The 72,089-nt window shown below is 32.9% G+C and overlaps 1 protein-coding gene across 1 annotated transcript; it reads left to right on the forward strand.

The window, feature by feature from the left end:
* The first annotated feature begins 1,769 nt into the window (after positions 1 to 1,769).
* Positions 1,770 to 34,444, forward strand: LOC145325693 (uncharacterized). Its single transcript, XM_080168649.1, has 3 exons — positions 1,770 to 2,216; positions 7,997 to 8,159; positions 31,875 to 34,444. Exons 1-3 carry the CDS (start codon positions 1,988 to 1,990, stop codon positions 32,758 to 32,760), a joined length of 1,278 nt encoding a protein of 425 aa, XP_080024775.1. The 5' UTR covers positions 1,770 to 1,987; the 3' UTR covers positions 32,761 to 34,444.
* The last annotated feature ends 37,645 nt before the right edge of the window (positions 34,445 to 72,089 follow it).

Raw genomic sequence — 72,089 nt, forward strand, 5'->3', positions numbered from 1 at the left:
TAATGTTAGCTGGGTATTTCTTATCTTTATATTATTCTACTTTTTATTTCTTCAATAGTTTCTTTAGAATATGTTTATATTTCTATATGGTATATTGTGAGGGCTCCTTAAATGAAAGAAAATAGGTTGGTATAATAGCTTTATTGGAGTATTGATTGGTCTGCTAATGAGTAAATGAAAAGATAAAGATATGCTCTCCATATAAATAATAAATAAGGGTATCTCATTATTTCTCTCCATCTTCTATACAGTTTCTAAACAAAGAATAATGGTTATTTATTGCTTACAGACATTATTCAAGAACATCAGCTGTTCAACTTAGGTATGTCTTAAAGAAAAATTAGTTTGTCTTTGGACTGCATTAAATATTCAAATTCCCCTAATCACACACACAGCTCAAATGTTATTTAAATGATATTTTTTACTTCACTGACCATGAGTTTTAACTTTCAAAATATTATTTGAGTAGTTTGGTTTATTGTCCTGTTGTAATTCAAAATATTTTTTTTTCTTTGCTTTTTATAAAGGATATAGTACAAAATGTTAAATGAAAATACTTTTATTACCATTTACATATCATATATCTTGTGAGAACTAGCATTACACACTTAAATACAGACAGAGTTAGGAAAGCTCGGTTCGTGAAGAAAATGCCTCTCTCAAGTGTTATAAAACTTTCCATTTAAATGGTTAATTTTAGGACAACAAAAAATGTCAAAAGGGTGAACCAAGAATAATTGATCTGGATAACCGCAAATCTCTATACAAATTTTGTGTGTGTGTGTGTGTGCTCAAGAAATCTATGTAAGTGAGTTTGTCTGTGTCTGTGTGTGTGTATTATGATGATGAACCGAGTGTCCCGAAGCAACAAACCGCTGATTGAGTCCGGGTGGTCTCATCCCCTCCCCCCCCTCTCTCTCATTTCTCTTCCTCTTACCTTCATAAAATCATCTCTCTCACCTTTTGGCGTCCCCAAAATTACCCATAATCCCCCCCTTTCCTAACCCCCTTCTCTATAAAAATTGGTGATAGTGGAAGATGGCGATCATAACTATTCTCAGATATCTTCAAACTAGTTTACCCCCTCTCTTCCCCCTCTCTTTTTTTCCTTCCCCTTTCAAACCTATAATTCTGGTGTTCATACAAATGCGCCAATTTTTGTTTTATAAAATTTTTTTGAAAATAACATCTGTTTGGTTTTCCTTTGCAATTAAGCTTTTTTTTAGGTACAGGGAAGGTTTTTAACTATTTTGGGAGAGCGTATCTCCACCCTCCCAATTTAAAATCCCCCACAAAATTTTTTTTCTGAATATTTCTTATTAAAACTCAAATTAAAAAGTAGAAGGGCGGTTGACTTATCCCCCTCCCACCTTAAGAACACTTAGAGGCTTCTTGGGGGCGTTCGTTGCCCCTAGTCTTTCTTAAAATAAGAGCTATGTCTTGCATTTTTTTTCAATTAGGTGTTTGATCACGAATTTCATATGGTAAAAATATTTTTCTTATTTAATTGTTATCCTAAAAAGATAAAAGTTATGCTTGAAAATTGTTTTAATAGCTATTATTATATGTTGCATTTTTATATAAACGTGAGAGTTGTGATCACAATTGGCGTAACATTTGTACTCTTTGGCGTCAATGCGTATTTTCAGATATCCATTACTCGCTATCAAATTGGTATTATTACTACTACTCCCCCCGTCCCCATTATTACCTTCCCCCGTTCCGGGATGATCTCTTGATCATTTTCTAAACAACTCTATCAAACTATCAGTTGGGTCCGTCACCTTAGGCTCTCACAAGTCTCATCCAAGGAGTCCCGCTGTGCGTTTGTAACACGGTGAATTTACGTGCACGCACATAAATAGTAATAATACGCGCTCGCAAATATATACAATGCATAATTTCTCCCGTATGAAAGGTGCGTGTGAGTGCATGTTAATGTAATAATAAGAATAACTATCCCGCGCGCACTCTGAATATTATTACTATGGAGAATCAGCAAGCAGTCGGTGAAAGAGTTCTGGCTGATAATAGTGAAAATTTTGCACTACTTAATGATAATATTAACACTGCTGATACGTATAATATTGATAACATAGTGACTACTACTGCAAAAGTGTCCCTTGCACATAAAGAAAGAGTTGTTGAAGGTTTCAGTGATTCTCTGTTTGCCAAACTTCTCGGAGTTGGTCATAGATTTTCTTCTGACATTCAAGGTAACTACTCTATAAATATAAATATAACATGTCCGTAGATGACCAACATCTACTTAAAACCGCTGAGGTAAAATGACCAATTTATGAATTATTAAAATACCTGCCAAAAGTGGCAAACATGCTGCTATCTCATAAAAATTATTATTGCTTTTTACAGGATGACAAAATGGTTTTATTTTTTATTTCTGTTTTTTCAAAAAGAAAACATAATATATGAATTTAATAAAAAATGAGCTTAAGTTTCAATTTAAAATTGCATAATTTTTGCATATTCTGTTTTATTCTGTATACACAAGTTTATCTTAAATGTTTATGATACAATTTTTGTGCAAAACATTTAGCAACATCCCTTTAATTGCAGATGGAACTTTTACAACCCCAATGGTATATGGTATTTTGAGGGATAAGTCCTCTGGGTTTTAACTTCTAACAATCTGGTTTGGAAACTGGGAGGTTGCATTTTTGGTTGGATCATCGGTCATTTATGTGATTCTGCAACACATTTTCCATTCTTTCTCTTTCTTTCATTTCTGTATCCCCTCCCCCTGCCGCTCTCTCGTTGGCAAATGCTTTGCTGAATTCATTTTCCAGGCGATAAAACTGCTTGGTTATAAGATTTTATGATGGATACAATATCTCTACTTTTTCCCTAGGGAAGGGAGGGAGAGGACAATGTGGTATAAATCTATCTTTATCTCAATTGATTAAAATTACCAGGGAATGCATATAACTTCTCTGGTAGTCTTTGGCAATATTAAATTATCGACCATTGTCCTATCCCTCTCTTCATGACTGTTACCCAAGGGAGGGCGAGAAATGTTAAAATTTTTATGCTGATACAAGATGTTCAACCCAGTACATCCACACTACAGATATTGTCTGTCCGTACGTCCGTCTGTCTGACAAACCCTATGTAAAATGGCTATAAATTTAGCTATAGATGCTAAAGAAATATTTTATTATTCCTTTATCTAATTTTTTCTCCCATAGAAATATAATTTACACGTTTCTGCTGCGCTTCTAATGAACATGATTATCCTTGTTAATCATTTGTTTGATTGGGTCTCATTTGTTGTTGTTTTAAAATTTATTTCAATGAAACAAATTAAACACATTTAATATTTGGTATAATTATCATGTTATGATAATACAATATTGTAAATTATACTATCTAACTAATGCGAAATAACTGGACATTATTTTTACTGAGCATCAAATAATCAATAAATTTATCAATTAAGTTACTATTAATTCCAGTGTTATTAAGAATTTTAGAAGCAAATTGAGCAATAAACATTGTCTGAGCAAAACAATTAAAATCATTGAATTTCAATATTTGTTCATCCTTGCTTATTTTTAATGATCTGTCTTTTGCTATAAGTGTTAAAATACTAATTTGAATATATTCATCATTTTGATATACAGGAAAATGTATATTGAACAGATAAAAGTTTTCTTTCAAAAAAATAAAATCTGGTTTACCATCATTGTAGTAGTCATCAAGAAATAATGCGAGACAATGCGTAAAATAACTAGGAAAGTAGCATTCCATAATTGAATGATCAGTGTCTGCTTTTACGTTACATTTCAAGCAAAGATTATTATCCAATAATTTCATTTCATACAATTTGTTTCTACTTATAAGAGTACGATTAAATTGTTCAAACAGGAAACTTTTATAGTATAAAACAATAGGTAGCGACAGAATTTTATTAAAGCTATTTTTGAAAACCTCAAAATCTGGATTGTATTTTTTATCCATTTTTCTAGTTTTAAATGAAGGGGGGACAAATTGATCTTGCAATAATTCTTTGTTTGTTTTTTTAAAATGTAAGGTATATATTCTGGGAGAGTTTTCAAAAAGCTTTATGATAGGCTTCAAAACAAACTTTTGTTTTGATTCAGTTAAACAAATTAAGTTATTAAATTCAAAACCACTACATACATTTTCCACCACTTTTTGTAGTTTTAATAAAACTGGTTTCTCAGTAAGATTTTCTTTAATGGCAGAATTTAACAATGGCCGATATAAAACTTTGTGCTGTATTTTGATGAAATCAAGAATTGATGCAATGGTGTTTAGTCCATGCTCGTTTAGTTCCATTATATCAACATTGTTAAATTTGACATTTTTTGCCCAAACAGATGAAGTAATATTTGAATGAAGAAAGGTTTCTCTATGCTTTTCTAAAAGTACTAAAAATCCTTTGGCTTTTCTAAACATTAGTCCACTTTCTAATGGATAAAAGGTTCTAAACTTTTTAATATATTTATGAAAGATTTCAGATCCAAGGTTATCAAAAATACTACTTATTGGTACATGTTTGTGAGACAAAAGTCTTGCAATATTTGAGTTTGGAAAAAGATGGGCGTGCTTTAGTAGATTTAAAAAAGCATTAAACCAAATAATAAATGATTGTTGAGATGGTAGCAACATATTTAGCCCACCATGAGAAAAATCCATCTCTATTCTATTTTTTGCAACCTTGTATCTATAAGAATTGTTGCCTTCATTGCTTTTAGAAGACCAAAGAAATTTTGCTGTTATTTTCCAAAGTTTTTTTATTTGCTTTTGATTAGGAGCATAAATTCTAAAAATATGAAAAGCCATGGTGTTCATTAAGGAGAAAGTAATATTTCTACGTTTGAAAACATTATCACTGCAAAAAAATGCAAATTTTTGAGATTTTGTGTTAAGTTTTTCAAATAACTGTTCATATGTATAATCTGCTGCTTGAGTCAAATTAAAAGATAAATATATCCCTAAATGTTTTACTATATCACATTTAGTCCCTAGAATTGATATGTTAAGAGGACACTATGCGTAAGAATTTTAGTTTTTTGAAAGTTGATTTTGATGTTTACTGTTGACTCTAATTTTTGAAGTGAGTTGGAAACCAATTGTATGTCTTCATTTGATTTTAATTGAAAGGCATTAAAGCCATCGTCAGCAAAAAATATTGGATCAAATGGTTTTCCATCCAACTTCAAAGTTAGGTTTTTAATTTTAGGACTTGTTAAACAACAATAAAATATGTGGTTGTAAATATCAAATAAACTTCCACTTGAAGGTGCCCCTTGAGAGAAACCAATTTTATTTTTATATTTCTTAGATGAGTTTCCTTTTACAACAATTTTAAAGCTTCCGCCATTTGTAAGAGATATCCAAGTTTTTGCAAAATTGCCTTCTGGAAAAATATGTTTAATGATAGTATTTGATACACAATGTAATGCCTTATCATATGCACGTTGTAGATCAAAAAATATTAGTTGGCTATTGTAGTTGTGTGCTTTTATGTGATTTATTATGCTTACAGTAGAAATAGTGGCATTGGCCATATGACGCTTAGGTATAAATCCATATTGGTCAGAATGACAAATTTTAGAAAGTAAAGGGGTAACTTTTTTATTAATTGCTTTATCAAGAATTTTCAAAACATTTTCCATTTGTGCAATAGGGCGGCGGTTTCCAGGTATTGTTGGATCAAGTCCTGGTTTGGGAATATATGTAATATTTCTTTCCTTAACAAATGATAAACTAGAATTATCCAAATCAATATCATACATGTTGTTAAAAGCTTTAGTGGTGAATTTAGGTAAATTATCAAGCAAGAAAGCAAACAATTGTGTTGGTTGTGAAGTTGGACCAGGCATGCTATTTGACTTCATGCTCTTGATAACTTTTCTAAATTCACCTGCTGTTGAATATGGATTCGTTAAATGCTTAATTTTAGGATACATATTATCAAGCTTTAAATCAAAAAAATTAAGTAGTTCATCTAAATTCGAATTTGGCATAACATTTGGGCACACTAGTTGTGCATGCAAATCACCAAAAATGTTGGCTATTTTCTTTGGACAGTCAATCAACTTGTTATCCACAAGCAAGTTGGGGCATTGCTTTTTTGAGTTTCTAAAATTTTTGTAAGTAAAGTTATTTGGTAGCCCATCTACTAATAGGGCCCTCATTTGAAAAGTTTCAGAGTTTGATATTTACAATTGCCATCTGGAATCATTTAAATTTTACACCAAAATGTTGAGCTGTATAATTTTATAGTCAGCTTTAAATTTCTGCCCTTTTGTGAATGATTTTCAAAAAAAAGTTAAAAGTTCTCTGATATTTTTTTCTTCTGACTTTTGGAAAAGGCTTTTTGTACTTTCTTATCGCAGATATTGCCTTTTTTCAGGTTCTACTTGATTTAAAGACCCCAAAAGTTGCCGTCTCCAAATGTTTAAGTAAAGAATTAAATTTTAGTCTTTCTTTTTGATCTTAGCGTCAGTCAATTCATAAGAGGACAATTAGCTTTTTTCTTACTTAGAAAACTAATTTGGTTTGATGTTGAATTTTATGAAAATTCAGTGAACTGCAGTTTTCTATTTTGTGTTGCTAGAATCCAAACTTTATGTCCTTAGATTACCAACATAAAGTTTTGAAAGAACGTTTGGATTGGAAATATTCTCTGTTAAACGTGGAGGCATTATGTTGACATATAATATATTCGGATAATGTCGATTAAGTGTTAATTTTTGACATATAATTGACAAGTCAAAAAATCTTATTAGCCTGATATTTTGCACAATATACGACTATTATTAAGTATTACCATTAGAAATTAAATGACATAAAAAGTTTTATGTTGATATAGTTACAGCATAAATGTTTACCAGGGTTCTTAAGCTCGCCCTCAAAACTGAAAGTCATCATATTTTAGAATTCAATTTCGCAGAAGAAAATTTAAAGTTAAATCTTTTGATACTGGACTTTATATATTCTTTGTAAAATAGTTTCATATTTTTTTTAAGTAGCGCTTATGCTCAATACAATTACAGAACGTCTGACCTTTAGTGATTAAAAAACATGAATTGATTAAATTGATTTATTTGATGATTAAACGACCAAAAATTATCATTGATTATGTTAGTGTTGCGCTACTTGGTGACATTACTGTACTTGGTAAATTGTCACAATTAAGAGTAAATTCTTTATTAAGAAGATGATTTTTACTTTTTTGGATAAGAAAACATTTTTTCTTTATAATATCCTTGTGGAATAAAAGTGAATTGAATGCATTTAATCTGGTAATCCAGGGCTCGGCAGTCGAAAAATTTTAAGGGGGCTACTAGCTTAAAGTAAATTAAATTGGGGGTAGCTGTAAAGGTGTTTAGCGGTTTGGTGCAAATAGTTACTAATTTTGCGGCTAAAATATTTTTTAAAAACCAGTACAACAGCTCTGCTAAGAACTAAGAAATTGAAGCGAATGGCGGTGGCAATTTGAATTTTTGCAAGAAGCCGCTAACCTCTTTTAGAGCATCAAAATGTAAAAAGATTTATGCATTTTTTTTGCTACAGATTGTATAAATGATTTGCTGGCGATCAATCATTACTTTTGTTTTATAGCAGCTGAATAGGATAAATGGGTGAAGCTTTGCGGCTGATCACGGTTGCAACTGCCGAGCCCTACTGGTAATCATATCATATGCAATCTCTAAATTTCCTTGTTCTCTGCAATAAAAAGGATTTTCATAATGGGAATGGTTTTGATTCATGATATGGAGGACCACACTTTTTCCACTCTTTTTTCCTTCACATTGTTTTTTTGTACAGTATTTTTTTTGTTAAAGTATTTTTTCCCATAGGGGAGTTTCCTCGTGGGGCTCTTCAAACCCTTTCTGAACCTAACGTAAATAAAAAATACAGTTGTTTTGATCTATATGCAATTTTGTTGAATTAGCCAAATTACTATAAAGCGAGTAGATAAATAATATGATGAAAATTTTAGGCGTGGAAGGCGAGCAGCGCTTGTCAGCCCAGCACCCGCACCAGCAGAGGGAGCCCATGATGTTGCTGGAGGCCGAGTCCATGATGAAGCTGGAGGTTCTCCTCACCTCCATCCTGGTCATCCTCTCCATACTCTCTATTCTCATCATTCTGCTCACCCTCATGTAAGTTTTTATTCTTGTTAGCATTTTTAAAATTATTCAGGTTTTAAAAAAAGTTTGTCTGCTAGGAAATATTTTTTTGATTGAGCCATATTCAGGCTTTAGGCTATTTTTTAAGGTATAGGTCAACCCCGCAGAAAAAAATTAAACATTCTACAAAAAAATATGAATAAAATGATTATATGTAAATTCTACATATAATGTAAAAAATCTCAAATTTTGACTTGTTAGTATTAAAATTTCTAAATCTCTCCTTTGGTAGCAGGAAAGAGGCCTTATAAGTCTTAAGAAAATTTAAAAATATTTTTCCAACATTTTTCACCAAAAAAATAATTGAGAAATTTTTTTTGAAGCATATTATTGAACATTGGTATGCAACATCAGTTACCATCAAAAGAAAAGTAAAACAATTTTCATCGTATGAATTATCCCTAGTCCGTGGTGTGTAGATTTGTAGCAGAAATTGTTAAGCATTAATTTAAAACCTACACAAATAGGTTCTTCTAATTCTGTGCAGTTTTTAATTAAATCCACGTGTCTGATATAATTACAATTGATGCTACTCTTTAAGTATGGCCTGTCAGTACGTACGACACTGTACAAATATAATTTGCAAATGGATATATTATCATTACTTGGATCTTACACCAGATTTTCATTTTCTCTATTAAGTGTAACTTTCAGCAGGCTAAAATAATGATTTACTTTTTTACCACATCCCCTCCCCCCCCCCCCCTACTGGATGAACGAACTGACCAATAAACGACTTTTCAGTTAGCAAGCTAAATTGACGACAAATTTTCCCCCGTCATAATATCTACGTATATTCTACATATTTTAATTAAAAACAGCTGATTTGTTCATTGAGTAATATTAGATATAATAATACTCATAATAGCTACGCTTCTTGTAGCATACTTTTCTTGTTTCTCTTTTTCTTTTTTTTCACTCCCAGAATACAAAAGATAATCCTATCTCTCCCCTTTCTTGTTTTCACCCCCTTGTTCTTGAAAGTTTATTAATAGGATTATGACCCTATAAATCCAGCGGATAAAACTCGCAAATATTTATACATACACAAATATAGCGGGTTAGTGGCACCCCACAGGGTTAAGATGGGGGCAGGGTTCAAAGGAGGTGGGGGGGGGGGGGATTAAGACAGTCGGAAGTTCTTCCTCTTTGGCAAGTTCAATGAAAATGAATGAAATAAAATGAGGGTGGGGGGGGGGGCGGGGGGGGGGGGGGGGCGTGTCGGGGAGTGGATTAAGGACATATAAAAATAGCAAACCTTCACGGAAATAACTATAAACCATTCTCCCCCCCCCCCTCAAAGTAAATTTCACAAAATATGTAGCATGCAAGGGGGAGGGGGGAGGTTTGGGTCGTATATGACAAATTTAGCGGCCAGGATGTCATTTCTCATAAATAGGAAACAAATAATACAATGGTTTAGCAACTGGATATGTTTTTACAAGCGCATCTACTCTTTAAAAAATCATTGTTCGTCCGACTAATTGTTTAGCTTTCCAAATTCATAAAGGTATAATTAAGCATAAAACAACATTTTAAAAAGATTGTTCTTTTACTTTTTTTGTAATATTTTATGTTTTTTTTATCTAGAATTTTTGCACTTTGCAACAAAAAGTTAGATATTGCACTTGCTGCGCTACTACTAGACAGTATTTTCCTTGTTGTTTATTAATGCTATAGTAGTAAATGGTGCAGGGATATGAACCTGAAACCACAGGAAGGATAATAGTAAAAACTGATGAATAAATACCCAACAAGAACAATTATGCCCATCATAGGTGCAGCAACATTTTGATTAATTTACAGTAAAGTGTTTTGGAGAAGTTAATTTTTTTAAAGCAAAGTTATTAAACAACATTTTTATGATTTAAAGATTTTTATTATTTTTACTTGGATTGTCAATACATCACTAAAATATATAGCTTCTTTAGACAGACGGACAGACCACGTTATAGAGTAGCTGCGCTCTAAATGATGCATGTACTTCTGTGACTGTGTCCTCAAACCCTAAAGCCACAACACATGTCGGGTCAAAATAAAACTGTTTATTTATTTATTTGAAATTAATAACATAGATTTACTAACAAACATTTCCTTTGTTAATTTTATATTTTAGCACAAATGACAAAATTTTACCTTTTTCTCATGAAAAAAATCCGTGAAAAATAAGTAAAGAAATTAGGCATAATAAGCATGACTAACAAGCATCATACAAAACCATTTTACACAAATAAATAGGTATAACATACTCTTTTTGTAGATTGATATGCATATCTTTGATTTGGTTAACCTATTCGTTTTTTAGAATTCAAAGCTTTTTATGATATGCATTTATCAATTTTAACTTCAAATCAATCTGTAATGCCAAAATTCTGCAGTTCTTAGGTTGCTTTATCATTATAGGAATCTAAATTCAAAGATTTAAATCGATAGCTCGTTCGGGCATACGTACATATATTTAGATAAACATAAACTCATAAAAAGCTTTGTTGTTAAAAATGAAAATAAAATTCTACATATAAAATTATATAAAATGATATTCTAAGTAAAAAATTATCTAAAGGAAGTTGCTAATGAGATAAAGGAAAGCGAGAGATATATAATTTTATATTTTCCAAGATTTTACCATTTCTTTTCATTTCCTAGTAAAGAACAGTATTTTTTTATACAATTTCTCAATTGGTCGTTTTTGAACCCCCTTTTTACCCTTTAGGTTGTCATAAACTGGTCTTAGAATAAAGGGTATACCATCTGAAGTTTTGGATCTACTGCAGTTCACGGTAAAATATTGCTGGTTACGAATATTGCCAAAAATCTATGAATTATAAAGGCTGCTAGCTGCCAAACGGCTGAACGTACAGATCATGCCCGCACACTGTTTTAAGCGGCAGAAAAAGGCCTACAAATAATCTGGAATAGCCATAAATCAATAATGCATAATTATCTCGCAGTGCAGAGAAATACGCAAAAAAGGCCTATTTTACGCGTTTTTTCTTCAGTGAAGCTTTCCCTGTGCATCATTGGATCTTGGCTATTCCAGATTTTTTGTAGGCCTTCTTATACCGCTTAAAATGGCGTGCAGGTATGATCTATACGGTTAGCCGTTTGGCAGCTAACAGCCTTTAAAATTAATAAATTTTTGGCAATATTCGTTACCAGCAATATTTTACCATGAACTGCAGTAGATCCGACGTTATTAAGTAAAGGTGACTGTCCTTTTTTCAAGTTTATTCTTTTGAGATGCTTAATAGCATAAAAAAGGAAAAGAAAGGGGCGTAAAGCATAATAATGGGCGTTATTAGGTAATAATGTATTGTGATATGCAACATAAACCATACAAAATATTCAACACTTTCTATAATCAAGGAGGCTTTAAATAAATCCGCATAAAAATTAAACCCATTACAGCCGAAATATTAATAATAGAAAATTTATGTTGTAACAATTTTGATTCTCTAAGATTATTGTATTGATTAAATTTCTTAAGGCTATTTAAGTGAACATTTAATTGAAAAATATATGTTTTATAATAATTTTGTCCATAGAGGGTTAATCTAAGGTTAATGTGAGCTAAGCATGATCACACACACACACACACGCACGCACATACATAATCAATGAAGAAACTCCACCCCACGCCTGAATTTACGATGGTTTTACCAACATGGAAACGCCCTTTAGTCACCAATTCGACCCATAGACAAAGTATATGCATATTTATATAGATTAATAGATTTAGATTTGGATCTTACAACAGATTATCATGTTCTCTGATAAAGTGAAACTTGTAGCGGTCGAAATTAACGATACTCTCCCTTCAACCCCTTACCCCATTACTTGGCTAAAAAAAACTGACCAATAAATGGCAGGGGAAATAGCAACCTGAATTAACGACATTTTTATTCCTTGTCATAATATCCACGTATATTCTACAAACATATATTCATAGAATTTATTAAGAATTCTATATCGTTGGCTATATTTTTATTTGTAAATATAATATCACATAAAAAGGATTTCATTAAATTTCCTATGTTAAAACTATTTATCTATGTTAAATAATAATCCAGGAATCTGCCCATATAACTATTTCATCAATTAATGGGAAACTGGGGCACAAAAAGTTAAGTTTTTGTGGCAATATTTTAATGCTTGGCGCTTTCAAATAATAAAGATGTTTTTATAAGCTTCTACTTTTTAATTAATGATATGATGTCAATACAACATATGTGCTGAATTTATTTTTCTTCCAACTCATAATCAGAATTTTTTCCAGTAAGGAATTAAACCAATGGATCTTTACATACGTATCTACGGACAACTGTCAATGAATTTGTATAATACATATATTTTTTGGCCCTAAAAAGTTACTTTTTTCTTGATTTCTTTTAAAGGAAGCAAAATAAGAGAAACTTATTTCAAAGAAAAAGGATGAAATTAAAGAATTATATTTTGTTGCATTGTCAATATACATCCTGTATTTTCTTTCTTTTTTGACTATTTTCCCACAATTTCTTCATAAATAGTTCATCCTTTAAATTCAAATCAAACCAATTTTACAATTTTACTTGGGGTATTATGATATGAACAAAAAAAGTCTTCAATTTCTATTTTGTTTTACATAGGAAAAATCTTCTTTGCCAAAATGGAGCCCTCTTCAAAAACTCAGAAGTCTTTTTGATATTTGCCAGAATTATACATAAGTAATATATGTATGATTTCATATTTAAGCATAGCAGACACTTTACATCTCAGTACGTCCATCAGTCGACGGTCAGTCAAAGATGAACTATATAAACAGTGTTGCAGTTAGTTTTGTTTTGATGAAATGCTATGTAACTTGTTATTGCTGCTCTACATCTGAACATAATTGTCCTTGCTCGAAGCACTTTTTTTCTTCAGAAAATATACTAGAGAAGTGTAAAAACTTGTTTTAAAAAGTAAGAAATTGTGTAAACGCAATTTTACCCATGGAAACCATACCATATGTAAAAACAGGGATAAAGGGATAGGATAATGGATAAATAATAAATCTTCCGCTCAATATGATTATGAAATATTCTGCTTTTGGAAATACATTATATTAGTGGTTACGCCCCCTTAAGGTGGTTTTAAATTGTAGTTATAAAAGGAAGGTTTCGGCACAATTGTAGGAAAGGAAGTCAAGTACGTATATTCTGGCTCCTCCTAGCGGAACTTTGTTGGTATTTTTTGGTGATTTTTCTTAGGGTGGTTGTGGTACAACCCCCATCATAGCTACATACCTTCCCAGGACCTATGATAAGCTACATTGTAAAGGAGAACCATATCGGTTCAGTGGTTTGCGAGATCTTTCGGTTCAGACAGACAGACAGACACATAGAGATCATGTTACTTATATTCATTGGAAAGAAAAAAAAGTTGCATTGTCCTATCCCTACTCCCTGGTTTTGTGTGAAAGTATTTGTGTGTAAAAATTTATGTGTGTATAAGATCACAACATTCCTTATTGCTATCAAGACATTTTTCAATATCAACAAAAACGTCCTATTGGACCCTAAAATGGGCTCCTATTGGTCTATTTGGAAATTTTTCTATGAAACCTAACATAAGTAACCATAAAATAAACTTACTGATACTTAAAGTCAAATTAAAGTAGTAATAGATTAGATTGCTGAAAACGCATAAATGTTAAAATTAAATATTGATCAATGTTTTACCAAAACATCTTGATTTCCTTGAGGAACTGCGTAGGATATGTGTGAGTGTGTGTATATTTGCAAACTTGAAAACCGTAGAATATGGTTCTCAGAATATTGACGTGCATTTTTTTTATAATTCTTTTCTCAATGGTCGATTTTCATTTTTAAATTTTAAACATGTTTCTAGAAAGTTCAACCAATATAGCCATTTAAATATGAGGTATGGTTGTAGTTAAAATTTCTAATTTTACTGAAAGATCTCGCTAACTGCTGGAAAGAATAAGTTTTTCTTAATTGGAAGCTTCCTAAATGTCATCTGATGGTTTTGGAATACATGATTGAAGGGTTTTAGTTTCACCTAAAAAATTAAAACTTTAAAACACAAAAAATTTACTCGTTGTAAGTTGAGGGTTATTGACCTAGAGGCTAGAGGCCAGGTCTATTGTAGATTAAGTTATTAATTTGCATTCTGTAATAATAAGAATTAATGAAAGATATACATTATAATATTGTAAGTAATCAACACTTATTCATTTCTGCTATTAGGTATTATTTATTTGTGTATATTATTTACGAAGGATACCCACGAATTTTACCATGGTGTAGTAAAGAAACCACACCAAATAATCAAATTAAAGTTTTATGCTTTAATTAAACCAAAAAAAATTTCCAAATTTTATTGTAGTTGCTTAGTTTTAAAGCTGAAAATTTTATATTATAGATTCAGTTTTCTGTACTCTAACAAGACTAATTCCGTGGATACATCTTTACCTCTTAGCATACCAAAATTAAGTAGAGTCCTGAATGAAGAAATCTAACCCACAACAATGCTCCTATTCAATGCTGCTCAATAACACTCGACATTTCTGTCCTTATGGAGATTTGGTTGGGGGTAAACTCCCTTATTTATTTCAACCCACTTCTGTGCCCTACCCCTCCCACTATTTAGTTTCAAGTATTCTTGACTTTTCTGTTAAAATTCCCTCCCTTTGTACAACATTTAGGTTTAATTGTTCTTCACCATATTCTTTGAAAGCGAGGCTTTTCTTCATCTAGGGTTTGCCAGTGTGACCGTCCGTCTCAATGAATGACTCATTTATACATATTAGAATTGTCATATTGATTACAAACCAAGACATCATTGCTTACAACTTTTATCAAGTCAAAACTGGACATTAATTTTTGACTGACGGAATGGTGAAAGGCATTTTAAGTACCGCGTTATTTGATATTTACTTATTATATTTATTTACTCTTGTCATACTTAAGATGATATTTGAGAATAAAAGCAATTTTGGCCAAGTATTTCAAGTACATTGCTTTCTATTTATAGAAGTTCTGAGTAAATTCCTTTTTATTCACATTTGAAGAAACATACTTGCCCCTCAAATTTCTGGCCAAATTTCACTATTAGAATAGTGTTATATTGTTCTTGTTGATGCTAGTAATATTGTCATAAAAAACCCCATCTCAATGTTAGATGTAGGGGTTGTATTGTAGGTTTTATGTGGCGAATTTTACGATTTTACCCAAATTTTTAAGTACAGCTACACAAATAGAATGGAATGCCATAAAAGAGAACATTGTTTTAAATTTTCTTAAGGTATTTTTACCATTAAAATGCACAAGTAAATATAAATTTGAAAATCATTGTTACTTTTCAAATAATAGACAATAAGGTCTTATTTAATTTGATTTTAATAAATTTCAATTATTACTTATTGAATGAATCTAAATCAAATATGACCTGGCAAATTAAAATTTTGCCATCAATCTACTCTTTAACATTTGCCAGACTTGCGACTAAATAAGGGTTAAACACAATTTCAATTATAGACAACAATACCTACTCTTCTTTCTCTCTTTATCATCCCCATCTCTATCTCTCTCTCTCTCTTTCTTTCTCTCTCTATCTTCTTCATTCATGATATAATTTCTTATGCTATCTTTCCATCCCTCTCTATTTTGTAAATTGTATGATCCTGAAGTAGTGCGCATTAATTTCCGCACAATTTTATCTCATTCAAAAAGCCTAGAAAAGCGCTAAAATATAATTACAGTAACATAATATTTAATTTCATAATTATGGCAAGGTGAAGTTAGAAAACAAAACAAATTGCAGCTTGAAAATTGGTTTAAAAGTCTGCGGAAATAATAGGACACCCATAAGTCTGGTATAATAGTTTAACCCCTTGTTGCCCCCAATGTCCTTTCCTACTTCTTGTACGCCACCCTTCACCCACCCCCCATCCCCCAACCTCAAGGTTTCAATCTAAAACTAATTATTTTTAAAATTGGTTCACACACACACATTCACACATATACAATACAATACATTATTGTATGTACAATCTTTTTCTTAGCATACAATCATGTTTGATTCATTGTACATACATACTTTCTTAACATTTAGGGATATGACACCAGGAAGATAACCCATTGATGCCCCATTTTTTCCCACTGCTTAAATTAGCAGTTAAATTTAAATTAACACTTAACTTATCTAAAAAAGAAATGAATGAATGAAAATTGCCAAAATAAATAACTATTGCCTAAATCATAAGGTAAATGATATATAAATTGAATTTAATAATGTAAGATTGAATCTTTGGGAAGCTGTGGTTTTATAAGTTGATCAGTGAGAACATAAATGGACGATAGTGAATTGGAATTAGTAGATCTAAGTTTTAGGAAAATACAATATTTTAAAACAAGTAAATTTTTTTACAAGACATTTAAAAAAACATTCACCTACTTTCATAAATAAAATTAAAATTAGAAAATAAACTTCTTTCAATTCACTTACTTGTACATCACCTCTCTAAAAAACAATGTTCCATTTATGTATCTTTCTGTTGATGATTCCATTAATGGGAATTACCAAATTCTTGTAAAGAAGGTGTATCAACTTTTTTTTTTATAGCTAGCCGGTTCTTTTAGTAAGTAGTAGATGTAAAATTTTTCATAGAATTCAGATATGCAATCGGTTTTTTTGTAGACCTCTTATTTTTTAAGTAATTTAAGTTTAAAAAAAAAATAATTAAGTCGGTTTTAAGGTACTAAAACGCAACAAAATAAAAGAAGAAAATGGCCAGTAAGAACAAAAATAGTAAGATCTTTAATTTGACACCTTACTTTTAAAATTCTGTTGAGTAATTATTGAAAAAATCTATTTTTTTAACCTCGGTTTAATAAAAACTTTAGACCTAAATATTTTCTCAAACAGACATAAAAAACATGGGTTCATATATACCTTTAGAATCAGAAAAATATTACGAATCCATTGTAAGCAAAATTGAAAAAAAGTAAAAAAATAAAAAAATAAACAAATGGTCAATTATATTTTTTGTTCAGGCAACACTATCGTCTTCCCTTTTTTACCCCCTCTATACCCCCTTCCCATTTTTATACTCAATTCAAGAATTAAGACGTTGCCTGTACAATATAATATGATATTTTCATATAATTCCTTTTATTGTAGTTTATATACTATATTGTAAACTTTTTTTTTCAATTTTGCTTACAATGGATTCGTAATATTTTTCTGATTCTAAAGGTATATATGAACCCATATTTTTTTACCTGTGAAATGATAAAATTAAGTTAAAAATTTTAATTTTCGTGGGTTTAAATAAATCGATTTTTTCAATAATTACCTGACAGAACTGAAAAAGTAAGGTGTCAAATTAAAGATCTTACTATTTTTGTTCATAATGGCCATTTTCTTTCTTTTTTTTGTTGCATTTTAGTACCTTAAAATTGACTTAATCTTTTTTTTTTAAACTTAAATTACTTAAAAAATAAGAGGTCTACAAAAAAACCGATTGCATATCTGAATTCTATGAAAAATTTTACATCTACTACTTACTAAAAGAACCGGCTAGCTATAAAAAAAGTTGATACACCTTCTTTCTGATTTAGGTTTATTTTCATATAAACTAAATCTTAACGGAAATCAGTTTCATTTCAAATTTCGAACTGAAGTTAAATATTTTGGTGTAAATTCTATTTGGCTTTTTTACATTATATCTATTTATAAAACAATTAGTTGTTGATACAAACGCTGAAATCACTTAAAATTTGAAGTCATAGAAAAACTTATATAAAAAAGGTTTTACGTTTTTTTTGATAAAATCATATTTTTTTCAATCTATCATATTATATAATTTTCCTTGAAAATTTAACAAAAACACATCTCAAGTCTTGACTTCTATTGATAGTTCGCTCAAAATATTTTGAAATTTGTATGATAAATTACCTACTTTATTATCAAAAGCGCAGCTTATGTATTACTAGGATATGTATGTACGTCCGTCCTTTGATTTCCTTGTTTGTTAACGGATTTTAAAGTTATGTTGGGTATTTACTAATACTTGTCAAATTAAATAAATAAATCAGTTTCTTCCAAACAATTAAAAACTTTAATTGACCTTACTGTATAATACTTTACTGTTATTCTGTAATTTTGTTGGCTTGTTAATGCTGCGCTACGCCTGAACCTGATTGTCCCAGTTAACCTGTCTAAACACATCTATAAGTGATTGAAACACTATCTTTCTCAAAACTTTTGAAATGAAAATAAGTTTTCTCTCTGACATACTTGAAAACTTTTAGACAGAATTATATATAATATTCAGAGAAAAGACAATGGAAAATAAATTAATCTACAGCCCTTTCTTCACCCAATAATCTTCATTTACAAAAGCCAGCATAAAATTCGTAGTAATATCAGGACAGATTAACTTATCTTCCATTGTTTTATCCCCAAAATCCTGCAATTTGCATAAGTAGGTTATCCTATTTTGTCAAAACTCGTGTGTGTCCGTATGTCTGTTCTTTGAAGAACGTTAAGAAAATATTATTTACTTCAGTATCTACTCAATTTCTATTAGATAAACTCGTTCTGCCATATGTAAAATTTGTGGAATCATGTTTGGGCTGTAAAAGGCTAGAGTGTTAAGGCTTTACACAAATACTTTAAAAAATAGATTAATTTAATGCCCATTGTTCCATCCCTGCTTTTTTGTAAGATTAAATATTTATAAAATTCTATATTATTCTAGGAATCATTAAATCAATAAACAAAATATAATTACACACCTTACCAAATAACCAATTAAATTCAGCTGCCCTAGCAACCCCCCCCCCCCCTCTACCATACAAATTTTCTTATAATGACCAAGTTTTGTCTATAATTATCTGCAAGTTGAAATGAGGTGTCCTATCACACTCGCTTATACACAAAACGCACAATAGCTGCAGTGTAAGGGATACAGGGGTTATCTGCGGCAGAAATATTAGAATTTCCAGTGTTATGTGGATAAGACAATCGGTAAATTTACCTTCCTTTAAATTTTATGTGAGATATTATACTTTTTAAAAGGTATTTTAGATAAATTTTATAGATACTGTCATCTGTATATTTGTAAATTTGATTAACAGCCAGGCGTTATTTGTTATATCCATATAAGAATCCTTTCTTTTTGCGGATATGTTAAAACAGCTGAAATGACATAGTAAGTCCTTATGTTTAATTGGTTGAAGTGATATCCTCTACTGAGGTGGATACTTAAAAACATCAAAAACACTTGAAGACACGTTCGACGACTCAGTCTTCCACGAGTCGAGGTTAGATTTTTACCTCTTCTTAAAAACACTTCAAGACACGTTTGAAGACACGTCAAGTTTTGTGTAGTTTCGCGTAATTTTCCGGTAAAAAATCCTACTGCTTTCCCACCTAGTATCCTGTCATTAATAAGAGTTAAAAATTTTTTTTCTTAAGTTTTTTTACATTTTTTCAAAATAAAAATCACAAGCGATTTCGCACCTAGCATTTAGGAACCCTATATTTGAAGGGTAGAAAATAGCATAAAACCATTTATAATTGGATATTGTATTGTATAACAAACAATTTTCAATGAATAATAAAATAAAGCTTCGGTCCCTCGGAAAATAGCAATTGATAATAAACTTATGATATTTAATTTTACTATCCGTGGAAATATTAAATAAATATTTAAATAAAAAAATTTGTAAAAATACTTGTTTGTCCCCCTATGACCTCCTACTGAAGGAAAGTGCCTATTTTACAGACTAACATACACACACTGTTCGATGTAAATTGAGAACACTTCGAAGACGTCTTCAACTACCTACTTGAAGACTTGTCTTCAAAGAGTAGCTCTTCAAGAAAAAGTTTTTAAGAATTACTTTTTGCCAAAATACTTGAAGACTACAAGACTTCAAGACGTCGACAATGTTTTAAGTATCCACCTCTGGATAGTTAGGTATGACCTGAGTAGCCTCTTTGCCAGAGTTGCCAGATCTATATCTGGAAAGTTTAAAGATACATCCATTTGTTCGCATGTAAAGATCTTTAAAGAAAATTTGTGGTATTATCTTAATTACTGGGATTGAAAATTTAAAAAAATACCTTAAAAAAATGTTGGTCACCTAATAATGCTATTTGCTACACTTTTTATAAATAAAATGACATAGTTTAGACCTTTCATCAATGTATCAGACATTTAATGATTAATTAAACAAAAAAATTTTAAAGTAACAAAACAAATAATCTTATGGAAATCACATGAGGTTATATGAGGGCCAAGGGGTCAGATGTGTGGGTCCAACCACCCAACCACACTGCCCACCAAAACAATGCACACACAAAATAATTCATTTCCTTTCTATGTGTGCGTGTGTGTGTGTGTGTGTGTGTGTCATTTCTTGATTTGAAGAAATTTAACGATTAAGATTTTTAATAAATCTATAATTTGGATGATTTAGAATAGAATTTATTAACTAATGCAATACATTTAAATTATTAAATATACATATAAAATCATATTTTAAAAATTGCATAGCAAGGAGTAATTAAGCCTTGGAGTAGGCCGTAAATTTACCCCTTTAATTGATTTCATTTATCATTTTATTTATAGCCAGAAATTACAAAAATTATTTATTATATAAAGATATTTACACGAATTTAATAGATCAATAATTAAGTGGGTTGACTAAATAACTATTTACAGTTACAGAAGTTGGTACAGATTTTATTTCTTACAGGAAAAGCATTTTCTTTTGTTGCAATGAAATGATTTATAATTTAAAAGATAATCTTTTTTAATCATGGACAATGATTTCTTTACAGAGTCTGAAAGCCTTATTTCATTTCTCAAGTTATTCCAAAGTTTTGGAAATGACACTGCTGGAAAATATTCAAGATGTTTTGTTTTAGGTATACTTATCAGTAACTTTTTTGATCTCTGAGAAGAAAGAACTTTAAACATGTTATCAAAGCTTTCTGGGAGTTTCTTATGAAAAAATTTACTTATAAAATTTAAAATGTTTAAATTTACCAAATCATCAAATTTTAAGATTTTAGATTGTCCAAACAAAATTTCAGTGTGTGCATTATAATTAGCACCTACAATAATCCTTATTGCCCTTTTTTGGTGTTTTCTTATTTGATCAATATCTTTACTTTTAGAGAGACCCCATGTGATATTAGAATAATTTAAGTGAGGCAAAATCATTGAGGAATAAATCGTTTTCAAAGTTTTTGATGGGAGAACATTTTTTATTTGATTTAATGCATATAGAGAACTAGAAACTTTGTTTTTTACCATTTTTGTATGCTCATTCCAATTGAGAAATTCATCAAGATGTACCCCAACAAATTTAAAAGACTTTGTTTCATTTTCATTGCTGATTCTCTCAACTTCCTCCCCATTAATGAAGATTCTAAAGTTATTATTGACAGGTTGCATACTGCTAAGTCTGAAGACCATGTATTTTGTTTTAGATACATTTAAAGAAAGTTTATTTGCCCTAAACCATACTGATGCCTTATCTAATTCTTCATTTAATGATGTTTTTATGGTTTCTAAATTACTTGAGGTTTTACAAAATATTGTGTCATCTGCAAAAAGGCTACAAAATAAGGTTGTTGAATTTGGAAGGTCGTTTATATACAACAAGAACAAAATTGGTCCAATGACAGAGCCCTGTGGTACTCCATGGGTTAATACTTTTTCTTTGGACTTTACACCATTTATTTCAACATACTGTTTTCTATTAGTTAGATAATTTTCAAACCATTTTGCAGATACACCTTTAAAACCATAGTGTTTTAGTTTGGATAGTAAAATTGGTATATCACACGTGTCAAATGCCTTTTTAAGGTCAAGAAACACACAGGCACTGTATTCTGATTGGGGCTTATTCAGTCCGTCATAAACTTTGTTGATTAAATGTATCAGTGGTTGTTGTGTGTCTCTTGACCTTCTGAAGCCATATTGATGTTGATATAACATTTTGTTTCCCTCAAGATATCTAATCATTTGAAAAGCAACAATTTTCTCAAGTAATTTAGAGAGGGCTGGAAGTATGGAAATAGGACGATAATTGTCAAATCTATCTCTTTCACCAGCTTTGTAAATAGGTATAATTTTTGCACATTTATAGTTATCAGGAATGTAGCCAGTGTTTAAAGAGAGGTTAAACAGGTGAATGATAGGCTTTACAATTATTGGCATTATTTCTTTTAAAAGTTTCATAGAGATATTATCATTACCTACACTTGATTTTGATTTTAATTTGGACAAAGTTATATTGATAATAAAAGAGTTTACTTCCTGAAAGTTAAATTCTTCATCATATTGATCCCCCAAGAAATCCCTGAAAGATTTAGAAGATTGAGGTATTGATTCAGAAAGTCTTGGCCCAACATCAACAAAAAAGTCATTAAAGCCATTGGCTATCTCAGAGAAAGTATTATAGGATTTTTGTGCATCTGTAAAAACACAAGGCACGTCATTTTTACACTTTTTTTTCTTGACTATTAAGTTAATTAGCAACCAAGTCTTTCTGATATCAGTAACACAATCTTCAAATCTTTCATGGTAATATTTTTTCTTCTCTTTTCTAGCAAGTTTTTTGAATTTATTATTTAGGCATTTAAATTTATTTTCAGCAGATTCAGTCCTATGTTTAAGTTTGTTTTTAAAGGCCCTATTTTTGGCTTTTCTGATTTTTATTAACTCCTGTGACATCCACGGGTTAATAGGAACTTTTCCTTTGTTTACACATTTTTCTTTTAAAGGGAAACTCTCTTTAAAGTACTTTTCTAATATGTTACCAAAACTTTCAAAGGCAGTTTTCGGAATATTATCATTATTAACACCTTCCCAATTTTGTGAAGAGAGTTTCTCTTTAAAGTTTTCTATGTTATTTGGACTCATATCATAATAATATTGTTTTTGGTTTGAAGTATTTTTTTCACAAGTTACATTTAAGTAAAAAATTGGGAGATGATCAGAAATAGAAGATATAATTAGGCCGCTTTCATAAAATTCTTGCTTTTTATTGCTAAATATGTTATCAATGAGAGTTGCTGAATTTTGACAAATTCTAGTAGGTAGAGTAATCATTGGTAGAAAAGAAGTGGATATTAATAGGTTCAAAAGATCATTTGTTTGGTTGTGGGAATCAAAGTTTAGAAAATTTGCATTGAAATCACCCCCAAATATAATTTCATCAGATTTTTTTAAAACTGGGTCAGTTTTAAGAAATGTTAATTTTTCTCCAAACCATTCTATAAAGTTATTTAAGTTACCACCAGGAATTCTGTAAATATTGCCTATAATCTTAAATTTGTTCTTACCAAAAAATACTTTTATGAATTGAGTCTCAAATTCGCCCTCTAAAATATATGATAATTCATCAATAATTTCATAACTTAAGTTTTGCTTAAGATATATTCCTAAACCCCCACCCCTTTTTCCTTCCCTTGTTTGTAAGATAATATCTTGATAATTTTCTAATCTAGTGGTCTGTGCGTTATTTGCTGCCCAAATTTCTTGAAATAATAGAATACTAAAAGAGAATTTTTCAGTTTCTATCTCCGATAATAATTCTTGTATATCGTCGATTTTATTATTTATACTTCTAATATTCTGACTATAGACTGAAAACTTTTCCTCCCTCTTTCCAATGAAGTTTACAAATTCATGGTTTTCAAAGTAAGAACACGAATGATTTAAATTTGAATCTAATTGCAAAGAATTATGTCCAAGATTATTAACTAACTCATCATCCATTTTTAATTTGAATGCCTATATTATTTTTGTTTAAATGTACCAAAGAAAAAAAAGCATTAAACAACCCATTTTTAATGCTATGATAATTTACACAGAACATATACATAGTAAAATAAATATTAAGTGATAACAGATAGAGATTAGTTTTAAATTCGGGTTTTTCAAAAATAAAATAAATTTATCAAATTTTTTATAGAGAGTTTTAAAGTTTTGACTTAAGAAAATAAATGATTTTTTCCAATAAGAAAATAGAATGAGAAAAAATAGACTTTAGCATTCCTTCCAGAAACCAACATCTACCATGTAACGCTGTTCTATTAATGAAACAATAGCAAATAAGAATATGAGGGGAAGTAGACTGAAAAATTACTAGCATAAGATTTTGAAAAGTTTTGGTAAAGTAATTCAGTGATTCAAAACTTGTAAACTCAACAAAATATTTGCATCCTTATATATACCAGCGAGGGAGAAGACAATGGCAGTAAACAACAAAGTAAAACTTTTCCCAATACTTATTGCTAAAACAACTGAGGTGATTTCTTAAAAAACTTTTGCTTCACTAAAATCAGTGAGGCTCGCTAAAAATTTAGAGGGGATAATTTTGAAACTGATTTTAGTAAGGCAAAGTTTTTTAAAGAATTCATCTCTGGATTTGTCACTTAAAAACAGGATTACAGTTTGTTTTATCGGCCATTGTCCTATCCCTGTTGCTCATCCCATAAAATATGGAGGTGAGGGTAGGAGTGGGTTTTAAGGAAGTAATGGTTTGTATAAAGTAAAGAGAGGTTCTGGGATAGAGGGATCTTGGACAAAGTAGCCTCCGGACAAAGTAGCCTCGGACAAAACAGCCTACGGACGAAATAGCTTCTAGGACAAAGTAGCCTTGGGGACATTTTACTAGCCTCCTAAGGAAAGTAGCCTCCACTGTGAAAATGGCTTATTTAGAATTTGTTTACTACTTCCTTAAAAGTTAGCTTGTTTTTTTTAACATGAAACATCCCTACATCCCTGCTAGTTGCATCCTACTTATCCTTTGATGGGAAACTTTACCTAGGGTTCTCTATAGTCACTAGTTATGCAGGGGTACAGGGAGAGGACAATATATCAGAAAATATCTTACATATTATAAATTCTACCGTTGATAGCTTACAAACTTTTATGAGAAGAAAAGGACCTTATGTGAGATTGAATTCAGCACTTTTATCATTTCTATAATTAATTTTATAATAATTTATCTGTCATTAGCTTATCCATGCATCCCTGTACTTCCTAGATTTTAGAATAGTCAGCCTTTCCTTCCTTACAGTTTATATACTTGAATAAACTTTGGCTTTAAATATATATTTTTGGCACATTATGATAATTCTATTGAAAATTACAAGTTTTTAGGTATGAAATTTTTTTTGATATTTCTGCTTTTTATAATTTTATAATCATCTCTTATGTCATTCTCCTAAATGTTTCAAATTAGATTTTGCAATTAAAAATAATTTAAAGAAAAATTTAGGAATTCTTCAAGACTATATTTAACTTTAATTAAACTTAAACACAGAGGCAGCTGGATTTATCTTATAACAACAATTAATTTTAGGGGTCAAGTTCAAGTTGAAAATTAAATTAATTATAGTTTTGTTGTTATTAAGCAAGGATATTTAAATTCAAAATTAGCAAAACAACAATAAACAAACAATGTCTTTATAAAAGATGGAAATATGTACGTAAAATCCTATGAATAGCTGAGTTTTTGTATGTGTGTGCTTATTGAATGTGAAATGAGAAGCTGACTAGAGGCTATAGACCGCTGAACTAACCTATGGACTGATGAACAGACAATTACATAGGGTTGCTGCGCTACTAATTAATTTAAATTTGTGTATGAATGAAAGTTTATGAATGTTTTGTTTATCTTTTAACATCAACATCAACTTCCTGATTAACCTAAAATCTACAAAAGTTAGATCAGTTTTAAAAGAATATTTTTTTTGCAATTTTAGTGCAATTCCCGCCAATTTTATTCATATTTTTTGCATAGTACTGATAGGCATAGCTGTAATTGTTACCGACAAAGAAAATAAAAACTGTAACTGAAAGATTATATTTGATATTTTTAAAATTACTTCTAATTTTTGGTTTTATTTTACATAAACAGTATTTTAAGATTTTTAATTCTAAAGAAAATTTAAAGAAGTAATAAGGGGAAGTGTTTTTAAAGGGTATTCCAAATGGGAAATCAATATTTACAAAGTTGTCTCTTAGTTTCCTGTCCATATGTAGGATGTAGGATACAGGGATATGAATATTGTTGATAAATTAATTTCCCCCCAAAATACTTATTTGTTAAATTCTATATATGGTAGCAGCAAATTCATTTATGGAGGAAATTTTTTAAAGCTTTATAATTCCCACCCTCCCTGTTATAGAGTATATAAACTGTATAACTGTTAATATAAACTTTAAATAACATCCCACAAAACATTAACAACCCCTCCCTCCCCCCCCCAATAAAAGAAAAATTTTAAAAATGTAGATTATCAAACAATTTCAAATATAGCTATTTTTTCTTTTCTTTTTTCCCCGCCATTTTCAGAGACTTTTTTTGTAAAGATTGTCATGTTTAGACCATTTTTGACTATCTTGGATGTTATTGAAGAATAGTTATTTCTCGCATCGTATTATAAACGGCTTTCCGCGGATATAGAATGTACAATTATAAGATTAAAACCAGTTTTTTAGCCCCGTGGTGCCGAAGGCACGGGCTAAAAAAAACTGGTTTTAATCTTATGATTGTACATTTTTATATTCGTAGAAAGCTGGATATAATACGATGCTAGACATAGTTTTTTCGTATGGATGAGAACCGGTTCCTATCCACCGGATTCGAATGAATACGAGAAAAGTTGTTGTGTGTGTATATACTTGATTGTTTTTGGCACACACACACTTCTTATCTACTTCCACCCAATATAACCTCTTTGCTTACACTCCCAGGGAGGGGGAGGACAATGACTATAAAATCAATAAACATCCAATTATTTCTTCCAGATTTTATTAGCTACCAGAGGATCAATTATATATTTTCATTTCAAAGTGGGAGGGGTGGTGGGGGGGGGGGGTTAAGATTATGTCCATCCCTTTATTCCTGAAATATCCTTAATAGTTATCAAGTCTAGATAAGGGCCAGACGGACGGAAGGTGGATATACTTGAGAAGTATATGCACGCCCTTTACATCCCATCCACAACCCCCACCCCCCTCCACCCTGAAGTAACTTAGGCCTTTATGTTTATTTACAAAAGAAATTTTCACCTTGTCTCCATTTTCTGTATACACATTCATTAAAAAAAAATTTTTGGAAGATTATTTTTTCAATAAACCTATCCCTGTGTTCGCTGGTAAATATCTCTGTTAAAAGTTACTCGAAGGTGCTTAAAAAGTGTGTTTAAGTGGGGGGTTTACAGGGATAGGACAATGGAAAATAAATTAATCTTCCCTCTAATTTTAAGCAAGACATTCTGGTCTCATTAGACTGTAATCATTTGGGGGCTAAGAGGATTTTTAGAATGATTTAAGTTCCATTATCCTTTCCCTTCTTGGTTGAAGTGTGGTTGTAAAAAAAGGCTTATCTTGATTTTTGGCCCACGCCATTACAAAATGTATCACAAGAGCCATTTATTTGGGGGTTAAGCTTACCTCTAGACAAGTACATTAATACGAACAAGAACTATAAGGTGCATAAGTAGCGCAGTAATAAGAAATATGGCAGGAAGGCTTTTTTTATTTAAAACCTTTGAAAAATATATACTCGGGGTTTAATCTTAACTTCTAGACAAGCACATGAATACAAAACAAGAGCTATTATAACAAGTCACTATTTTGGATTTTAAGCTTTTTTTTATGGAAATGTTGATAAATTTTATTTAAAAGATGAATTAGATCCTGTAATAAAATATTTCTAGATAAGTAATAATAAAATTAATATTTAATATTCGTTTTTATTTGTTAAAATAATCAGTGGCGTGCGAAGCACTTTGTCTAGGGGGGGGCATTTTAAAGATTTTGTAAAATTTTGCTTTAGGGGGGGGGGGCATTTTGATTATATATACTAATTTTAAATAAGGGCGTTTTAAGGGGTGGGATTATTTGATTATAGGCCTCCTAGTCCTTATCCCTTCTTCCCCATCCCTTCCCCCACCTCTTCCCCCCATCTCTTCCCCCCCCCCCCCCCCATCTCTTCTCCCCCATCCCTTCTCCCCACCCTGCAATGACTGAAGGGAAGGGAGCTAGAAAGCATCTTCGAAAAAATAGTACAGAAGATAAATTAACCTTTCCCCCCCCCCCCTCCACCACAAAACATTTTTAATGGATGGAAGGGGATGTTATGAAATCTCAGCAGGAAGGATGAATAACCCCATTAAAAAAAATTGGGGGGGGGGGGAGATAAAAACACTCAGTTTGGAAATAATTTACCAAAAATTAACCTAATATGAGAAAATGATATTAAATAATTCTTTTTTGTGTGACAACAAGGATGACAACATCTTTAAGTAGCAAAGCACAAAAAATCATTAATAAGAATACAGACAAGTAGATTTAAAGAGCATCTGTTGAAATAAATAAATATTTTAGGTAGAAAAAGTCACAAATCCTTTTTCCTGTATGTTGTGTGATGACAGTCAAAGTAAATTACATACTGGATGCTCAAAACATCTAGAAATTTTATTTTTTTTTTATATTATAATCCACAAAAAAATCTATTGTACCATAAAAACCAAAGATATAATGAACTGTGTAAAAAATTAAAAAAAATTACTTGTCCTTTTATTGTGATAAAAAGCAGAAACCATTTGGAAGGGCGCGAAGCGCAAATTTTTTTCTTCAAGTATGCAGGGAGGGAGGGGTTTTTGGGCTATTTATTACACTAGTCCCCAATATTTCATATAAAATTTTCTTATTCGTTGGCTCAACAACTTTGGGGACTTTAATGGAATTTTGATTGGTTGGTTAATTAAGTCGAGTTTCCATACATTTCATCCACTAATTGTAATCTATATAAGGTAATTTTGTGTATCATCATTGGGGATGTACAAAATTTCTTTGGTAAAAAGTTTATATTATACAAAATAAAATACTTCCTATAACCTGGTTTGTTATGTTCAGTGAAAAAAGATTATAACCTAATTTTTACACTAGTTAAAAAATTTGGTAAGGTTAAATGAATAGTAACTGTATGTTTGGCGCGAAGCGCCAAAAATTTTTTTTGGAGTATTTCTTGATCTTTTTTTTGGAAACTGGAATAGTTTTGCTTTTTGTAGGGTAGGGGACAAAAAGGGGCATTTTTGTTGACCAGGGGGGGGGGCAAAATGGGGCATTTTTTAACATTTAGGGGGGGGCAGGGGGGGCGGTTGCTAGGGGGGGGCAGGGGGGGGCGTTTTGGTCGCTAGGGGGGGGCGATTGCCCCAAATGCCCCCTTCGGTTCGCACGCCACTGAAAATAATCCAATATTTTACTTTATCAAATAACTTTTTTATTAATTTCAATATTAATAAGTTATTTATTTAACTTAAAATATAAATCCATATTTTTGGATAAAATATATGTAGAATATTAAGTACAATTTTAAAAAGTTATGTATTAATTAATATATTAATATTAATATCTAAATATGTGTTTGATCAAATTTACCAATGGCTGCGTGCTTAGCCTTTACGTGTATTTGAAATGGCTGCAAAATACCAAGACGAGATTTCCTAAAAGAAAGTTCATTTAAAGAATTTTACTATAATCAGAATCAAACACAAACCCAATATTTTCTGATCAAGATAGTCAGGATGAAGGGGAAGAGATAAGAATTATAGATAAACATAAAACACAGGATGAAAGATGGACTGATAATACAAAGAAGGAGATAAGAAGAGAGAGAGAGAGAGAGAGAGAGAGAGAGAGAGAGAGAGAGAGAGAGAGAGAGAGAGAGAGAGAGAGAGAGAGAGAGAGAGAGAGAATGCAAAGTCATACCACCAATCAAAGGTCACGCAGCCCCTCCCCCTTATTCAGTTTTTTATCCCTCCGTGCATACCTTTGTTTTACCCATTTCTTATTGTATCTCCCCTCCCCCTCTTTAAACCAAACATATATATTCTAAACAATGCATAAAGAGATAGATGCCTTAATCAGGCCATACTCAAGCAATAGTCATCCATCTTACAGTTAGATACAAGAATAAATTTCTGTACTTTGGGAGGACAAAAGAATTATTTTCTTATCTTATGATTTATAAAATACAATTTTGAAATAAGACAATTGATACTTTACATTTTTCATAAATAGGAATAAGATTCATAAAATTGACATTGGTAATACATTATCTTTCTCAATACACAATGATCTATTGGTGTACCTAACTGCCTTAAACAGATAGCACAACCCTAAACCTGATTAATTGATCTTAAAACTTTTATTTTTTGCACACATCTTAATTTATGCATAGTGGATTTTACTTTCTATTTTGATTTAAATTTTTTTTCTTATTTTAATAGAGTTTTAGAAATACAGTGTAAGATAAATATGATAAACAAGACTTATACTGTCCATAAACAGCGCAGTGGTGCGGGTGATAATAGAGAAAAAGCAGTTAAAAGTATCAGTCTGGCTGTCAATCTTGTTTTATGATTACAGACATACGTCAGTTGTATAATAACTGTGCTACCAGAATATGAAAATAAACATGTATATTAGTTCTAGAGCTCTGGCCTTTGCTTAATTAAATTATGTCCATGAATAAAAAATGATGTTTGCTGTGTAAATAACATAATTAAGGTTCAGGTCAAAAAAACATAAAAACATATAAGCTTATTATTCCATGTTAGGTAAACAGAAAACAGATACACTGTTCATTTATAGATTTTTAGTAGCGCAGCTACTCTAAAATGCAAGTCTTACTTTACTCGCCTTTTTGAACCACTTATCGCTTATATATTTATAAATTTTTATTATGATTTTATAAAGTCTAATTAAATTTCTTCCTAAGCTTTGTCTTATTAAAAAAGAAATTCATTTAAATTATAATTAAAAAAGCAGACACACACACACACACACAGATCCTCACACATTAAACACACATTCTCTCCCCCCATAAGGAAGTAATTAGTGTTAAACTAATTTTAAACTAAATATCTTCTTCCTAATTTTCCCATCCTTGTGGGAGTTCATATTAGCCTAACTTGGGAATTATTGAGAATAAAGTAAATTTTTTTTTCTTACATAGCAGCTACTCTATATTTTTGCAGTGATCTAACGGGATAAGACAATGGCCGATAAATTGATTAATATTCCCAGCGATAATACACAAAATTATTCCTTCTGTAAATTACAATTAGTGGTTAAATGTTTGGAAATTCAAATTTATGAACAAACCAATCAAAATTCAATAATGGTCCCCAAATTTTGGGGACTAGTATGATAAACATTAAACAGCCCAATGTATTCCTCCTTGTAATTTTGTTTGATAATATAGATTTCATTTTATTAACATAACTTTTGAGGATCTCAATTAATTTTGAAATGAAGAAATTTTGAATTGAAATTCAGACATATAATTATGTTGTTACTGGCAAACCACTTGACAATAACAATAATTACCCAATCTAATGAGCAGACAACCAGCCGGCTTGGTATGCCAATTCACTTTGAATCAATAATATGCAGGGTTATAGGGATAGGATAATGGGTGATATATATATTTTCTCTAATTACAAAATGTATAATTCTTTCATTGGGAGCTCATATAAATATTTTATGGAAAGAAAAGTTGTAGACAAATTATGTCGCCATTATTCCCTTTCTCTCTGCATTTTTATGAATAAATGATAAGTAATTAACATCATATTAATGAAATATTTTTGTTTCAGGTTATCACGACAGTGGCGTCGCTCACGGACAAAATGTAAACTACACTCACCTGCTTCAAACACAACACCTTCCCCTTCGCATCTACAGCTTGCAAGCGTAAGCCTATATCCCCATAATTACCCGCTCCCCCCACCTCCCAATGGGGAGGGAAGGGGCAGAGGGGACGCGGTTGGCAGTGGCAGGTTTTGTGTCGGGCAAGGCCAGCAGGTGGTTGACATGTCCAGCTGTCAAGTACACGGCGCCAAGTATTATAACAATAACAACACAAATATTTGGTGTGTAGACTCAAGATCTTCTAACCCAAGATATTCCATGCCAAACTATGCCAAATCAATGGGACATGAACTCGCCACCGTAGGATCTGGCTACTACCCATCCCAACACAATTTAATCCGTTCAGTTTCCGCATATCATACAAAGCTTCCGGATAACTTTCCCGCCGCCAACGTAAATGGTAGACCGGTTTCATATCACGCCGGTCCGCCGCCATTGCTATCTACATCTGTCAACGGCAGCCTCCTGCTAACACCGCTAGATCTTGACCTCGAGCGGTCAACCAGTTTCGCTGCAAGCGTAGCATCTCAACAAGATGGAGAAATAGCGGAGCCAATTTACCAAGAAATTTCAGAATCTGTGATAAAAAAGAAAGAGAAGGAAGGGAAAGCTACTCATGAAGATCTTGCGCTTGCTGACAAAAATACTGAAGCTGCTACAAAAGCCAAAGAAACAGAAAACAATGAATCCTCTGCTGATAACACTGACAGATCAAGTGATGCTGTTAGCAATCCTACTAAAGCAACTAATGGAGTTGTTTATGGTATGATAACTGCTAAACAAGCGGCTAAATTCATCCCTTGCACACAAACAGTCATTGTAAGAGACTAAAAAAACTAAAAGTCACATTTTGAAAAGACTAATACAAGTCATAGTCATTAGAAAAAGTGTTTTAAGTAAGCTAGACTATTCTATAACTAGGATAATATCCGAAAATTCCAACAAGTCAAAAAAGTAAATTGAATGTAAAATAATTGCCTATGACAAAAAAGTTTTTTTTTTGGCTGGTTGCTACGTTATTTCGAAGTTAGTTGTCCTTTATTATATATAAAGTAATTATCATGCATTATTTTTGTTTAAAATTTCAATAAAAATTTCAGAAATAACCCTTTTAGTATAATTTGTTTGAAAATGTAATATTATTTCTGTGTTACATTTCTATTCTGGAATTTATAACATTGACGGTTAAATTATTCTGCTTCCCATTCTTCCTCAAATAAGCTAATCAAAGAACAACTATAAGTACAAAAGGGAAAGATAGATTTTAAGTCTAATGCCCTATCCCTGTATTTGCGATACAATAAATGTTATTGCAAAGACATGCAAATTTAATTTGTAAAAGTAACCAGGAATACGGGGAAATGACAATGGACGAAAAAATAATCTTCCTTCTAATCTCATCTCGGAAATTCAGTTCATGGTGAATATTTTTAGTGGTATGAAGGGTTGTAGATCAATTTAATTGTCCTCTCCCTCCATGTGGTGCACTATCCTGAATCGACACAAAAGTTTATGCCTCCAAATAAAAACTCATTTTATATCCACGTGTAACCCCCTTTTTCTTACAAGTGTATCTACTCTATGTTTTATTCTTTCATATCTGTTTTTTTGTTGATAGTAATAAATAGACAATGTTGGCAAATGGAATCAATGTTTATTATTTTCTTTTATTATTATAGAATAGTGCCATAACTATTAATTCCAACCTTTTAATAAAAATACACTGTAAAAAATATTCCTAAACATATTTTAAACTTCATATTTCTTACAACAAAAAACTTACAAATTCAATATATTTGAAGTATTCTTAAAGAAAATCAAACCTCAAAAAAAGCCTTGAACTAAAAAATATGGAGTTGTACCTTCCTATTCCTTACATAAAAAAATAAATAAATTTCTTAAATCTTACCTATTTTTTACAGTGTACATTTCTTTATTACTCTTTCTATTTATTAGTTTTTGTTGTTGCCAAAAAAAGTAATTTATATATCAGTCTGATTACTATTAGTCTCTTAGTCTTAGAACAATTAATTAAGAAGTAATGTCATGTATAAAAATTGTTCAGTTAGGTCCACAAATGCATTAAAGTTTATTAGTGAATCTAATGTACTGTGGTCAAATGATGATTTAAGGTTTTATGTTTCTTTAACAAAAATCTTTTTTTAACCCAATTCTATTTATTTCTTGTTCATATACAATTTTTTTTCATACCAGTAGACAACAAATCATAAACTTTAAAGTCTAGAAATATAATTATTACCAAAGCTATATTAGTGAACAGAAATGGATTCGTGGATCTATCTGATGTATAGCAATCTATCTAAAGAAAAGTAACCTATATTCTTTTTATGTAATTATAAGCAAATGTTACAAAATACAAAAAAATGTGAATTTTTTTATTTTTTAAAAATATGTTATTTGTTACCCTGTTATTTATTAGACAACTCGAAATTGTTTTTAGTCCCAACCCTAATAACATAAATTTGTTGAAAAATAAAATATAGAATTTATCTAACTTCTGTGTGTTTATTTTACTTAAAGCTACTCTATAATTTACTTTGTTTACCCGTCAACCTGTTTATTAGATAGTCGCCTTTTGCGAATTTGTTCAAATTGACTAAGAAAACCATCGTGATGAATTTATTGTTCATAAGTATCGCAGCAACAGCAAACGTATAAACTTTTTTACTTAAAGCAAATTCGGCAGGTATTATCAAAAATAAACCAATTTTCGAAATTGAAAATAAGAAAGGTTTGCTGATTTAATTGCTGAAAAAACGGGCATAACCTAAATATATATCAGCTTCGCTGATAAATGTATGCCATAGGTAAAGTATGATGGTGTATGTGTGCGTGTGTGTATGTGTGTGTGGTGTGTGTGTGTGTGTGTGAGTACATGTATGTGTTTAGTTGTGTAGGAAAAGATATCTGACCCATGGGAGTTCTCAAGTCCCCCTGCTCTGTCCAGGGATAAAGGTATATAATCATAGGATATTAATTAAGTACATTGACCAATGATTCAAATACGTATCACATTGAAACAAATTTTATCTCAACGTTCAGTGTATTATTTAAATTAAGTTAAGCCTATTAGACAATTCATACTTTAATTCTTACTGTTCATTATTATGAACAGTGTCTGTTTAAGGGCCAAGAAAATATTTAATATTACCACGCATCAGACGTTGTTAAATTAAGAAACAATTTAAAAAATTTTATTTAATCCCGAAGAAATTTTTAGCCACAATTACCTGTTACCTCCATCAAATTACAGCTAATGCAAAATCTGTCTTATGAAATTAAGCAGTTAATTGGAAGGGTTGGGTTAAACTGTCGTTTTTTATCCAATCCAAAAATTCTCACAACTATTACAAGCGTGTTAATTTTGTTTTCAATATGAAATTTTATATTATTACAAGTTTTTATTACTTCCCCACAATGAAAAATGTAAAATTTTGTCTTTGTGAAGTTTGAAAATATTAGATTGAAGCTTTTTTCTCTCACCTCCTTATGCCTATGTCCCTGGGTATGTGACAACTATCAAAAGTCATGTCACAATCACCTCCTTATGCCTATGTCCCTGGGTATGTGACAACTATCAAAAGTCATGTCACAATGCTTAGATCTAAAAATATTAGATTTGTAGACCTGCTCAAGTTTGAAAACATATAAAATTAGTTTTCGGTGAATAAAGTAGGGGAAGAAAGTCACTCAAAAATCATCCACGTGACGTCATACAAATGAGGGAGATGAGAGGAGTAGTAAGAAAGAAAACCCTAAAAGAGAGATCGATAATCCCTCATTTTTTATGACGTCACGTGGATGATTTTGAGTGACTTTCTCCCCCTACGTGAATAAACTCCATAACAAATAAATCTTATTTATTGTGAATTTTTGAGACGAAGACCAAAATGCATTACTTTTGTGTCACTTTTGATTCCTGTGACGTCATAAAATGAGGAAGATGAGAGGAGAAGTGGGAAAGAAAACCCCTAAAAAATAAATGGAGAATATGAGTATGATGTTATTGAGTTTGCTAATGATTTGCGAATTTTTGCAATAAGTCACACTATCATACCAAAACTATAGAAATATAGAGTTGCTTTGCTACAAAAAAGACTCTACTTTTCTCCTAATACGCTACTAACTATGTAATGTCCCAACTCCCAAGGGACTTGACATAGCCCCATGTTAGACTTCAATTTTTTTTGTAATATCGACATGAAATGAGAGTGTTATTTATCGAATCGTATTATAGACAGACAGCTTTCTGTGGATATTAAAATGTAAAATTATAAGATCAAAACCAGTTTTGTTTCCCCCAAGGGGCCCGTGGACCGTGCTTACAAAACTTGTATTAATTTTATGATTTTTTTTTAATATTCGTGAAAATTGTCTGTAATTAAATGCGATGCATGATTTTTCTATTTGAAGTTTTACTGAAAATGTGTTTTTTACAAGGTCTATATAGTATTCTACCATTGATTTCAAATGCTGCACTTTTAGGATAAACCTTATGTCAACGCAATGCCACCAAGTTTAATAGGGGAAAGGAGAAGGCAAGTGGCTCTATGATGACCAGACTTGCTGTTAGAATATATTAAACATGACACTATTTATTTCATGAACAAGAATTTGGTACCAAAAAAGGTGTAATTGTTTTTACCAAAACAAGAACAAAAAAAACAGAAACCTTAAGTTTATTTCAGTTTAACAAGGTAAAACTGGTCACAAAATAGGGAAAAGAGAATACAATCAAAGAATTTAAAAAAGCACTGCAGCTAAACAAAGTAACTGACGGGTGTAGCTTCTCCACAGTATGCAATTTTGATTAAATTTAAATTATCAAGACTCAAGTAAAGCGTCCCGTAATAAAAGAATGAAAAATAGGTTTACTGCATTACAATTTTCTGTTTTACTGTTTCAGTCCAACAGATGATGTTTATCCACTTCCGCTGTATAATATTTGCAAAGTACATATGGTGTTCATTCATTCCCACACAATATAATATTCTTTTGCTTTGTTTATTTTTATACAACAAGCGGCTGCGCCCCTAGCATTCATTTTCAAAGGGATATTGAAGGCAAGAAAAAAAGATTAAAACCATGCCCAGACTTTTATAAAATAAAACAGTCTAAAACCATTCCGGGACCTATAAACAGCTTTACTTTATTGAATCAGTTGTTAGAGAGATCCTACGCTACAAACAAAAATCTTAAACTACTTTATTTTATACTAACGGCTACGCCCCTAGAAGCCTCTAGTGGCACTTTAAATGTATTTTTAAAATTTACAATATGTCTATGTTGCGTTTGACGTTTATGTTTCGTTGAACTTTCTTTTTATAATCGAGAAATGTAAAAATAAATTTCGATTTTTTGTGATTTCTCTTGGGAGAGTGGTGGTACCCTCCCCCAAAATAGTTATAAACCTTCACGGGACCTATGCGAATGTACCCTGTTAAGGAGAACCCGATCGGTTCAGCGGTTAGCGAGATCCTTCGATATAAACACACAAACTCACAAACAGACAGACATCCTGTTACTTTAGTATAAGGATATAGTATAACAAAGAAGAATTTGTTATTCAGTTTACTTATTCGTAAAGTTAAAGTTAAAAATCTTTTTGTGGAAGTGTTTTAGCAACCTGATAGAATATCAAGTATTTAAAGTCTTTCATAGGATATTTTTAATAGCGAAGCTACTCTACAATATCATTGTATGTCCGTCCGTATCGCTCTGGAGCTACAGAGCTTCTAATTAATATAGATTGTTCATTTTTTGAGAGAGTGTTTATAAATGGTATAATTAATTTATGATCAATTACATTTCCCTGTATCCTCCTATCATTTTATACTTTTTGCTCTCTTTTATGTTGACATTTCAAAAATATTTTTTTTGGAAATGAGGAAATTCTTGAAATAAATGTTTGTCAAGTTTCAACCTTTCAACTAGGCCTCTTTAAAAGGATTATACATTGTAAATTTTTTTGTATTTTTTTATATTGATACACAGCCTTATATGGATTCAAGATGTAAAAAATAGCCAAATAGCAGAAGTCAAAAGCCTCCTATTTAGCTGCTTTGGGGATAGCTGCCAAAAATTGAAATCTGGTGTCTGCGGCTTACAGTGACTCTACTTCCAAATCGCCCAGCTGCTTTCTCGAATCCAAAAGGTTTGTTGATGCTGCGATTGCAGCGTAGCTTAAGCTGCATAGATGACTGCAGATTTGGCTAAATTTTCTAAAAAGCTGCTTGGATTTAGTTGGCTGCGGCTGATAAGGAAGGATATTTGGGTGACCTAATAAGCCCTACGGCTGACATACTAATTTTCATAATTAAATTTCCAATGACATAGAGTCCTTTTAAAATTATGCTTTGAACTTGAAATGTTGAAATATTTGTGTTTGTCTCTCTTTCAAAGTTAATGCAGGGGTGCTACAAATTTCTAAATTTTAAAACTATTAAATTTGATCTATTGTTTATCCTTTTAGATCTTTTCTATTAATTACAAAAAACACAAGAACAAAATTTATTTACTTTATACGATAACAATGTGAAAATTTCTGAAATATTGTGTCAATCAATAAACTTAACGGGAAGCAGACAAAGATTTTTGATTATATCAAGTTAGACATATTCATTTCAATAAAACGAGTTACATAATTTTCGGATGATACAATTTCTAAAAAGCTAGCTTTAATTTAGCTGACTTATCTGGATGAAATTGAATAATAACTGTCCTTTTGAACACGTTCTAACCAATAAAATGGCCGGATTGTTCCTATTCTATGTTCTCATAGGTCCAATTTAATGATTAGGGATCAAAATCTTCCATATTTATTACATAAAACATTATTTTCTTTTTAATTATTTTGTATGACTCCTAAACTTGGTTGATGAGCTAACAAGAATTCATCAACAATTTACAGAGAACTTAAATTTGATGAAGCAAGCAACACATAGCATTGTATGCAGGGATAGGTAAATGATAGATAATTCATCAGTCGCGTCTCTCCAATTTTTTGACTATGCAGTCCAGAGAATTAAATACTGCTACTCTATTCCTCTATGAAGTTCTGTCCATTGCATCTTTCTCAGTCTGTCCCCATTACAATCCTAGCCTATCTAGGTCCTCTTCAGTGCTACGCCTCTATTTCATTTCTGGCCGTCTCTGTCTAAGTTTACCTGGGAAGGGGGGGGGGGGAGGGTCATCTTATGCATTATGCCATCTAAAGAAAATCCAAATTTGATCAACAAGCAACAAATCTTGTGATTTTAACAATTCAGAGATATCTAAAATTAGGATAAGCAGGGATGTATCATTAGAATATAATTCTTGCTGTTATAGGAGTTAATATTGCCGACACGTACGTTGACAAAGTATTCAACATTTAGCATAACTGCCAAAAAGATTGTACCATCTATTTTTATAATGGCAAGACAGTTTCTGGTCTCATGTTGATAACAGCGCTAATGTTAAAAAATTTTTTCTATTAAAGATCATATATGTTAATAAGAGTAATGAAATCAATGTCTTACATAGGTCTATTTACTGAAAACAAGATGAGCCAAAAAAGGATAGCTTTATGACGAAAGGCAAATTCAGAGTCCAATTTTAGTGCTTATTTACCCTTGTAGTTTTAAACTTACTTACATTTCCGGACTAAAGAGTGTCTCCACCTTATAAGGACAAAACTTACCAGGTAAGACTCAATACTCAATAGATTTTTTATTGTTATGAACTCATGTGAAAGCAAAAGAAGACATTCTGAGAACATCACAAATACATTCAAATGTTTGTAATAGTTTGTTTCCCTTCTATATATTATAGAAATGCTCTGTTTGAAAAATTACAATCTATAGACACTTTTGACAACCATTTATTGAACCATATAAATGCTTACAAAAAAGGTCTTTGAGAAAATATAACTTTCTAGATTTTAAATTGAGATATCTCGTCGTTTGAAGTTTGAAATCAAAGCTCTATTGTTAATAATAAAACAAATATGAAGGACAGTTATGTCCATAGGTAGCCAAGTATTATAAAGCATCTAATGGATTCAAAAGGGCGGAAAGGTATTAAAAATAGCTTTAAACCATCCAAAGACTAAAATCTGAAAATAAACTAAACCACCACTGGACCTATGTGAAGCTTGCCTAGAAAAGAGAACCGAATCGGTTAAGTAGTTATTGAGATCTTCAGCTCTTTAAAAAATACTTTATAATAGTATAAGGAATGAAAATTAGATTTTTTACTTTAAAATTCGTCATTATTCAAAAATCAATTTTTATGTAATATAATCAATTAAATAGATAAAGATTTTAAGTATTCTAAAGATCTCCCTTTTTCCTTTCTCTTCAAGCTTATTTTGTAGCTAATATACGTTGTTTATGCTTGTGAATTTAGCTTTTTCTATATAGCACTGATAAGAATTAAGGGCTTTAGATTTGACAAGAGGGGCAGGAGAGCAACTACAAATTACAATTTACTTAATTGAATTTCAAATAATTTTGGGCAAACAGTTGCAGATGCCATGAAATGTAGCTATAATGAAGGCTTGAACTGGAGCTTCGGATGACTTTTTAGTTAAAGATCGACGCGTAGCAGAAAGAAAGATAGATATATAGATAGATAGAGAGAGACAGAGAGAGAAATAAGATTCTAAAGATTACAAACACAAAAAAAAAGAAAAGAAGATGAAAGATAAATAAAAATCATCTTATTTCTAACACTCTTGTAGTTGCCCAGCAAGGATTATCTTTTTGTTCTGTCCAGACACGAGTCCACGAGTCAAATTGAATTGAACAACCAGAGTTTAGGCCTACTAATCCCTCGACTAGCCCCACACCAACCCCCTATTTCTTATCACACTCCACTTTGGCAGTACCTCTCTATTGTTCAGCAGAGCACACTTTAACCCACCACCTTTTGGAAAAAATAGGTGTTTTGAGGCGTCAATGAGGAGTGTTTAAACTCCTTCTCGACGTTTAAGTTACGTTGCAGCCAAAAATCTGAGGGGTAATGTAAAAATTTATTTAATTAAATTGATTAAAGATGGGTTAGGCGAAGGAAGGTCAAAGAGATCCCATCATTGTTTAAAAATACTCCCACAGGGTAGTAACGAAATTGGGGGGGGGGGGGGGGAGAGGAAAAAGTTAATGGCAGTACACTATTAAATTTATGGGATTCTATCCCCCACTTCTTTTTATAATGCCCTTTTTAATCCACAAACAAACTTACATTTTCACCTTTATTTTCTTTCTCTCTATCTCTTTAACTTACTTACTTTCGCTCTATTTTTGAAATATCTTTTAAAGATATTTTACTTCTTTTTACCCTTCTATATACGGTTGTGGGGAAAAAGGTGGGTCCGGCTTTCTGGCATATCTCAAATTTGGCGAACTTAAAACTTTGCAACGCCTAGATAGAAATAATTTTTTTCTATTTAGAATATTTACATTCTATATTTAAATGCACTAAAAATTATTAAAGGATTATTATTTTGTATATCAAAAACATTAATTTGATTTTAAAATTTAGCGGTTGTATCGGAGACAACTTCGCAGGAAACTAAATACCATTCGTGTTACTTCTAGGATGACTTTAGAGTTTATGTTTTAGTAGCGAATTTACTCTATGTTTAACACTAAACAGTCGGTACCCTTTCTGGACCTTAATAGGTTTGGGGGGGGGGAGGGGGCGTTGAAGTTCCCCCCTATTAAACAAACATCCTGTTATTTCCTTATGAGGATTGCTAAATATTCTTTTTAAAAGCGAAGCTTTTCTATAATTAGGGTCGGTCCGTCCGTCCGTAACGGGTAGCTTTTTTCGTTAATTTAGGCATGTTAGAATTGTCCTATCGATTTAAAATTTTGAATGGTGATTCCTTTAATAGTTAGGTACGATTTAGAAAGCGTAGCAACTCTATAACCATTACCAAAATGTCCGTACGTCCATTTTAAACATGTTGATTTTTTACTTTTTTAACAACAAATTTTTTGTGATCTAATCATCCGATTGATCTGATTTTTGGTGTATTAATTCCTGGGACAACAAACTATAATGTTATAAGCGAAGCAACTCTATAATCAAGTCTCAAAAATGTAAGTATGTCCATAAACATTATCCTGTATTAAGCAGTTTTTCAACAAATTAAATGTTGACAAAGAATTTTAGCCTTCTATCTTAAATGGCAGCTTAGAAAATCACATTTTCCCAAAAGTATTATTGACTGACAGACTGATGGACAGACTGACAGACAGATGGACAGACATCTCAATATCTCTAAAATTAAGCTCAGAGCCTAAATTTTTAATGTTTGTGGGGTCTTTTGCTCAACTAGCTCCTAAAAGGAAATTCCCAATATGAATTCTGTATTGATTATTCAGTACGGTTATGTTAAGAAAGTTTTCTGGAAAAAATCATCTCAATATTTCTAAAAATAAGCTCAGAACTTAATTTTTTAGTGTTTGGAGGTCTTATGCTCCACTAGCCCCTAGAAGGAAAGTCTCAAAATGAAATCTGTAATGATTACTTAGTTTGGTTATGTTAAGAAAGTTTTCTGGAAAAAAAATCATCTCAATATCTTTAAAAATAAGCTCAGATTTAAAATGTTAGTGTTTGGGGGGTCTTTTGCTCCAATAGCCTCTAGAGGGAATGTTCCAAAATGAAATCTATAATGATTACTTAGTACGGTTATGTTAAAAGGTTTACTACAAAAAAAATCATCTCAATATCTTTAAAAATAAGCTCAGAACCTAAATTTCAGTGTTTTGGGGTCTTTTGCTCCACTAGCCCCTAAAAGGAATGTTCTAAAATGAAATCTGTAATGATTACTTAGTTTGGTTATGTTAAAAAAGTTTTCTGAAAAAAAAAACATCTCAATATCTTTAAAAATAAGCTTAGAACTAAAATTTCTACTGTTTGGGAGTCTTTTGCTCCACTAGCCCCTAGAGGGAAAGTCTCAAAATGAAATCTGTAATGTTTACTTAGTTTGGTTTTGTTAAAAAAGTTTTCTGAAAAAAAATCAGCTCAATATCTCTAAAAATAAGCTCAGAACCTAAATTTTTAGTGTTTTGGGGGTTCTTTTGCCACACTAGCCCCTAGAGGGAAAGTCACAAAATTAAATTTTTAAAGTTTTATGGGTAGATCCAGTCATGTAAGAGAGATTACAAAAAGAATTAGGTTGATAACTAGAAAAACAAGCCAGGGCAAAATTTGCTATTGAATTTTATTTCCTATAAGTGTACTAACTTCCCCCCTCCCCCCTTATTTCATTTTTTTTTGCCAGCCGCTAAATATTAAAACAGCTGTAGAGCGGCCAATTCTAAAGCTATGATAACCAAATTTTAGGACGAACTCTTAGTTTACATAACAACGCCAATTAAGTTTTTTTTATGTTTATGATTACAGTAATAGACTACATACAAAATTGGCTGGTCTAGAGCTATTTTGCTCCACTAGCCCCTAGAGGGAAAGTCCCAGGATGAAATCTGTAAGTGTACAAACTTCCACCTTAATTTTTTTTATGGAATATGGATTATGGATTATGATTATACATGAATTATAATAAAATTAACAAAATTTACCTATTATTGCCCTTTGGCGCATATCTTATTACAGACTTCCTCATTTGGCAACATCCATATAAGAAAACCTCTGAAATGTAGGACAAACGAACATAAACACTTGTAGCGTATCAGAACTTAATAAGAAGAATACTAAACACATGTCTAAAAAAAATTTGAAGAAAAGTAAATTTGTTGCAATCTTCTTTAATACAGGAGAATTTTTAAGGACATTTTCAACTTATTTATAGAGATGATTTGCTTATAACAATGTACCTTGTTGTAATAGGAATCAGAATCCCAAAAATTAGCTAAATAAATAAAAAATCATCATGTTTTAGATGTACTTTCTAGTAACAATTATAAAGTTGCTACAATTCAAAAACCATACCTAATTATTATAGGAATCATTATACAAAATTTGAAATTAATAGGACAATTCTAACCTGTTTAATTTAACCAGAAGAGCTAACTCTGCCAGTATAATAAACTTACATACAGACAGACAGACTTTAATTATATAAAAGCTTTACTTTTAAAAAGCTGATATGAATTTACTCCCTAACAGAATAATACTGATTAATTTTCCAATATTTTTGTTTTATTTTTGAATCTTTAACCATTTGAGGGTGAGGAGAAAGTTGAATGGCAGGAAAATGTTGGCAAATAAACTAATTTTTAAAAGCAAATCTACACTGCAACTCACTTTGTTTTTTCTCCCTGTTAATCTATCACTCTGTTTGAAATCCTATAAGGAAAATACCTAAAAAATATAAAAAATTAAAAATAAATGTAGTAAAAAAGTTACATTAACCCTTTACAGTCGGGCCCCTTGCTGCACCTTAATCGGTTGGGGGGGGGGGGGGCGTTCAACGCCCCCCTTATTATCTCAGTTCCTGTCAGAGCTAGAGGGCTAATTTTTTGTGCAAGTCCCCTGTTTGATAATGAATTTCCGACCATTTATAAGTCTAAGTCAATTTTCGCTTCCTTCACCCTTTTATTTAACAACCTTTGTTTTTAGGTCTTTTTTTACTTAAAAATTTCAAACGGCTGTAATTTTCTTATTTTTGAAGCTAGAAGAAAAATTTTTTTCCAGAAAATGTTTATCTTTATTTAAATTTTACATTAGAAATATCAAAATATAAATTTCTGCAGCCGCAGCTGTACTTGGCAGCTGCAAGCCGCCGCAGTCGGCGGTCGGCGGGAAAACGGCGGCGGATCTTCATGAAATTTTAATATGTAATGTAGACATGTAAGAAAATCTTAAGTTTAAAATTTGAAGTCTCTAAGTCAAAAATTGCGGCCACAGGAGCCTTTTAAAGATTTCTGGAGACCTGGAGGTTCAGGACCTGCAGGATCATACCTGGAACCTGAAAGTGACTTGAACACCTGTATTTTATATAAGGATGTACTACTAGAGGATTTTTTAGTATTTTGGCATGATAAAATGCTTTAGTCAAAAAAATATTTTTGCTCTTTACCTGGATGACCCTGCCAGGTTTGCTGGCATCCTGTGCCCTCCAGGATGGAGATATTCAAAAAATTTCAACTCTCAGTTATGTGTCATACCCATACTTAAAAAGTCAAGCAGTTTGGGCTCTTTATCTTTCACACACAGAAAATGAGATAGAAAAAACAGGATGGAAACAAGGATGACAGCATCCATAAGTAGCGAAGCTCAGAAATTATGAATGTATATTATAAATATATTTACAATATACCAGTGTCATCCTATATATTTGATGAAATAGGGAAATGACAAAAACTTCAAAGTCACGCAACCTTTCAAGCACGAAAAATGAAAAATCTAGGAATCAATCTAGCACCACAATTTATAAACAAATCTTTATGAAACTTGATGGAAATATGTAGAATATGAGCATATTCAATCCCTGATAATTTAGCCGCAAATCCTGAATAGGAATTGAGAAAAATCTAGGAATCGATCCAGCACCCCTAATAATATAAAAATCGTAATAAAACTTATGTAAAATATGTAAAATGTAAATTTCAGCAATCCCTGAAAATTTCAGCCCATTATCTTAAAAAGGAGTTGAGAAAATCAGAAAAACATGAAAATGTAGGAATCGATCTAGCACCCCAAATAACAGACGGATGGACAAAACAATGTATAGATTAGATGTGCATATGTTATAAGAATCTTCACTAAAAATTTCAGCTTTCTATCTTTTATAGGAGCCGAGAAAATCACGTTTCCCCCACTTTGTCTCAGACGGACAGACGGATGGACAGACGGACGGACATTTCGAATTATAGAGTAGCTTCGCTACTAAAAATGGAAAATGAGATAGAAAAAACAGGATAGAAAAAAAAACGCCCCCACCCCCCGACCGTTAAGGGTTGACACACATCTAAATTATAGATAAAATTCGCCAACAATTTCAAGATCCATATTTCAACTCCATTTATCCCTGCAAACATAATTTACATTGATGCGAATACATTCAAACACATGCGACGCATGTGAATTAATTGATACTTTATCTAAAGTCGCTTGTAATAAAAGATTTAAATATATCTATGTATATAAAATACATTAATATACAGATTTTTATTTTTGTTTAAATTTTAATTATTGGTGGTGTTTAAACCACTTTTTTGAACAACGCCCCCATAAAACGTTTCCATGTATAAATTGAAGAAAAGTACATTAAGCTATTAAGTACATCGATAAAGTATTCTTTTTCTTCATAGTATTTAAATTAATTTTTGAAACAATCTTAGAAAAAAAGCTTTTGAGATTTTAATAATCATTAATTAATTCTTTTAAAAAAAATTAATTTAAATATCTAAAAATTTGCCGTTAGTTCTTAGTTGGTATAAATCAAAATAATTTAGAGTAGCGGGGCTACTCTATTACTATTAATATTACAGAAATTTTAAATGAGTAGTAAGTAAATATCATAATATTAGCACCAGTTTTGTTAGCTCAGGCATTTGGAACCTTGTTTTCACTTATTATCCACGGAAAGATGTCTATAATACGATGTGGTAAATTACTCAGCTAAATTTATTTAGGATCTACAATATTTTGATATACATGATACAAAATAAATTTTTTTATTTAATGAAAAAAATATATTTCTTTTATTTTATGAAAAAAAACATTTTCTACTTTTCATCCCTTTTGTCCTTGTTAACACAGTATAAACTTTGTACAGCAGAGAAAGAGTGGGCAATGACAATAGTCCCCAAAGTTTTAAATAACGTTTTCATATTTATTAGCTTAACAATTTTGGGGATTGAGTCAATTTGAATTGGTTGCATCAATAGGTTGAGTGTTCACACTTTTTAACCACAAATTTTAATCTACATAAGGGGTTATTCTAAGTATCATCATCGGGGATGTATATTAATTTATCAGCCATTGTCTTATCCCTTTAGATCCATTACACTCACTACTGTATACAACTTCTAATTTAATTTGCTTTTGTGTATTGATAAAACAATATGCTTATGTGATAATATGCGGAAATGACCGCACACCGTTGAATTGGTCTTTTCCCCCCAACTAATTTGTTTTACTACGCCTCCCACTGTATAAAAGTAGTCAGTAATTAAGAACGATAAATCATGAGATATTTGATCATGCACCTCATGCGTGGACCCACCATATTCCCCACAACCCTATATACTATATCTTCTTATTTTTCTCTATTTTAAAATATTTTCTATTTCTCTCTTCCTTTACTCTCTATCTTTCTATCAATCTCATTCTCGATTACATTTTTTAAAACTTTTTAAAAGCGAGGCTTTTCTATAATTAGGGTCGGTCCGTACGTCATCCGTCCGTAACTTTTAACAACAATTTTGTATGTGATATAATCATCCGATTGATATCATTTTTGGAGTACTGATTCCTATTACAATAAGGTACAATATTACAAGCGAAGCATCTATATAATCAAGTCCTAAAAATGTAAGTATGTCCTTGAACAGAATTCTGTATTTAAGAAGTTTTGCAACAAATATATGTATAATATTGTCAAAACTTTTTTTTATGTATTTATTTTGTAAATTCAGTTCTTACACTCTATAAGAGTTAATGTTCGTCTTTCATACTCTATCAGAGCTTCGCTTTTATGGATGTTGTCATCCTTGTTACATGTATCCCTCTCTACAATAAAGCTTTAATCTATGATTGCCCCCTTTTTCTTCTAATCCTACCCATGCCATAACCATTCAAACAACAACTTACCCCCAGTCCCCCATCCTAAGCTAACAAATTGCTTTAAATGCACTCCGCATCCCCCCCTTCCTCCCGCTCATAATATTTAATGTTGCCTCATTTTACTAATCTTCTCAACATGGACAACAAACTCAAACTTTTTAATGGTTAACTCAAAAATTGCTCAAATAAAATATGCGGATTTATAACCCTCCGTTTCTGATATTTCTTCACATTAAGATTGTTGATTTTTTAAAGGTAAGTTTTGAATTACCTAAAAACTCCTTTTATTTAAAAAAAAACCTGAAACTATTGTTATTAGTTTTTATAAAACAAATAATGTTATAACAGCTTCAAGATTTAGGCCATAAAATATATGTGTAACAATTCTTAATGTGTTGCAATTAAAAATTGCGCGAAAAATAAGATGACCCCCTAAGTTTTTACTATAATAATGTTTTAGTGGCTCATTTAGTTAGCTAAAAACATTTTTATATCATATATTGTATACCATAAGAGATTAATTATTTACAACTTTTTTTTCAAAGCGAATTTCAACTCATCCGTTTGGTTTTTTAAAGGACAAGACCGCGTAATACGAAAGACGTTAAAATTACTTATGCTTGAAAATAAATATTTCGATGAACATCTTTATCATTGTAGCCAGTGGTGTGTAAAAAGTTTTGCCGGGGGGATGTAACTTTTTTACCTTAACACCCCCCATGACTGTTTTATATGGGTGTATCATAAAGGTGTAGACACTTGTCAAGGTAGGTGTAGGAAGGAGGTTTGGACACCTAGTGGGGTGTCTCCACTTTTTATTTTAATTTGGTCAGGGGGGTAGACCCCTCGCCTCCCCCCTTAAACGTCCCTGATAGTAGTATAAAACCTTTGGATAAAATTGTCCTTATATGTTGAAAATTGTATAAATAATGAATTATTATTGTTGCAGCCAGGCCTCGGAAAAATCAACCTAATACAGTTTTAAAAATCAGCTGGAAGACAAAACCTGATTAAAATATAGTAATCCATCTTTAAAAAAAAAATTAAAGCATCCAAACGGCTTTAAGTTTTAGTCTTAGTCAAGGCTGACGCGCGGCTGCCCAGCCCTAGTTACAGCATGTGATTTCTTTCACATATACTTCATAGATAAATTATTATGTATTTTTAACATTTGGAAGTTTGTCTGAAATCAATACTTTTACTATTGATACAGGGATGGGGCTATGGATAAATATTAGATTCCCATCCATCTATTGCTTAGTGGTCTTAATGAATAAGACAAAATGCGAAAAATCAATACACATTACTAATGATAATAAACAAATTATCCCCTATGTAGATTAAAATTATTGCTTGAAAAGATTTTTTTATAGAAGTTCCCAAAAGCTGAAAACAAAACGAATTAAAGGGTTTGTAAAACGTTGAGCATTAGAATTTATATTCTCTTAATGTATGTTAAGTTCTGAATAATAATAATGCATAAATCCATGAAGCATGCTATATCTAAATTTATTCTAATAAAAAGAAGAGTTGACCAAGTGAAATATAAAGTAGCTACACTTCTCCAACTACAAGGCAAGGTAAGCAGACATGGGCTAGCCCCTCGGACACATTCTATCAATTGTCCGTCATAATTGCCTAATTTATTTTTATCTTAGGCGCAGCTACTCTGTAAGTCATACACCTTTTTGAAGATAGTCTTATTTGAATGGAGGAAATAGTAAAGGGTAAATTGTGCCCAAGACAAAAATAAGCTGACAAATTATAGAGCGATGTACTTTGTAAGTAAGAAAACTCACTCTATCTTACTCTGATGTATTAAGGGCATTTTCTTTGAAAAGTAGCATCTTTAAAAGAACGTATATTATTAAATAAGTCATGTATGTTCAAAACATTTGTTATAAAAGCTTCGCTTCTCAAAATGTAATCGTTCTCGTTAAAACAACAATAATATTCTTTAGAATAAAAAGCTTACGGAAGCTTGAAATGACCAATTATGATCATTTTGTCAGGGACGGAGAGAGAGAACAATAGCTGATTAATTTAATCTCCCCCCCTTGGGGCCCCCTTGTCTCAGACATTTTAATGATTATAGCTACCAATTGCAGAATCTCACACCAAGAATTTGAGGATAGAGATACATACATCCGTGTATCCTTGTTATTTTGTCCAGCCACCATATGCAAGGTAAATAAGTAAGTACAGGATTTTTTTGGGTGTCGTTTTTTATAATCCTTAATATTCTTAATTTCAAGTTATGATTTCTGCTTGTTAAAAGCGAAGCTTTTCTATAATTAGGGTCGGTCCGTCCGTATATCCGTCCGTAAGTCCGTCCGTACGTCTGAGATAGATAGCTTTTTTCATTAATTTAGGCATATTAGAATTGTCCTATCGATTTCAAACTTTGCATGGTGATTCCTATAGTAGTTAGGTACGAATTAGAAAGCATAGCAACTCTATAATCATTACCAGAATGTCCATACGTCCATTTTAAACATGTTGATTTTTTACTTTTTTAAGAACAAATTTTTTTGTGATATAATTATCCGATTGTTCTGATTTTTGGTATACTGATGCCTGGGACAACAAAGTACAATATTATAAGCAAAGCAACTCTATAATCAAGTCATACAAATGTAAGTATGTCCATAAACATTATCCTGCATCAAGAAGTTTTTCAACAAATTTACTCACAATTTTGCTTTGACTCTTATTCATTTATGTTATGATTATACAGTTCTGACATTAAACAAGCGTTAATGTCCGTTTGTCCTACCGTTTCAGAGCTTCGCTTTTATGGATGTTGTCATCCTTGTTTTACTTTAAAAAATTAGGGAAGCTTCTCTACTTTTAAGTTTGTATGTTGCAGCTAACCAGACTTGTATTAACAATTTTAAAGTACATACCTTAAAATATATTCATACCAAGTTTATTTACAATTCAGACAATTGTTAATTTTCTTGGTTATGCATTCAGCTTTCCTAAAGCATACTTTTTATGATACAGACGTTGGAATAAAAAAGAACCAACTATTCTTCTCTTCTTTTTTTAATTAGTATTTTAATCATAAACTTTATCTGAAACACATTGACAAAATTTTCAATTTAAGTAATCATTTGTAAACTTAAAGATTAATCTATAATACAAAGTAGAACGATGTCTGTCTGTCCGTCTGTCCGTCTGTCCGTCTGTCTGTCCGTCTGAAGCTTAAGATCTCAGTAACCATTGAACCGATTGGGCTCTACTCTTCAGGGAATATACCTACTGGTCCTGTGATGGTTTTAAGCTATTTTCTTGGGGGGTGGGACACCCCCAACCCCTCCAAAAAATGAAAAATATCCCCCCCCCAAAAAAAAAAATTTTTTTTTTACTTTTTCTTTTTAAATTTAAAATATGAAAAATTAGGTCGATCAAACCTTTTGGGAAAAGCCCCTAGAGGCTAGGGGCGAAGCCGCTAGTAGGTTTATAATTGCCCAACTACTTATATATAAAGAATAACTATTTGTCTACAACATATGCTTCGCTCTGAAATAAACAAGAACAATATTATCCAAAAATAGCACAATAATTACAAGCCTATAACATTGACAATGACTATGTCTTATAGACAGATCTTATCATATCCTATCCTAATATATAAAGTAATAAGCTTTTTTTTGTCTGTAGCGAAGGATCTCGCTAACCGCTGAACCGATATAGTCTTTCTTTACTGTGTAGCTACATATTGGTTTTGGGATGGTTTTAGGCTATTTTATTTTTATAAAATGGCAGGGTAGGTACGGTTTTAGGCTATTTTCCTGTCGTCCACCTTTCTTCGAATATAGAGTCCCTAGATGCTAGGGTAACATTCGCTAGTCTATAATACAAAGTAGAACGATGTCTGTGTGTCTGTTTGTTTGTAGCAAAGGATCTCGCTAACCGCTGAACCGATCGGGTTCTCCTTTACAGGGTAGCTTCTCATAGGTCCCGGGAAGGTTTACAACAATTTTCTTGGGAGGTGGAACTCCCCGAACCTCCCCCAAAAATTTAAAATACCCCCCCTCAAAATTTTTTTTTTGAAATAAAATTAAAATAGTGGGGTATAGATAGTCCTTTCCATGACATCGCTCCATATGGGGCGATGATTTTCTATAGCTCCTTCAAGGAGCTATAGCATAGCCTCTTATCATATGGAGCGATGTGATAGCCCCTTTTAAGGAGCGTTCATATCGCCTCTTATGATAAGAGGCTATGCTATAGCTCCTTCATGGCCTCTTAATAGCTCCTTTGAAGGGGCGTTAATATCGCCTCTTATGATAAGAGGCTATACTATAGCCCCATGATGGCTCCTTCATAGCCTCTCCATCGCCCCTCCATAGTCCTTTACCTCTAGTGCCCCTTCATCGCTCCTTCATCGCCCCTACATCGCTCCTTCATCTCTCCTTCTTGAAATTTATATTAAATTGTACTTTGATGGCCCCTACATCGCCCCTACATCGCCCCTACATCGCCCCTACATCGCCCCTACATCGCTCCTTCATCTCTAATTCTTGAATTTTATATTACATTGTACTTTGATGGCCCCTACATCGCTCCTCCATCGCCCCTACATCGCTCATACATCGCCCCTACATCGCTCCTTCATCTCTCCTTCTTGAAATTTATATTACATTGTACTTTGATGGCCCCTACATCGCTCCTCCATCGCCCCTTCATCGCTCCTCCATCGCCCCTACATTGCTCCTTCATCTCTCCTTCTTGAAATTTATATTACATTGTACTTTGATGGCCCCTACATCGCTCCTCCATGGCCCCTTCATCGCTCCTACATCGCCCCTACATCGCTCCTTCATCTCTCCTTCTTGAAATTTATATTACATTGTACTTTGATGGCCCCTACATCGCTCCTCCATCGCCCCTTCATCGCTCCTACATCGCCCCTACATCGCTCCTTCATCTCTCCTTCTTGATATTTATATTACATTGTACTTTGATGGCCCCTACATCGCTCCTCCATCGCCCCTACATCGCTCCTCCATGGCCCCTACATCGCTCCTTCATCTCTCCTTCTTGAAATTTATATTACATTGTACTTACTTTGATGGCCCTTACATCGCTCCTCCATCGCCCCCTGCATCGCTCCTCCATCGCCCCTACATCGCTCCTCCATCGCCCCTACATCGCTCCTCCATGGCCCCTACATCGCTCCTCCATCCCCTTACATCGCTCCTTCATCTCTCCTTCTTGATATTTATATTACATTGTACTTTGATGGCCCCTACATCGCTCCTCCATCGCCCCTACATCGCTCCTCCATGGCCCCTACATTGCTCCTTCATCTCTCCTTCTTGAAATTTATATTACATTGTACTTACTTTGATGGCCCTTACATCGCTCCTCCATCGCCCCTTCATCGCTCCTCCATCGCCCCTACATCGCTCCTCCATCGCCCCTACATCGCTCCTCCATGGCCCCTACATCGCTCCTCCATCCCCTTACATCGCTCCTCCATCGCCCCTACATCGCTCCTATATCGCTCCTACATCGCCCCTACATCGCTCCTTCATCTCTCCTTCTTGAAATTTATATTACATTGTACTTACTTTGATGGCCCCTACATCGCTCCTCCATTGCCCCTATATCGCTCCTACATCGCCCCTACATCGCTCCTTCAAATTTCCTTCTTGAAATTTATATTACATTGTACTTACTTTGATGGCCCCTACATCGCTCCTCCATCGCCCCTTCTTTGCTCCTCCATCGCCCCTACATCGCTCCTCCATCGCTCCTACATCGCCCCTACATCGCTCCTTCATCTCTCCTTCTTGAAATTTATATTACATTGTACTTTGATGGCCCCTACATCGCTCCTCCATCGCCCCTTCATCGCTCCTACAACGCCCCTACATCGCCCCTATATCGCTCCTATATCGCCCCTACATCGCTCCTTCATCTCTCCTTCTTGAAATTTATATTACATTGTACTTACTTTGATGGCCCCTACATCGCTCCTCCATCGCCCCTACATCGCTCCTCCATCGCCCCTACATCGCTCCTCCATTGCCCCTACATCGCTCCTCCATCGCCCCTATATCGCTCCTACATCGCCCCTACATCGCTCCTTCATCTCTCCTTCTTGAAATTTATATTACATTGTACTTACTTTGATGGCCCCTACATCGCTCCTCCATCGCCCCTATATCGCTCCTACATCGCCCCTACATCGCTCCTTCATCTCTCCTTCTTGAAATTTATATTACATTGTACTTACTTTGATGGCCCCTACATCGCTCCTCCATCGCCCCTACATCGCTCCTCCATCGCCCCTACATCGCTCCTCCATCGCCCCTACATCGCTCCTCCATCGCCCCTATATCGCTCCTACATCGCCCCTACATCGCTCCTTCATCTCTCCTTCTTGAAATTTATATTACATTGTACTTACTTTGATGGCCCCTACATCGCTCCTCCATCGCTCCTTCATCTCTCCTTCTTGAAATTTATATTACATTGTACTTACTTTGATGGCCCCTACATTGCTCCTCCATCGCCCCTACATCGCTCCTACATCGCTCCTTCATCTCTCCTTCTTGAAATTTATATTACATTGTACTTTGATGGCCCCTACATCGCTCCTCCATCGCTCCTTCATCTCTCCTTCTTGAAATTTATATTACATTGTACATACTTTGATGGCCCCTACATCGCTCCTCCATCGCCCCTACATCGCTCCTTCATCTCTCCTTCTTGAAATTTATATTACATTGTACTTTGATGGCCCCTACATCGCTCCTCCATCGCCCCTTCATCGCTCCTTCATCGCCCCTACATTTTTCCTTCATCTCTCCTTCTTGAAATTTATATTACATTGTACTTTGATGGCCCCTACATCGCTCCTTCATCGCCTCTAAATCTCTCCTTCTTGAAATTTATATTACATTGTACTTACTTTGCTGGCCCATACATCGCTCCTTTTCCAAATTTATATTACATTCTACTTTGATGGCTCCTACATCGATCCTTTTCCAAATTTATATTACTTTGTACTTTGATGGCCCCTACATCGCTCCTTCTCCAAATTAGTATTACATTGCACTTTGATGGCCCCTACTTCGCCCCTTCATCGCCACTCCATTGCTCCTTCTCCAAATTTATATTACATTGCAACTTGATATCCCCTACATCACTCCTCCATCGCCCCTACATCCCTCCTTCCTTAAATTTGCAATACATTGCAATACATAGATGGTAACTAAGAAGAAAACAAAATAAAAACTTAATATATTTTTAATATATTTATATGGCCCCTACAACGCCCCTTCTACAAATAAAACATCATTTTACCTTATCTGAAAAAAAACATAAAAAAAACAAAATAAAAAACTCAATATATTTTTTTAATATATTTATTAAGTAATCTATTCAAATGAGTAATCTAACATTGCAATTTAAAATAGAGGTCATAGATACAAGGAGAAGCTGCTATAATACAAGGTAGAATGTCAGTCTGTCTATCCATCTATCCATCTATTCATCTATTCATCTATTCATCTATTCATCTATTCATCTATCCATCTATCCATCTATCCATCTATCCATCTATCCATCTATCCATCTATCCTTCTATCCATTTGTCTGTCTATCCATCTATCTATCTGTCTGTCTGTCTGTCTGTCTGTCTATCTGTCTGTCTGTCTATCCATCTATCCATCTATCCTTCTATCCATCTGTCTGTCTATCCATCTATCTATCTGTCTGTCTGTCTGTCTGTCTGTCTATCTGTCTGTCTGTCTATCCATCTATCCATCTATTCATCTATCCATCTATCCGTCTATCCATCTATCCATCTATCCATCTGTCTGTCTATCCATCTATCAATCTATCAATCTATCAATCTATCAATCTATCTATCTATCTATTTATCTATTTATCTATCTATCTATCTATATATCTATCTATATATCTATCTATCTATCTATCTATCTATCTATCTATCTATCTATCTATCTATCTATCTATCTATCTATCTATCTATCTATCTATCTATCTATCTATCTATCTATCTATCTATCTATCTATCTATCTATCTATCTATCTATCTATCTATCTATCTATCTATCTATCTATCGATGTAGGAGCGATGTAGGGGCGATGGAGGAGCGATGTAGGGGCCATCAAAGTACAATGTAATATAAATTTCAAGAAGGAGAGATGAAGGAGCGATGTAGGGGCGATGTAGGAGCGATATAGGGGCGATGTAGGAGCGATGTAGGGGCGATGGAGGAGCGATGTAGGGGCGATGGAGGAGCGATGTAGGGGCGATGGAGGAGCGATGTAGGGGCGATGTAGGAGCGATGAAGGGGCGATGGAGGAGCGATGTAGGGGCGATGTAGGAGCGATGAAGGGGCGATGGAGGAGCGATGTAGGGGCCATCAAAGTAAGTACAATGTAATATAAATTTCAAGAAGGAGAGATGAAGGAGCGATGTAGGGGCGATGTAGGAGCGATGAAGGGGCGATGGAGGAGCGATGTAGGGGCCATCAAAGTACAATGTAATATAAATTTCAAGAAGGAGAGATGAAGGAGCGATGTAGGGGCGATGTAGGGGCGATATAGGAGCAATGTAGGGGCGATGGAGGAGCGATGTAGGGGCCATCAAAGTAAGTACAATGTAATATAAATTATAAGAAGGAGAGATGAAGGAGCGATGTAGGGGCGATGTAGGAGCGATGAAGGGGCGATGTAGGAGCGATGAAGGGGCGATGGAGGAGCAATGAAGGGGTGATGGAGGAGCGATGTAGGGGATGTAGGGGCCATAAAAGTACAATGTAATATAAATTTGGAGAAGGAGCGATGAAGGGGCGATGGAGGAGCGATGTAGGAGCGATGTAGGGGCGATGGAGGAGCGATGTAGGGGTCATCAAAGTACAATGTAATATAAATTTCAAGAAGGAGAGATGAAGGAGCGATGTAGGGGCGATGGAGGAGCGATGAAGGGGCGATGGAGGAGCGATGTAGGGGCCATCAAAGTACAATGTAATATAAATTTCAAGAAGGAGAGATGAAGGAGCGATGTAGGGGCGATGTAGGAGCGATGAAGGGGCGATGGAGGAGCGATGTAGGGGCCATCAAAGTACAATGTAATATAAATTTCAAGAAGGAGAGATGAAGGAGCGATGTAGGGGCGATGTAGGAGCGATGTAGGGGCGATGGAGGAGCGATGTAGGGGTCATCAAAGTACAATGTAATATAAATTTCAAGAAGGAGAGATGAAGGAGCGATGTAGGGGCGATGTAGGAGCGATGAAGGGGCGATGGAGGAGCGATGTAGGGGCGATGTAGGAGCGATGAAGGGGCGATGGAGGAGCGATGTAGGAGCGATGTAGGAGCGATGAAGGGGCAATGGAGGAGCGATGTAGGGGCCATCAAAGTAAGTACAATGTAATATAAATTTCAAGAAGGAGAGATGAAGGAGCGATGTAGGGGCGATGTAGGAGCGATGTAGGGGCGATGGAGGAGCGATGTAGGGGTCATCAAAGTACAATGTAATATAAATTTCAAGAAGGAGAGATGAAGGAGCGATGTAGGGGCGATGTAGGAGCGATGAAGGGGCGATGGAGGAGCGATGTAGGGGCCATCAAAGTACAATGTAATATAAATTTCAAGAAGGAGAGATGAAGGAGCGATGTAGGAGCGATGAAGGGGCGATGAAGGAGCGATGTACGGGGCGATGGAGGAGCGATGTAGGGGCGATGGAGGAGCGATGAAGGGGCGATGGAGGAGCGATGTAGGGGCCATCAAAGTACAATGTAATGTAAATTTCAAGAAGGAGAGATGAAGGAGCGATGTAGGGGCGATGGAGGAGCGATGAAGGGGCGATGGAGGAGCGATGTAGGGGCCATCAAAGTACAATGTAATGTAAATTTCAAGAAGGAGAGATGAAGGAGCGATGTAGGAGCGATGAAGGGGCGATGGAGGAGCGATGGAGGAGCGATGTAGGGGCCATCAAAGTACCATGTAATAAAAATTTCAAGAAGGAGAGATGAAGGAGCGATGTAGGAGCGATGAAGGGGCGATGGAGGAGCGATGTAGGGGCCATCAAAGTACAATGTAGTATAAATTTCAAGATGGAGAGATGAAGGAGCGATGTAGGAGCGATGAAGGGGCGATGGAGGAGCGATGTAGGGGCCATCAAAGTAAGTACAATGTAATATAAATTTCAAGAAGGAGAGATGAAGGAGTGATGTAGGGGCCATCAAGGAACTCAGATATATATATAAAATCGTGAAGGGGCCATGAAGAGGCGATATTTTATTAAATAGCCCCTTGGGATAAGAGGACATATCATTACCTCTTTAGAAGGAGCGATTATGGAGCGATAAAGGATCATTTAATCGCCTCTTAGGGCAAGGGGCTATCAAATCGCTCCTTTCAAGGAGTCATAACATCGCCTCTTGTTATAAGGGGCTATTAAATCGCTCCTTTCAAGGAGCCAATACATCGCCCCTTGTCATAAGAGGCGATCAATTAAAATCATCGCCCCATATGGAGCGATGTCATGGAAAGGACTATACCCAAATAGTGGGGTCGACTAACCCACCCCAAAAAAAAATTTCTTCCCCCCCAAAATTTTTCCTTTAAATCTAAAATATGAAAAATTGGTTTGATTAAACCTCTTGGGGCAAAGCCCCTAGAGGCTAGGGGCGAAGCCGCTAGTAGCACATAAATTACCAAAAAACAAGGATACCTACGTCCACAACAATCTAATATATTGATAAAGAGTTTTACATATAACTATACACATCTATGCTCGACTAGGTCCTTTTAAGGAAACTGCCAAACTTTATTTCAATTATATGTTGCTATAATAACAGTACCAAACTTTATTTAGGAAGTTTGTTGCTGTCCTAGAATATTAGAAACCTAGATATATCGATATTATGGAAGTGTCAATCATAATTTGGAAATATAATATGCAGTTTTCATATCAGATTAGAAGTTTTTACAAATACAACTTTCAATGGGGAAAATCTATAATACAAAGTAGCTTGTTGTCTGTCCGTCCTTCCGTCCGTCTGTCTGTCCGTACCTTAAGATCTCGGTAACCACTGAAACGATTGGATTCTACAATACAGAGAATATACCTACTGGTCCTGTGGTGGGTTTAAGCTATTCTCTTGGGGGGTGAAACTCCCACAACCCCACCAAAAACAAAAAAGTCCCCCCCCCCCCTATTTTTTTAGGCAGTTAAATTAAAATAGGTGGTTGCAGCACCAGAGGTACTCCATTTTTTTTAAAATTACCTCTTGGGGCAAAGCCCCTAGAGGCTTGGGGCGAAGCCGCTAGTAAATTAAAACCCAATAGTATACATTTTGATTATAGCGAAGCTACCCTATAAGTATTTTCATCTGGCCTTTTGTCAGTCTGTTTGCAATGAAAGGGTTGTTCGATTTATATTACTAAGAGAGTGTGTGACAAACCAAATGCCAGCTTCACTACAATTAGACGTAACTCTCCTTTTTAGATGAAAATATAAAATTATTTAAAGAAGTTAAATTACTGACGGGCGGACGCAATAACTGTAGAATTGCTTGCTTTTAAAAAGTTAAAATATAAGGTGAAATTGACCCTAGAAAGGAAAAAGGAAAAAATACTCATAACGACACCAGAAAACAGTTATACCCCCCCCCCCCCCTTTATTATTTTTTATTTGTATGATTCTTCGTTTAGGTAAAGTTTAATAGAGCCCCCAAAAGATACATAGTATTTCAAATAAGGGGTGGGTGTTATTCTGGTCCAAAAGCAAAATCACAAATTCTACCTTAAAAGAAATGAAATGAAGAAGCTCCTTTCCCTCTGAAAATACAAATTAGCTTAAATGCCCTTATTGCATCTCCCACCCAGGGAACTCTATCTCTACCTAAAGGGAAACTCCGTAATTTTAAAAATCTACTAGATAAATTGATAAAAAACCTTACAAAAAAATAATAACGACTGATAAATTCTCATACGAATCAATCAGACAAATAAAAATAAAATAAAAAATGAGCTTTAAAAACTTTAGGGATTTTAAAGTAAATCAATAAATGGTCCTAGGACAAACGCAGGAGTCCCAAAAATCGGAGTGGACACCTAACCTAACCTAACCTAACATATTTCAGACCATCTTATATGTCTTTTTAAATGCCTGACCCCTGCGGCGGGCTTATTTGTACATTCATAATATCTTAACATAACCTAATCTGTTTAGAAATATTTAATTAAATTAATATTTTAACACTCCTGGGACATCTGCGTTTGTCCTGGCACCCAATAAACAATTTATACAATGTTACTTTTTTTGTTGTACGTGTTAAATGAAAAGCGCGTAATGTCCTTTGAACTCACCTTTGTAAATTTTTATGCAGTAACACCAACGTTCAATTTGCATTCCAATCAGTTCCAATTGTGACCTTGAGGAAGAAACATGTCCTTGAAGTGTGATATTTGACCTATATTCAAATTATGTGAATAAAGGGTTAAATACCCCTACATTTGACTTATCACCTGTCTTATCATAATACATCTTACATAACAATTTTAACTTAAATGCAGTTTTTTTTCTTCTATTAACTTAAACAACTCCTTTCCCATCTGAAATATATGAATTCTTTTTTTTGCCACTTAATCCAGAATTCTCATTTTTATAATAGCTCACCCCCCCCCCCCCCTCTTTACCTAAATGCCTCTTTTCGGTAGAGAGGAAAGACTTTTTTTAATGAACATGGACAGTGAAAACAACAAAACGAATGACACTAAAAGTGACAAAAATGCTGAGCTTGAAGCTTTGGCACTAACAGTTAAAAATCTCGAAAACAGAATTGTTAAACTTGAAACAGAAAATAAAGCTAACAAAGCTCTTCTTGATAACATTGAGAAGAACAAAGCATCGACCATGGAAGTGAAAAAAGTGAAAAAAATTTTGAATATTCAAGAAAAACCTAAACAACAAAATCTAAACAGTAACTCACTGGACCCCCTGCTTGCCAGAATTGGTGCATCCGCTCACATCCCTAATGTATCTGACCTAGGAATATCTGTGCTAGAAAGTGAATGGAAATTCAAAGATTCACATTTTGATTCAATCGCTAAAGTATTTGGCAATAGCTCTAGCATAGTCAAGATTGTCCAACTACAGTCCAAAATAAATGGTTCAGGACATACATCTTACCCAATTAACATTTATTTCAGCTCTGAAACTCACAGAAGCCAGGCCGTCAGCTATTTACGCAACAAGTGCAAGGCCAATGGACTTCAACAGCCTAATATACAATTTTCTCTTTCAGGTTTTCCAGACGTACAAAGCAGAGTTAAACAGACAACTAGCATCCTACACAATCTGAAGGCCAACAACGAAATCTCCAAATATTGTATTTCGAACTTTTGTTTATCAGATAATGTAATTATCCCTCTTTATCAGGTGAAATGCAGGAATGACAGTTCATGGAGCAAAACAAAAGAGTGTAAAACAGTTTCTTTTTTTAGCTCCGAGATTTCTGCCAAAGAAAACTCAGAACAAGTCCCATCCCTGGCCGATTTAATCAAAGAACATGTGAAAAAGATCCAGGCATGCGAAGGCATTCCTCCTCCTCCCCCCAAAATAACCCTGCATAATTTGATTTCAGATAAGCTGGCAGGACAAGAGCAAAGAGACAATGCTAAGAGCATGGACAACACAGGATGTACACAAAATAGAGAGACTACTAGATCTCCTTCAAAGAGGCCGCTACAAAGAGAAGATATCAATCAGGAAAGGGGCAAAAAAATTCCCAGACCTAATTCTTCTTTTATTTCAGCTTTCAAAGGGAGAGATGAGACTTTGCCTAAAATCCCCCCTCCTTTCCCCCTCCAACCAGCTACAAATGGGACAAGTCACATTAACTCCACCCCTTCAAACCATCTTCCCAACACCACAAATGAGCCAAATTACAACAACTCCACCCCATCAAACCATATACCCAACACCACATGTACCCCAACCCACCCCCCAACTTGTTTTACCCAATCCCAAATCCCTCCTCCCATTACAACTCCAAGCTTTCTTCACACAGGGATTATTTCAGACCCTTATATTTATAGTTATAACAGTAATTTCCCCATCCTCCAATCTCCTTATCAAACTTACCCACAAATTTCTTCCTCCCACCCCGTCCCATTCCCCCCAAACACACCCCTACTCAGCTCAGATGTGTAAAAAAAACTATTATCTATATTCACATAAAATAACAAACTATTCATTCATTTTTAAAAGCGAAGCTTTTCTATAATTAGGGTCGGTCCGTCCGTACGTCCGTCACGGATAGCTTTTTTCATTAATTTAGGCATGTTAGAATTGTCCTATCGATTCAAAGTTGCTTGGTGATTCCCTTAGTAGTTAGGTATGATTTAGAAAGCGGAGCAACTCTATAATCATTACCAATATGGCCGTACGTCCATCTTAAACATGTTGATTTTTTTGTTTTTTTAGCAAAAAATTTTTTTATGTGAACTTATCATCTGATTGATTGGATATTTGGTATATTGATTCCTGGGACAACAAAGTATAATGTAATAAGCGAAGCAACTCTATAATCAAGTCCTAAAAATGTAAATATGTCCATAAACATTGTCCTGAATCAAGCAGTTTTTTACAACAAATTTACTTACATTTTTGCTTTGACTCCTATACATTTATGCTATAATTATTCAGTTCTGACACTATACAAGTGTTAATGTCTGTTTGTATGACCGTTTCAGAGCTTCGCTGTTATAGATGTTGTCATCCTTGTTGTATAATGACTAATAGCTACAATATTATAAGTGTAGCATCTCTATAATCAAATCCTAAATGGTAAGAACGTACATTTACTTATTTGGAATTCCAAATTAGTTAAAAAATTCAGTCTTAAAAAATAACATTCAACTATTAAGTTCTGACACTCTACAAGAGTTATTGTTCACTTACCTTTTCTGATGTATTTAGAGCTTACCCTTGTAGAAGTTAACATCCTTATTTTTATAATAGAGAGCTAATTTTTTTTTGGCAAATAATAATAATTCGTTACAGCTATTTTTATTAAAAGATAATGATAGTAAGAAACCCTTGCATACTATAATTTGTAGACAAAGTGTTAAAAATGTCAAATGTACGGGAAATCTTTCATTGGTGTTTTTTTTAGGTAACAATTGTGTATTTGGCTTGGTCTGAAGCCATAGACTAATTAAAATTCAGGCAAAGAAAAATAGAAGTTAGGCTTCTATAACCCTTTCTGGGGTGTGCTTCACCCCTCCTCCCCCCCATATCTTGTATATATATATTTAATTCTATTTGTTTTAGATTATGACTGGTGATTGTAGCTTTAACATTGTTTTTGGAAATGTTAGAGGCCTGAATGCCTCTTTAGGGCAGACATATGGATCTTACAGAACAAGCAGAGTATCATCCAAAATTCAGGAGCTAGACTATTACAATAATTATGGAACCCCTACGCTGTATGCATTACTTGAGACAAAATTAAAACCTGACAAAAAAACCCCTAAATTACCCAATCACATTCAGTATGTAGGAGAAACAAGCAACACTAAGGGAGGCATACTATTGTATGGACACAAAACTTTAGATCTTAACTCATTTCATGTTATTCATTCTAAACATGCCGTTTTTGTTAAGTTAAACTTAAAAAACAGGGTCATAAACAATGTAATAGTCTATCTACCTAATAATATAAGAGAATGTCTAGAAGTGCTACACAACATTGAAAAATTCTTGGATAGAGAGAATATTGTTTCTTTTTGCCTGTATGGCGATTTCAATATCGATTTTCAGTCTAAAAATCACATAACAAAAGCAAAAAAATTAATTAAAGTTCTTGAAAAATTCAGGCTTTTTGATCTAACAGAAAAACTAAATTGCAAACCAGATTTCACCTGGCATGCCTTACGCAATGGAAAGCTTCATACTAGTACAATTGATCATTTTTTTACTAACATTGATGGCTTTTCAACTATCAAATTTCAACACAATAGTTTCTCTGACCATAAACATGCAACTGTTTTCCTTAAAAAGCCATTTATTTATAGTCCACCTAAGTGGAAGACGTTTTTATTCAACAAAGCAGATTTTATTGATTTATTAAAAAAAGAAACAATATCCTTTCTCATAGATAGTGCTAAGCCTGGAAAAATTACAAACAGCAAGGATTTTTATCTCAATAATCCAACATTACTAGAAAATGAATTAGATTTTTCACATCTTGAATATCATGAAACCTCTGCTTTTTTTAACTTAATAGTTCATCTAAAAAAACAACATGATAAATACTTTTCTAAACATAAACTTGCAAATTGTGAAAAAGTCCAAAATTTTGAGAAAAAAATCGATGAGCTAATCAACAAAATCAAATGCAATCCAAGCAGCATAACAGCGGAACAAATCACACATATTAAAACAGAACAACAGGAATATTTTAAAATTCTAGTATATTCAAACTCAGAATTTAAAATAATGCAACGAATTCAGTCAGACGGCGGAAATAATAGCTTTACATTCAGGCACATTAGGAAAACTAGGTCAAAAAGTTATAAATTTAAAATTGATGGTAAAAATATTACATGTCCTAAAGAAATTTCTGAAATTTTTGCCAATAACTATGCCAACATTGTAAGTCCAGAAACTTTGCCTAGCTCAAATTTAGAACAACTCTTGGATGAATATGACCTTTCATTAGACAAAATTTTTCCTAAAATTAAATCATTAACTAATCCTTTTTCTAATGCTGCAGAATTTAAACATTGCATAAATTCCATGAAAAGCACGTCAGCTCCTGGTAATAGCTCTGAACCAAAACAACTATTTTGGTTTTTAATCAACTTTTTGCCGAAATTTATCACTGAAGCACTGAACAATTTATATCTTATAGATATAGATTCTAGTCCATTTAAATACATTAAGGATAGGAATATAATCTATATTCCCAAAAAAGGTTTTGACTTATCTTTACCGGAGCATTTTCGCCCCATAGCCCTGCTTGAAATAATTTACAAAATTCTTTCTAAAGCCTTAAATAAGAAACTTTGTAAGCATCTAGATAAAATTGTGCACAGTGAACAGTTTGGATTCGTTCCTAAGAGAAATATGGCCAATGCTTCATTAAATATAACAACAGCTATTAATAAAATTGTCAAAGTTAAACAAGATGCCCAAGTAATAAGTTTTGATTTTCATCGTGCATTCGACACAGTTCTTAACTGTGTCATGGATGACATTCTATTTTTTATATTCCCTGAAGGTAATTTCGCTCAAGCCTTTACAACTTTGACAAAAAACGGCCGGTTTCGTTCCTGTATTAATGGTTTTTTTTCAGGGTACATTAAGTACAAACGTGGAGTTAGCCAAGGGGATCCACCATCAGGGTCAAAATTCATAATTCTAAACCATATATTTATTGCATTACTTGAAAGCAAAAGTCTGAAACATATTTTTTTTAAAATTGGCAATGCACATTTAAGGCCTAAAAGCTATGCAGACGACAACCTTGCAATTACTCAAATTAAAACTTCAACAGACGTTTTAAAACTCAAGTGTTTACTCTCTAAATTAGAAAAAGGTCTCGGTCTATGTATCAATTTTAACAAAACCAAAATCCTAGTTTTTGGCACTTTTCCAGAAAACCTTTCTTCAATCGGTCAAATTGTAGACAAAATAAAACACTTGGGAATATTTTTAAGTTTTGACCTTGAATATGCAAGACAACAAACTTACAAAGAATTATGCATTAAACTTGAGAGAAAAGCTTGCAGTATGCCTATGCAATCTGGATTTAACATCTTAAAACGTCGCAACCTGTGTAACTCCCTACTATCCTCCCTGGCATTTCACATCTATAGAGTTTTTCCACCAGGACAAGAAATTTGCCAAAAAATTTGGAAAATTTCTAATAAATTTTTATGGAGTATCAAGAAACCTGATGGCAGTTTAGCATTTAGATACAAGATAGCATCACACAGGATAGAGCTAGATTTGGTTAATGGTGGGCTAAAAATGCTGCGACCAGAACAACAGTCCTTTTCTATTTTTATTAACAGTTTCATGAATTGCCTCAAATACTCTGCCATACACAAAGATACCACAATTGGAATTTTATTTGCACATAAACATTTACCTATCTCCTCCCTGCTAAAAAACTTTAGTTACCAAACCTTATTAAAACATTTGAGTATATTTAAAGCAATTTACCCCTGTAATGGTGGAGAATATTTTGAAAAGTCAATTGCATATTTCCACGACATTGAAACAAATAAAAAAACATTTTTTCATTCCCCAATTTTAACTTCACACTTTTCAAATATTTCAACTCCTTTCAATAAAAAAAGATGTAAATATCTTAGAAAAGGCCAACAAAATAACCATTGCATCAATTCTTGAGACTCGCGAAATTAACAACAAAACTATTTTTTTGCCCCAACTTAAAGCCAATCTATTTCAAACAATCCCTGACCTAGCTCTAATAAATAAGTTGAACGAAGTTGTCAAAGCTGCCAGATCATTGGTACCATTTACAAGCTTTGAAAAAAACCACATCCGGAAATTGAACAAACCTTTGAGTGCCATTCATAACGAGAACAAGAGTATCTACTCTCTATTCTTCAAACAATTAAACAGAGAGAAAATTTGCCAACAACACCCTGCGCTCAAAACAAGAATAAGAGATAATCTATTTGTACCTGACCAAGAACTGTTGACAAAAAGCTTTATAAAAATCATCAACCTACCTATCTTGTTACATTATAAAAATTTTTTTATTGAGCAAATCAGCCGTACTTTAATAAGTAAAAATAAACTTTTCAAATTTAAATTATCCAGCACAAACTTATGTTTAAAATGTAATACAGAAAGCACAACTGAACACGAAATTTTTGAATGCCTGTTTCCAAAATTTTTTAGCCATAAACTTGCACTGTTTCTTGACGTTAAATATAATGAAAGCAGGCCAGAATTTATATTTCTTAAAGATACATTTTATCTGTATAATATGTACTATGAAGATTTTTCAACCAATGAGTATATTCAATTATCACACCTTATATTAGCTGCTAAAGATAGATCAATGAAAATCAGTAAAGAAGAAAAATTTTTAAATTGGAATGAAAATAATTTGTTTGCACACTCTCTGTTAGTAACTCAATTTACCTTTAAACTTCTTGAGAAAGCAGGCCTAGAAAACGACCTCATATCCAATTTCTCAAAATTCCTAACTGCATAAGTCATAATATTATATTATTAAAATTACCATTGTAAAACTATCTTGTTAACTTAACCCAAAATCTATAACCTTACTATTAATTTTTTCTTGTATATTGTTTCAAAATGAAATAAATATTTTAAATGTTAATTTGCATTCCAACTGGGAGGTCTTCTATTTCAACCACCCAAATAGGTAATTTCATACACAGGCAGAGAAAGCAACCCCCCCATTGAAAAGAACCCCCCACCCACCACATTAATAAAAGCCCCCCCTACTGAAATCTTATATTTATAACAAAGATATCTTTGAATTTGATCGAAATGTAATTGATATCTTTTTGTCTGTGATATGCAGACGATGTAATTAATACGGTTTGAATATAGATAGATATTTTGAGGCAAAGCTACTCTAGAAGTTACCAATGAATTTTTTTATTTTTTGATAATAGCTTTTTTCTGGAAAGAAGGTTCCCACAAAGTCTTGAATCTAATTGAGAAAATAAAAAAAGTGTCGACACCCCCCTTAAAATTTATATAGGAAGGCCTGTCTTCCTTCTCCCTTCTTCTCCTATTGGTATCAAACCCCCCTGTTAATTGCTGTACACGTCAATAATAGTTGGGATAGATAACTGATTTTCAGGAACTTTATCTTTTTCTTATGTTGATAAAACCTTAAAATTTCCTTCAGTCCAAACCTTCAGTCCAAAAACACTTTTACCGTTCTAAAGATCTTAATGAAAAAAGGCCCAAAAGACTTTATAAGGAAATTATCAAAATTTTGCATCTTGAAATGCATCTAAAATTATGCTATCCATCTATAGGCAACAAAACATAAGGGATATTGCAACCAAAGAATAGTTATTTCTCGCATCGTATTATAAACGGCTTTCCGCGGATATAGAATGTACAATTATGAGATTAAAACTAGTTTTTTTAGTCCCGAAAAACTAGTTTTAATCTTAGGATATAATACGATGCTAGACATAGTTTTTTCGTATGAATGAGAACCGGTTCCTATCCACCGGATTCGAATGAAAAAATTCGCCCACTTGCAAATGATAGTATTTGTTAAATTTGACAGGAATATATCACCTCAAGAATAACCCTTCGATCATGGAGTTTCTTTCTCAACTTTGCAGTTTTATTCTTTTTTGTTGTTGTCTAAAACTACAACATGTTATTCTACATTACAATGTAGAAAAGCACCAAAAATTACTTATTATTGAAAAAATTACTCTAAAAGAGATTTTCGATTTCTCTGTATGTGGCCGAAAGAGTTACATTTTTAATCCATTATGGTCACTTTTAAATGGAAGAATCTTCAATTTTGTATTTTATTCCACATGCCTTATATCCCCTAACTCTATACCTTACACAAACTCCATGCCTAAGCTCAACAGAATAACTATAGATTCCTTTCCATTGAATACAAAAAATTCAAAGAAAAAAATTGACAAGAACTAAGGTTTGCATAGATGCATACCATTTTCTTTAACAATAATAAAATCTAAATCTACTTTTGGTTATAATCAGGGTTTTGGGAAGCGCACCTGAATATTTGGATACCACTCTTAACCGGCCCTAAATAGAGAACAAGAAGAATAAAAGACTTTGATAGAGAGTGGTGTGAGGGGGTATAAGACAGACAACAAAAGTTGTGATATTTTATTGTCAGGGGTATGGATACCCCCCCCCCCTTTATAATCAACAAACTTAAAACTTCAAAAAATCGGAAAATAACGTTAAAGGAGCGAGGAAGGTTTTTTCACATACCTCAAATATTTACCACCCTTAATTTTGCCAGGGGGATAAAAACACCCCCCTTCTGCAATCTTTTGGTAGTAATGCTACTTTTGAATCAACTTGTCATTTAGAAAGCATTTGTCACGTAATTTTACCGAGAATATTTCTATACAAACATGTCAGTAAGAAAAAAGGACAATCTTACAAGCTAAAAAACACTTTTGAAATAAGATACAATAGATAATTAAAGGACATATTGTAACTGGCTTATAGAATAGATCACTAAAATTTACATCTTCGTTTTAAAAATTCTAATAAAATTAACTGTAAAAATCAATCAAATTTAGCATTAACAAGGACCAAGTTTTGTTCAATTTACATAGGTGTCGTTCATGGAAGTTTTAAAATGCATCATAAAGTAACTTGTATCATGAAATTATGACATTGTAAAAACAATAAATTATATGATTTGCTTCTTAGTAGTTATTATCATAATATAAAGAATCATAAATCATTAAAATACGCAAAAACAAGGATTAAAATATCCATAAAAGTGAAGCTCTTAAAGCAGACAGTAGGGCAAACATGTATTAACACTTGTAGTGTGTCATCTCTTAATTTGCAGAGTTTAAACATATGAGCGTAAAAAAATAATATATGAGTTTTTTTTTATGCACAGGATACTGTTTAAAGGTATACTTATATTTATAGGACTTGATTATAATTGATATTGTACCTTGTTGTCAAAAAAATCTTTTTTCCAAAATATGATAATATCATACAAAAAAATGTTGTAAAAAAGTTACAAATTGGCATGTTTTAATAGTTATTTCTCGTATCGTATTATAAACGGCTTTCCGCGGATATAGAGTGTACAATTATAAGATTAAAACTAGTTTTTTTTAGCCCCGAGGTGCCGGAGGCACCGGCTAAAAAACTGGTTTTATTCTTATGATTGTACATCTCTATATTCGTAGAAAACTGGATATAATACGATGCTAGACATAGTTTTTTCGTATGGATGAGATCCGGTTCCTATCCACCGGATTCGAATGAATACGAGAAATTGACTTACTGACTTTCTGGTAATGGTTAAGGATTTAAAATCTGACCTAATGGTCATCATGAAATGCTTAAAATCAATAAGATAATTCTAACATGCCTTAATCAACGATGATAGCTATCCGGTATGGACGGACGAAGCACCCCTAATTATAGAAAAGCTTCGCTTATAAAAACATCATGACCTTAGGTATGTATTTATATATGGATTGAAGGAAGTAATATTTGTTCTACACAATGCCCAATTATCTTACATTTAGCTGTAGCGCAGCTACTCTATATTTATCATTGATTCTAACCTTCATCTACATATATTACAAAAAATAAATTGCTTTTGATAAACTTATTGAACAAAATTAATTTATCAAAAATTGACTGTTAAATATTTTTTATCTTTTTTTGGTTGAATTGTTTTTGAGTCTACTGTATAAACCTTTACTGTTCCTCAAACTCCAACAAAAGGTCATGTATTTAGTTTTTCTTGTTGCGCTACCTATTGCCATATTTGTTCTTGTTTCTTATTATGGAAAGATCACTCAATCAAAGGGTGTACAATCTTTAAATTTTGAAGGCCTACAGACAGAAAAAAAAGAAAGAACAAGGCTGACAACATCCATAAAAGCAAAGCTTCAAAAATCAGAATATCAGAAAACACATTTAATATTATACCAAAAGTCCGTATAAATACATACTAAAATTATTTTTAGAAAGGCCAAAAATCATTATATTTAAAATGAATATGCGGACTTTCTGGTATTGATTATAAAATTGCTATACTATCAAAATTGTACCTAACTGCTATGGGAATCATTTGTTATCGATAGAACAATTTTGACATGCCGAAATTAACAGTAAGAGCAATCCGTTACTGACATACTGAATAACCAACCCTGAGATTAATGTTATTATTAGAATTGCGTTAAGTGGCTATTGCTTAATACATTGTCGACGTGAATAAAAAAATTTAACAGAAGGCTTCTAGTTCCACAAGGAAAGAGTTAAATAGACAGAGAAAGATGATCTTCCGTGTTTAGGAGTTCGTGATTCTTCTCATGATTGAGATCTTTATACACACACACACACGCTTGCACTGCACCCTAACACACACACACACACACATTTTAATAATCAATTAAATAGCGTAGGTACATTCTTTTTAAATACCTCCAAGATAAAAGGGTTAAAATTATCTATAATTATTTACTTAAGTTCTTTTTAAGCATGACTTGACTATGCACAGATAGAGAAATAATTATAGGAATTGTTTGAAGCTTTATACAAATTGCTACATCCTCTTTTAATTGCATGACGTTATTCTTAATGTTCTAACTGTTCATCAGAAAAATATATCTTGAATTTTTTATATAAAGATACAATATATGCCAGGTTCTGTGGTGTTAGTGTGATATGTCTTAGTCACAATCACATTATAAATTGAACCAGATGAACAAACCAATTATATTTTGAAATTGTAGAGAAGCTTTGTGTGTAGTTATTGGTCTTGTTATGTATTTGATCCACCCAAGAGGTCTAAAAAGGCTGGTAAGAGAAGCTTTGCTACTTAAGAATAAGAATAATGATAAAGAAACAAAACAAAAAAAATCGAACCTGTACATATAAATTAATGGATATCTTTTTACTTGGATCCTACACCAGATTTTTACGTTCCTAATAAAATAAAACTCGCAGCAGAATAAAATAAAAAAAAGACACCCCCATCCACCCTCTTTGCTCCATTCCTTCTTCTCCATACCATCTCCATGACCCATAAATGAGTTCCATGTTAGCAAACCTAACTTGACGACAAATTTTTCTCTGTCATAATATCCACATATAATCTTTAATATATCCAACCATCTATACATGAAGGAAAAGATGCACATAAAGAGTTATTTTTATTGCCTTATGGAAAGAGAGAGAGAGAGAGAGAGAGAGAGAGAGAGAGAGAGAGAGAGAGAGAGAGAGAGAGAGAGAGAGAGAGAGAGAGAGAGAGAGAGAGAGAGAGAGAGAGAGAGAGAGAGAGAGAGAGAGAGAGAGAGAGAGAAGATAAAGATGGATGATCAAAACGCCCTTCATCTATTTTTGTGCCTGAATGAAGTATGTTATTTAATGTTGCCTTTTCGTTTCCAGGGAGAGAGGGAGTTCCACTTTATTTGTGCTGAAAATTTGATTTGCACATTGTAAAATTATTTATTTTTCTTAGGGTCTAAACTGCGTTAAAACTGTCTAATGTCAAGCGGACATACCTTAGCTATCCTATCATAGAAAGTAGTAAGTTTTTTTTAGTCTGAAGATTAAGAACTACTGAAGCAATTGAGTTCTCTTTCCTTCCAGGGTAATTTTCATACAGCTCC

The sequence above is a fragment of the Acartia tonsa genome, chromosome 1 (genome assembly GCF_053477335.1).
Source record: "Acartia tonsa isolate MP-2025a chromosome 1, ASM5347733v1, whole genome shotgun sequence".
Lineage (NCBI taxonomy): Eukaryota > Metazoa > Arthropoda > Copepoda > Calanoida > Acartiidae > Acartia > Acartia tonsa.

Excerpts from the sequence above, each read along its gene's own strand:
- LOC145325693 (XM_080168649.1), top strand. The coding sequence starts at position 1,988 with ATGGAGAATCAGCAAGCAGTCGGTGAAAGAGTTCTGGCTGATAATAGT. Across the intron at positions 2,217-7,996 it reads ATTTTCTTCTGACATTCAAG|GCGTGGAAGGCGAGCAGCGC; the intron begins GTAACTACTCTA and ends TGAAAATTTTAG. Across the intron at positions 8,160-31,874 it reads ATCATTCTGCTCACCCTCAT|GTTATCACGACAGTGGCGTC; the intron begins GTAAGTTTTTAT and ends TTTTTGTTTCAG.